General features: G+C 45.9%; 2 protein-coding genes across 3 annotated transcripts; both read left to right on the top strand.

The window, feature by feature from the left end:
* The first annotated feature begins 6,640 nt into the window (after positions 1–6,640).
* LOC109752309 (protein At-4/1) lies at positions 6,641–9,582 on the top strand. Its single transcript, XM_020311204.4, has 8 exons — positions 6,641–6,818; positions 7,521–7,626; positions 7,785–7,840; positions 8,234–8,311; positions 8,382–8,455; positions 8,578–8,711; positions 8,801–8,896; positions 9,044–9,582. Exons 1-8 carry the CDS (start codon positions 6,732–6,734, stop codon positions 9,193–9,195), a joined length of 783 nt encoding a protein of 260 aa, XP_020166793.1. The 5' UTR covers positions 6,641–6,731; the 3' UTR covers positions 9,196–9,582.
* A 424-nt stretch (positions 9,583–10,006) lies between these two features.
* On the top strand, positions 10,007–15,654 carry LOC109752310 (serrate RNA effector molecule). 2 transcript variants are annotated; one of them, XM_045229725.1, is made up of 13 exons: positions 10,007–10,878; positions 10,971–11,020; positions 11,926–11,980; positions 12,166–12,240; positions 12,347–12,421; positions 12,508–12,555; positions 12,784–12,852; positions 12,946–13,181; positions 13,260–13,758; positions 13,853–13,901; positions 14,517–14,632; positions 14,737–14,904; positions 15,266–15,654. In XM_045229725.1, the coding sequence occupies exons 1-13, from the start codon at positions 10,193–10,195 to the stop codon at positions 15,324–15,326; spliced, it is 2,187 nt and encodes a 728-aa protein (XP_045085660.1). In that variant the 5' UTR covers positions 10,007–10,192; the 3' UTR covers positions 15,327–15,654. The 2 variants fall into 2 exon arrangements, with proteins under 2 accessions (XP_045085660.1, XP_020166795.2); XM_020311206.4 differs by having other exon boundaries at positions 10,011–10,878; positions 12,946–13,758.
* The last annotated feature ends 56,435 nt before the right edge of the window (positions 15,655–72,089 follow it).

Below are 72,089 nucleotides of genomic sequence, written 5' to 3' on the forward strand. Positions count from 1 at the left end.
CGGGCACGGCTTTCGAAAGATATTACCCTGCAGGGGTGTCCCAACTTAGCCCATCATAAGCTCTCACGGTCAACGAAGGATAAACCTTCTCCCGGAAAGACCCGATCAGTCTCGGAATCCCGGTTTACAAGACATTTCGACAATGGTAAAACAAGACAAGCAAAGCCGCCCGAATGTGGCGACAAATCCCGATAGGAGCTGCACATATCTCGTTCTCAGGGCACACCGGATAAGTCAAGCTACGAGTAAAACCAGACCTCGAGTTTCCCCGAGGTGGCCCCGCAGGCTGCTCGGTTCGGACCAACACTCGAAGGAGCACTGGCCCGGGGGGGGGGGGGGGGGGTTAAAATAAGATGACCCTCGGGCTCGCGAAAACCCGGGGGAAAAGGCTTAGGTCGCAAATGGTAAAACCAAGGTTGGGCCTTGCTGGAGGAGTTTTATTCAAGGCGAACTGTCAAGGGGGTCCCATAAATCACCCAACCGCGTAAGGAACGCAAACTCAAGGAACATAATCCCGGTATAACAGAAACTAGGGCGGCAAGAGTGGAACAAAACACCAGGCATAAGGCCGAGCCTTCCACCCTTTACCAAAAATATATAGGTGCATTAATTAAATAAGAGATATTGTGATATCTCAACATATCCATGTTCCGACATGGAACCAACTTCAACTTCACCTGCAACTAGCAACGCTATAAGAAGGGCTGAGCAAAAGCGGTAACATAGCCAAACAACGGTTTGCTAGGAGAAGGATGGTTAGGAGCTGACATGGAAAAATGGGAGACATGATATAGCAAGTGATAGGTAGCGCAACATGGCAATAGAGCGAACAACTAGCAAAGCAAAGATAGAAGTGATTTCGAGGGGTGGTCATCTTGCCTGCAAGGTTCTCAGAGTTGTCGAAAGCTTGATCCTCATAAGCGTACTCAACAGGTTCCTCGTTCACGAACTCGTCTCCCGGCTCTACCCAAGACAAGAACATGAAACAACGGAACCACAATCAATCACGAGAAATGCACAAGCAACATGATGCAAAACATGTATGATATGCAAGATATGATATGCGATGCATATGCGTGATCCGGAAGGAAAATGAAGAACAAGGCAATAACTTGGCAAACCAAGCATGCCACTAGAAAGATGAGATGATTTCGTTCGAAATCGATATAAAGATCACCGCAATCGGATGCACGGTTTGCAAATGGCAAGCAAAACAAGAATGACACGAATCTGCGATTAACAGCATGATAGCACTTAAAATGCAACAAGCAACAATGCTACAACACTCCAACATAGCAACAAAGCATATGGCAGTAATCTACAGGAGATTGTTGACAAAAGATGAACACTGAGCTACGGCTAGTTCACAACATAACAAGCTCAAACAAGCATGGCAAAAGTGCAAAAGATAACAGGTTCACTGACTTGGTGAAATTACTGGACATGGCAGAAAACAGCATCAGGTAGCAATGTTCAGAGCACAAAATCAACATGCTACAGGAACTTAACATAGCAAAACAAGGCATGGCAGTATTCTACTAAATGCATATAACTAAAGTCCCTTACTGACTATAAGCCAAAAAGGACCAGAAGATATGATGGAAACCTTGTAAACATAGCAAGTTTCGTTATCAGGTTTCAGACTTAGCAGAAAACAGAGCATGGCAGAAATAATAATATGAAGGCATGTTGGTGAGCTTGATGCACTCACCAAAAAGCAATGCATGACAAAAAAAGCATACCTACAGCAAGATGGCATGTTTATGAAGCTAACCATGGCAAGAATAATTACATAGCATGTATGGATCAACTACAATAAGCTTGGCAAAAATGAATATCATGTTAAGAATCTGCCAGAAATATTTTATAGCAAAAGTAGAGCAAGATTGAGTCATGCTATGGCACTCCATAATTGCAAACAAGGGCAGGAATGGATCAATTACAACAATATCTACAAAACATCTTTACTGAACATCTCCTAAATATGCATGGATCTCTCTGTAGCATCAAGTTTACATGGCAACAAAATAACAGCAGACAAGGACTTATTTCTCTAAGTCCCTGAAATCAGAAACATTACGGGGCCTAGTTTGCATGCTTGTGCTAGTCACCACAGAGATCACAAAAATACATGGCATACACCACTAGAAAGATGACATGGCATACAACAAAACACGTGTAGAGCTCATGCCCATAAGATGCACAGATTAAATGTTACAAAAATGACAACTCTCCAAGTTCTGATAAGAACCAGAAGATAACAGCAACTAGCCCTCTTACAACAGAGATTTGGGCATCAAGATGGCCTCTAATGAACATGGTGCAATTGAACAAAATGTAGAGCATCACGAGGCAAACAATTTGATATATTACATGCGCGAAACGAAGCTATATACAGAGAGTTATGCACTGTTGAACATGGGCATATGAAGTGAAAATTGCAAACACTTAGGAAAATTTGGGGGGCTCTCGGGGTCAACCTGGCGTTGACCGGATCTGGATCGGCCGAAGAGCTCGGGCTAGGGCTCGGGGCCTTATTCGCCGGCGACGGGAGGGAGAGGGCGGAGGTGAGGCCGGCGGCCGGAGGGGTGGCCGGAGGAGGCGCGGGCGACGAGGGCGGCGGTGCCGAACGGCGGCGGGGCACCGCGGGCGACGAGGCGCACGGCGCACGGCGGCGGCGGAGCGGCGCGGTGAGGAGGCGGGCGCGGGGCGACGGGGCCAGAGCGGCGGCGCGGGAGGAAGCGGGCCTGGAGGGCCCGCGGCGGTGGCGGCGTACGGGCCGGCCACGTGGCAGCGCGCCACTGGCTGGGCGCGGCGGCGGGATCCGTCCGGCGCGGAGTGGACGCGTCCGGCCGCGGAGAGGGAATTTTTTTAGGGTTTGATCTGCGTTTGTTTTCGGGAGGGCTCACATATAAATAGGTAGAGGGAGCTAGGAGGCTCCAAATGAGGTGCGGTTTTCGCCCACACGATCGTGATCGAACGACCTAGAGCATGGAAGAGAGTTTGGTGGGTTTTGGGCTGGTTTTTAGGGGGGTTTGCTGCACACACAAATGGACTTTGCGGATGCCCGGTTAACCGTTGGAGTACCAAACGACCTCCAAATGAAACGAAACTTGACCGGTGGTCTCCCGGTGGTATACTAAGGCCACTTGACAAGCCTCGGTCCATTCCGAGAATGTTTGACACCCGCATACGAAAGGAAACAAAAGGGGTGCGCCGGAGGAGATAGGAGCGCCGGATTGCAAAACGGACAACGGGGAAAATGCTCGGATGCATGAGACGAACACGTATGCAAATGCAATGCACATGATGACATGGTATGAGATGCATGACATGAACAAAATACAAAACGACAAACAAAACCCGACCACGGAGGGAATATCATAGCACATAGCCGAAAATGGCAAGAGTCGGAGTTACAAATATGGAAAGTTACATCCGGGGTGTTACACGCACCAAGGTGTGGTTTGGCGCATCGCGGTTCCCTACACGACGATGAGCGACACCATCTGGGTATAAATGACGGTGTAGAAGACCATGCAGAGCCAGACAGGGAAGGTCCGCAGATGATCTTCACTTGCTCCACCTGCGTCGCCGTGCACAGCTTTCACTTGTCACGCGTTTGGCTGCACGTGGCGAGCTTGGAGTTGATGTCTTCGCTTGTGAGCGCTGCTCTTCTGCATCACCCTCAAGAGCAATAGCACAATATTAACTAGAGGGCTATTGCCCCCCCCCCCCCCCCCCCCCCGCCAAATTTATTTCTTTGCATGAACACATAATATTTAACATTATTTGGGCCAAATTTAACATAATACACTAGATTAACACTCAACCACTCACAGTGTCGAGGTTAACCACGCTAGTAGGCCATGGTGCGCATTATAAGGGTATCACATAGACGAAACAAAATATAGCAATTTACGTTAGTGGTAAAAAAGGGAACATGTTGGAAATTCGAATTTGAGTCCGACTGTGCTTACTCTCAACGACTGGAATTTTATATGCATTGTTGTGAGATAAACGAATCCAAGGATGATACAAAGAATAGATTTTCCAATGGATTGAACCATGAAATTCGGTCTAGATTTCAATATATTCCTCGTTTCATTGCTGATATGTATATTTGTGCTAGACCACCATGACCACAATGACTCCAACTCTTGCTCACCATTACCGGTGCCTACACCATCTAAGTTGTTGCAACAAGGTAACATGAAAGGTACATATTTCATAACTCCAGATGAGAATGATGCATGACTTGTTGATTCAAATACATCATGTGTTGTTGAGATAGACATTGTTTTGATCACATCACCTATAGTCGACGTATATTTCGATAGACGCTTTGTTAGGGTACCGCGACTAGCCGAAAAGCCCGGATGGGGAGCAAGAAGCAAAGTTACCCAAGTCCAGGCCCTCGCTCTAGAGGTAAAACCCTACTCCCGCATTGCATTAATTAGATTGTACAATGGTGATCTCAGGGATGGTAGATTTACCAAAGGGCGAAGGTAATGTGTCTATCGTCTAGCCCAGACCCGACTTATATATAAAGGATGCTAGGGTCACAAAATCCTAGTCGATCTAAAGGGGGTTTGAGGGTTCCAACGTCGGGTTGGCCTCCTTTTCTTGCATGACAAGGATGTCGGTTTCCTCCTTCTAGGGGGCCCAAAGGCCGGTCTAGAGTCCGAGGTGGTACGCCGATCTGGGAGTCTTGGGCCAAAATATCCCGGGGAGGAATCTACCGAACAGGCAACAACCAACCTTTAATTTTGTTTTCTTGAAGTGGATTTTCCAGCCCTCGATTGTATTATATTTAGGATATTCGTGTACAGGGATACCCTGGCTATGTGGAATGATCTGTTGGATATTTGTGGTCAAGTTATTCTGACTGAAGAACCAAATAAAGTTAAGTGGTTGATCACAACCTTGGGTACTTTCTTTGGTTAAATCGCTTTATCATTACATCATTGCTAGACATGTTGTTTCCCCCTACAAGTTGTTGTGGAGGATGAAAATGGCTTTAAAAGTTAAAGCCTTTTCCAGGCTTGTTACTAAAAACAGGGTTTTGACCAAAGATAAACTGAGTAACAAAGAGTGGACATGAATAGGAAGTGTGAGTGCTGCGATAGTGAAGAGAGTAATGATCACTTCTTCTTTTCTTGCTCACTAGCTAGGTTTTTACGGAATGTTATTGGGGCTGCTTTGGGAAATTCCAAAACCCCCAAAATCCGACTATAATCTCTTTAGGTGTTGCTGGATTTTTATGGACTACCTAGCTATAATCTCTTGATGTATGACAGAATTGGTTGTCTAGATATATTGGCAAGGATATGGCTATAATCTCTTTAGGTGTTGCTGGACTTTTAGGACTATTTGGAAAACATGAAACAAATCTTGCTTTCAAGTATACTTCTTAATGTCCCCACTAAGCTTATACTACTATAGAAAGGAGGATTGCAAAAAAAAAAAAATGCGCATGGTCTAGAAGACTTGCTAAATTGACGAGTGAAATCTTCAAGAAAGAGCATATGCTAGGGGTATACGGTCAACAGGATATGTGTCTACCCGTGAAAGTGATTTTGGGCTTTACTACTTTGTTCCACTGCTTTCTCCTGCATGGTATGTACGTAATATACAGTCTCTGCTCTAGGTTGAGTTAAGCGGTGTGTGCCTATGCTTCTATAGCTTGTAGTTACTGGGTGTGAAAGGGCAATGTATCTCCCCTAGTTAAGTTTCTTTTTCTTTTAGTTTTTCACCCTGGATGCATGCTACTGTAGGCTTTGGGGGTGTATATATGGCCGATGCTGTTTCTTCTTGTACAAGACTATTTTCTTAAATGAAAATGGGGTCCTGGAGGCTCCTTTGATTGAAAAAATTACACCACATGAAAACCTCTTTAATGGCAGGACTAAATAAACAACATCAGAATAAAGGAGGATTCCAAGGTCATTACCCACTCGAATATTATACTGTATGATGGATTCTTTTTACCAATATAATAGTTTTTAGAGAATGTCACTCTTTATTGATCACAGAAATTCACTACAAAGAGTTTCTCGAATAAGTTACACTGCACTGGATAAAATCATCAGAAGAAGCACACAATTGAGGACAACGTTTTGGTGCTGGGAAGCATCTGCTCCTGATGATGAACAATAAATCAAAAGAAATAGCAAAAAATCAAATAAATTTCGATTTCTTTGACATGAAAGACGCACAAGTTTTCTAGGGTATGTAAAAGTTTGTGACGGTATGACATCGTAGGGGCTCGAGACAGAAAAAAACAGAGTTTTGAGAAAGGTTTAGAATTTTTTGTTTTAGAACAATGATTTTGTTTTTTGTTTCCCGAGCTCCTCCTATGTCCATTGTCATGAAACTTTGCACGCCCACAGAAAACTTGTTCATCTTGGACGAATAAGAATTTCAGTTTTCTTTTGCTATTTATTTTAATTTACTGTTCATCCGGGAGACTCGTGTCCAGCTATGTATTTTGGCACATAATTGCGCTAATGTATGAGCCGCGACAATCGACAATCAATTTGACACCACAAAAGAAATCCATTTACCCCTAAAAGAAATCCATTTGGGCCTGTTTATAATTAGAAAAAATCGTCAGAGGGGTTAGTATAAGGCTTAGGCCTGGTTAATTTTCATTTTCGCCGCCGCGTCCCACCACCACCACGACCAGAGCAAGAGCAACGCGGGGAGCCCAGGACAGGTGACGCCCGACGATGGCGGCGGCTGCGGCGGCGGCGACGACGGCGGCGGGGGACGGGGAGCTGGAGTCGCTGCTCCGGAACTTCCACCGCTTCTCCCAGGTCAGTAGCCCCGCACCGCGGCATCCCACCCTACCACCGTCCCGCTCCCGCTGGTTCGCGCCTCGCTCGCACCCCGTCCGTCTCGGAGTTTAGGTTTGGATCAACGCCACGTTCAGGTGCCGAAGAGCTCGAGCCGTCGCAGCAATCTCCGAACCTTCCGGGGGAGCGCCAACACAGATACGCTCAGGTGTTAGATGAAATGCCTACGAGACGGAGAACGCCGCCGAATAGATTGTCTCCGACGGCATTGGCGGAATCGAGAGCATTTTGCGTCTTTGTTGGTAGCAGCTTCCCTTCCCGTATGATTGCATTTTTGGCCAATGCTGCGGATTGTGGTAGCTGATTGGTTATGCCGAGGAGCCTCTCGTCCCATTGACATGGAGAGATGCTGCTGTGCGGGGAAATTTTCACAGTAGTTCAACTCCAGCGCTCGATTCTCCGTCGAACCCACTGCAAATTATTCGTCGATTGAGATGCTATTTCAATTCCTACGTCCCCAGTAAACCAAAATATATGTAGCGTAGTCTGTGGGGGCAGAAGAGAGTGATTTTGTAATTTCTGCTGCTTCCAGAACTCAAGTGTTGCCACCGATTTCTAATGTAACAGTTTTCATTGCCTAAGAAAAAATAAATCTGTATCCAAGTATTCATTTCCTGTGATGTGTTGATCTTCTGTTGTTTACTGGCTCTTTGTTCTGAACAGGGGTATAAAGATGCACTAGCTGAGGCCCAGGCTTTAAGAGTGAGCTGCAGTTCTGAATCCAAGAAGCGCGAAGCTCTTGAGTCGCATATAACAGATCTCAAGAAAGGTTTAACTGAAATTCAGCATTCTTCCACAGTGCAGTCCAGCTTTATTTTATTTTATTTTATTGCTTTCCTGTTAATGTAAATCATGTAATAGGTGATAATTTCCATTGCTTGCTGAGGTTGGAAGAAGCATTTTAAGTTTTTTCTTTCTGTTGCGCAGATAATGAGCGGTTAAGGAGGCTGTACACTGAAACTTTATTCAAGTTCACCAACCAGGTAGGTTGCTACTTACTGTAATGCTATGTGCAGTTACAATTCTACGCTAGGCTGGTGAATTTATAATACTAAGATTATGAAATAACTAAATTAGTTTTCATTGTCGGTCGTCAACTACTGTGGATGTAGATGAAATCAGTTAAGTTAATGGTCTTAGCTCGAGACTGTCTGCTGTCCTTTACACTTGTGAGATTGACTTCATGTGTTGACATTCTGGTCCATTCTATATTAACTTCTGAATTGTACAATTTGATCTGATTGTTTTTCTGTTTGCGGCTTGAAAGCTGACAATATATGAAGTTTAATGATAGGGCAAGGTGCTAGGGTTTAATATGCAACATAATCATGCCCATCAAACTATGGACTATTTCTGATATGCTTGATGTTATTCAGATAAAATATCACACAGAAGCTCAAAGTCTGAAGGAAGAATTAGGAAAAGCAAATAGCAGATTGCTATCCATGGAAGAGGTAATTAACTGCTTTCCAAGCATCCAGTTAATCCATAAAGTCAATCTAACACTAGTTTATATTCAAACAGGAGCATAAGAGGGAGGTCGAGCAACTTAAGCATGACAATGAAATGAACTGCAATGCCCTGGAGAGCAAACTCAGGTAAAGAGAAAGGCCTTTTATGGGACGTGACATATTACTGTAGGGAGAAGCTGGGGATTCAGATCAAATTATCCTGTTGATTGTTTTATGAAAACTGAAGAGCTAACTTCCGCTACAACCAGCTGTGCTCTTGTTCAGCAAGCTGCCGATGAGGCTGCGATAAAACAACTCAAGTTGGACCTGGGTGCTCATAAAGCTCACATCGACATGCTAGGTAGCAAGTTGGAGCAGGTCACTGCTGAAGTACATATGAAGTGTAATGCTCTAAACTTGCTTCCATGCTGATTCCTTGGATCATCACCTCTTATCTCTGATAATGTAAACACCCCCTTGCTCGTGTTACAGATAAAAACGATATCCAGGATTTGCACGATGTGATCATGGTGGAACAGGAGGAGAAAGACGACACGCAAAGGAAGCTTAAAACTGCAGAAAATGAGTGTAAGTTTAATCTGGACCGGTGGGCCAAATAAACAAGTGCTTTTGCGAACCATGTAGATTTCAAACAGTTTTGGGTTGTTCGTTCAGTCTGTTGTGCCAGTTGACCACTTGTTGACAGGGATTTCATCTTCCTTTTTTCTGATCCAGTGAGGATTCTGAAGATGAAGCAGGCAGAGCAGCAAAGGGACTCCGTCTCGGTCCAGCATGTGGAGTCGCTGAAGCAGAAGGTCATGAAGCTCCGGAAGGAGAACGAGTCGCTGAAGCGGAGGCTGGCGAGCTCCGAGCTCGATTGCTCATGAGAGCCGGCACCCCCCTACCCATCAGGTTCCAAACCCTTCGTCGCTATCGAACCCATCGTAGTTTCCCTCCCCAATCCCCACCTCCAATGTACATTCACACGCACCATCTCAACCATCACAGTGATTTTCCCGTGTTGAGATGAGAAACAGTACCATATGGTCATACAATCAGGGGTCACACAGTAAGACCACTGATTACCGGATGAAATGTATGCTCTGGAATGAGCTAGGCGCTATGGCACGTTCAGTTCCACACTTTGATGTTCTTCTTATCCCGAAGCATGCAGAGGAGAGGAGAGCTCCGCATGTATGTATAGTCCATACTGTATGTAACATTCATGGCATTCACTGTCAGGCTTCTTGCCCTACATGTTATGAGAACTGGTAGAGACTGGGGAGTGTTCTGTTCAGAGATTGATAAATGGAAGTGACAAATACAGTACACAAAAGTGAGTATGCATGCTGGAGTACAGTGCGATCCCTCCATTGACTCCAGCCGATCTCCTCCTGCCTCTTGCTGCGTTCCGTGGGTCAGCGTTATGGCATCCGATATCGCAAATCGTTTTTCTGGCAGCGTTTGGTGGCTTGCATTGCATCCACTGCTTTTTTTTAGAGCACCATTGCATTCCCTGGTGTCTGCTTCAGCATGATTGGTTCGTTTTGCCCTGTGCTCTGGAAGCATCGAGCGAGCAGGCCCATTGCGATTTCCGCCACCGGGCCCAGCCCAGGCCCGTTAGCCCGACGCGGCCCGCACGAAATCCACCCCAGACGCTACAGCCTGGCACCCCTCCGCGGGGCACGGCGTGGTGTGCTGTGACGCTGTGTGCGTGATCACCCCTGCCGTTTCTGCAGCTTTTTCCCTCCCCCGCTCTCTCTCACCCACTTCTTCTTCTTCCCCACGCCTCCCCTCCGCCTGCTAAACCTCGGCCGCCGCGCCGTCCGGCCGTACCGGTCACAGCCCGAACCCCCGGAGGCGTCTCCCCGTGCTCCCGCGCCAATGTGGCCTACGTGGGACGTCCCGCGCTCTCCTGGAGACCAGCCCGTCCGCCCGCTCCTCGCCGCGCCGCCCGGCGATCGCCACGCGCGGCCCGGGCCCGCGCGCTCGTGGGCCGACGAAGCCGACGCCGCCGACGACGACCCCCCGCTCCCGCCGCCCCCGCCGCTCGGCTCCTCCCGCCCCGTGCGCCTCGTCGACGCCCTCGCCTCCCGCTCCGAGGACCCCGCGCAGGCCCAGGCGCAGGCGCTCCCTCCCCCTCCCCCGCTCGGCTCCTCCCGCCCCGAGCGCGTCGCCGGCTACCGCATGGACGCCGACTCGCCGCGCAGCGATGGGAGGAGCTCCAGCCCCGGAGGCGGCCAGGGCGCGCGGCGCCGCTCGCGCTCGCCACGCCAACGCGGGAAGCCGTCGCCGGAGCGCGTGCACGTGCCGCTCCCGCCACCTCCCCCCGTCGGCTCCTCCCGCCCCGTGCGCGTCACCTACCGCTTGGAGAGCGACTCGTCGCGCTCCTCCAGGAGCTCCAGCCCCGCAGAAATCATGGGCCCGCCGCGGCGGAGGTCGCCTTCGCGATCAAACGACGGGAAGAGGCGGCGCAGCTCCCCGCCGAGGAGGTCGCCGTCTCCCGACCCGCCCAAGCGGCCTCGAAGGGACGATGGGGCTGGCCGACGCAGCCCACCGCGCGGCGGGAGGTGAGGCTTCGGGACTTGGGCCCTTCCGCGCCGTGCCGTTCTAAGCTAATCTATGTGTGTTTCTGGTCGTGCCTGGCCGGCGCTTGGTGTAGGTACGAGCGCGGCGGAGACGGTGGCAAGCTCGCCGGGCATCGCGCTCCAGGTGAGCCGACTTTGATGAGCTTTCACGTTTTAGTCACATGCATTTCGAACCTGATTCGCTCTGTCTCCGTCTGTGACAAGTTCGCGTGATCGGCGAAACAGAGTTTTGAGGGTTCTCGGCCTGTGGAGTGTGTGGGGTGTTTTGAGATAGTGAAGCGATAGCTTGGCCTGATCGAGACTGAGCTGTCAGACCTTGCTGATCCACCTTCACCTCGAAACATGTGGGTTTGATTTGAGGTCAATGGAAAAACCTGTTTGCCATCTGTCATTCTTGTGCTCAAAGACTTGTACGTAACTATCATGTGTGATTTGGCTGTCAGTTGAGCTGCTCGCTCTTGGAGCACTCACCTATGGCCTTCGATCCCAAGCACGTGACCTGAAAGGGTTGTGGGGGTTTAAGCTTTTCTCGTGTTTGATAATCAGTATGTAGGCCATGTGATGGTGTTGTACAGTTTGTTAGCTCTGCCCTCAATCTCGTGCACTATGCACACTATGGTGTTGTACAGTTTGTACACTATGCACAGTATCTATTTTATAACTGAAGCTATTCCTCAAAAAAGAATTTACAGCTAAAGCTTGACTTGTGGGCTTCCTAGCTTGAGCAACTGCCCCCATCAATCAAGTGTATGATAGTTAGTTCCTAAGCGTTTGAGAAGTTGGAGTCAACATCACTAATTTTGTTAGTGCACTTTAGGAAAAAGAAAATGGGAGACCTGTGGTGTCAACATGATATGTTCTGTTACTTCTGGGTTTACCTCTTGTCTCGAACATCTGGAATTCTTAGTATCAAGCATGTGAATTGATCTGTTCTATTACCAGCCTGCTTATGCAGAAGGAAACAACAGCTAGTGTTAGCAGACAAGCTTCATGCGTGTTCACGTCATGTATTACTTGCTGTTATTTCAGATGGGCCTAACTCTGGCTATGGTGCTTCCAGTAAGGTTCAAGATATAACCCAAAGGTAAAGAAATTGTTGCCTTATAACCGATAGGTTTGATCTGCTTAGTATGTTATAATGTTAGTTCCTAAGTTCTCAAGCCATCTGTATATTGTTTATCTTTCTCTTTCTCTTGAGTTACTTCTGTTTCCATTTTGAATCCTATACTTGCGCTGCATGTGATTGTATATGATTCTGAATATTTTCAGAAAAGGATTAATGACGTACAAACAGTTTATCCTAGCTCTTGAAGATGATGTTTCACCAGCTGAAGCTGAGAGCAGGTAATCAACAGAATCGAACAGAAGTTTACTTTGAGCTACTGGTACTAGACCCACTTTCAGTTCAGAACCACCTAATTGATTGATTAAACCTTCCATGGTTGACAAGGTACCATGAATACAAGACAGCATACATTACTACACAGAAACATGCATATTTTGATCTCCATAAGGGTGATACTAGGTATGTTAAAATGTTTTCATCTAGAGGCGTTAGCTTACGCTCTCAAGGAACTAATGGTTTTTTCTTTCGTTTGACTGTAATTGCAGGTTGAAAGAGAAGTACCACCCGACAAGCTTATTATCTGTTATTGAAAGGTGAAACGTTTGCTACCTCTCTTTCTGAAAATAGTTTGCTTACTGTCACAAATTTTGGTACCCCGATCTGTGTTGAGTACCACCAAAAATGATTGTAACACTTCATGACTAGATGAAACAGTTGTATGTGTTATTTTTATGTATGCTTTCTACTTATTTTTAGTTGAGCTTTTCTTGTTGGTAGTTGAGTTTTGCTGATCATTGGCATGTCTTATTTTGTTAACTCAGGAGGAATGAGTTTTGTAAGGCTGCAGCGAAGAGTTTAATTCTTGATTTGCGAAGTGGAACTTTGGACCTGTGAGATGCATCTCTAATCCTATCTAATTTTGTCTTATATATATATTGCACAATTTTGCCAGTTTTGCTGATATCCTTATTGTCTTGGTCCAGTGGTCCTGGAATGACTGCTGATGGATCAAGCAAATCAGGGAATGTCAACTATGGAAGCTCTGGGAATGGTGAAGATTATGGTAACAAGAGAAGAAAGAATGGAAGAGGTCCCCCAAAAGAACCTGGACCACTTTCAACTGCTCCGAAAGCTCATCCGGTCAGTTCGAAGTATCGACGAGTTCAAGCTGACATAGATCAAACTCTAGCTTTAGTGCGAAAGCTTGACACTGAAAAGGGTATTGTTGGAAACATTCTGTCAATTGGTGGTGATCATGGCAAGCCAGATGATGACAGATCACATGTTGGATCCGCAGGGCCTTTAGTCATTATCCGGGGCTTAACTACTGTCAAGGGCCTTGAAGGTGTTGAGCTCCTTGACACTCTCCTTACCTACTTATGGCGTGTCCATGGTGTTGATTACTATGGCATGTCTGAGAGGAGAAACGCAAATGGTTTTCGTCATGTGAGAGCTGACAACAAAATTGCCGATGGGTTTAACATCAGTGCTGCTGATTGGGAGAAAAAACTGGATTCCTTCTGGCACGAAAGACTGGTGAATGGTGATGATCCTCTAGTTGTATTGACAGCCAAGGACAAAATTGATGCAGCAACTGTTGAAGCTCTGGCACCTTATGTCAAGAAAATTATGGATGAGAATTATGGCTATAAGTATGGGTGTGGAGCCATGGGGTGTGCAAAAGTTTTCCATGCTCCTGAGTTCGTTCACAAGCATCTAAAGCTCAAGCATCCTGACTTGGTCTCTGTGTTAACTTTGAATGTCCAAGATGATATCTATTTCCAAAATTACATGAAGTATGTTTCAGTATAATCAGATTAAACTAAAGCTAAAACAAATTTCAAACGTGTTAAAAGGTGATGTTTCTCATGTAATTTCTTTTTGGTGCAGTGATCCAAATGCCCCAGGTGGAAAGCCAGTTATGCAGCAATCTGAACAAGTAAGAATCTTCGCATCATTTAGTTATTCAGTGGCTTGGTACATTTAGCTATCTATTCAGACTTTCTTGGAATACATACAACAAATTAGGACAGGTGCCGTTCGTAGATACTCCCTCCATTCCAAAATTTCTAGGTTTATCCTAAGTCAAACTTCCTTAAGTTTGGTCAAGTTTATACAAAAAATTACCAGTTTGACTTAGGACAAACCTAAAACTTCAAATATCTTGGAACGGAGGAAGTAAGAAATAAAGTAGCTACTTATTCCTGCATACCGTTTTGTTGTCAAAATAACAAAAGGTCGATGTAAAAGAGAAGATTGCCTCCCATATCCTGTTACCTGAAGTTTACTTGTAACCAGTTTTTACCAGAAAATGTTAACAATTAGTTATTCGTATGGTTTATGAAGTTTACATATTACTTCCTGCAAACTTTTGATTTCTTGTATCTTGTGATAGTATTCAGGTTTCATCACAACCCCGGTAACCTTTTTGCTTGTGTTTTGCATTGCCATTTTCGCCTTCATTGAAATTACATGCAAAGCAGCAGTCATGTTTATTGAAATGATAAAGCTGCAGTGTTACAATTTTTGTTTATACCCCATGTCCTATATGCAGGACAGCGGCAGAATGAGAAGAATACCAGATGAAGGCGCTTTTGATAAGCAGGGTTCAGATGCCCCACTTATCCCTGACGCCCCTCCAACAGTACTAGTCCCTCTGCCTGGTGCTGGGTAGGTTATGTTATGCTGATTAACTATTAATTCACTTATTTTCTTTTTATGAAAAGGCGTATGAAGTGCAGGCAGAGTACTAACATTGGCTGCCCTTGTTTTAGCCCATTGGGACCATTTGTTCCTATAACACCAGATATGGCCGTTCAAATGATGCGAGAGCAAAGACCTCCAAGACCGAATGGTGCTCAGCGTAAGAAGAAACCTTTGATGCCTGAACCAATGATGCCCATGTATCCGCATTTTCCGCTTGATCCTCGTCCTTTGCGAAGGTCAGTGATACTCCTCTAGTTTTCTGTACTTTCTCAAGGATTAGATAAGCAAGATTCCAAAATCTTTATTGAGGTGCTTTCTGTTACATGTAACGTCTCTTTTGTTGCTATGCTGAATTTTATCTTCAGCCCTTGTATATTTTCATACTTAACAACCGACCATTCTTCATTTAACAGAATTTGTACTCTGTACTAGTTTGGCCTCATGCATTTTTATCGAGGCTGAGGAATCATCCTCACCCTGTTGTATTTCTCACTCGTGGAGGCAATTTCTTCTGTAAAAATAATATTGAATCTATTTCCACGCTGCACTTATCCGTTCCATGAGTATCGCATAACCTGTTTTCGGTCCTGCTTGCAGGTACAATGATCTTGATGCTCCTGAGGAAGAAGTCACTGCCATTGACTACAGAAGCGTGTAGGGCGTCTCCATTTACCCACTCTAATCCGCTGATGACCCACATAGCGAATGTGCTCCAGCAAATTACTCGCTGTTGCCGTGGCAATGGCAACGACAGACAGGGACTGGGATTTTGTGAAGTCCTGGCGGACGTATGATGCCTCGTCATTTTCTGCAACACCCCCGCTCAAAATAGCAAGTATTTTAATGAGATTTGTCACCGTGCTTGTTGGAATGCACCGAATCAGAAGCTGGAAAATCAGTATGATCCATCCGACCGCTCGTATTCACAGTTGGAGTACGGAGAACTTCTATGTTTGTTTGTACTTTGTAGGCATGTGTTTGTGGTTTGTGCTGCCTCTTTGTTGATGTGGTCGTTTGCTCGGACGAGAAGGTGATGCCTACACAGCGTCTCACCTTTACATTCTCGGCTCAAACAGCCAAACGACACCGTGTGGTCAAAGTATTTGCCTCTACAAACAGCCAGGCTCCCTCCGTAAGAAAAGCATCTTGCAGTCAAATATAAAGAAGAAAAAGGATGTCACCGTGTACTCAATCATTTTCTTCCTCTTTTCCGTCGTAGCAGCTTTTCTTTGAATTGGTTGTGTTCTAGGCTGGACTCCACGCTTTTCATTTTTGGATCATAAACTGGACTCTATGCTTGTAGCACGGCACTAGTAAACCGCATTTTCACTAGGATTTTGATAATCTTTCTCAGCCGCTCCTGTGCCACTACCGCATTGTTGGCTATCATGATTTGAGTCTAGTCTAGAATCCAATAAATACACACCTAACCAATTATTTGACTTTATCGTGAAGTTTCTCTATTAACATTTGATTTTCATAATGAATGTGATGCAATGACAATTTTGATGCCAAACTTTTACTTACTCCATCCATTCCATAATATAGTGCATGTACATTTTTTGAAAAGTCAAATTTAGCAAACTTTGACCAAGTTTATGGAGAAAATTATCTGTATCTACAATACTAAACATATATAATATGAAAATGTAACTCACGATGTGTCCAGTGATATGCGTTTGGTATTTTAAATGTAAATATTTCTCTCTCTAAATATGGTCAAAGTTTGCAACGTTTAATTTGTGAAAAAAATCTATACACACTACATTATGAAATGGAGGGAGTACAAGTTTTCTGTTGCTCTCTGCGTGTGGACAATGTCCATCATTTTCTAGTTGATATTGAGCTAATGTATTGTTTACTTTTTTTTTGCGGGGAAGGGACTATGTCTCATTGATGTTACTAGGTGCATAGAAAACATGAAATTTATGAAGTGAATAACTTCCTTGGCCATCTTATGACCAACATAAATAAATATTGAAATGAAACAATCTTTTAGAAACACATTTTGAATACTATTAGGATAAAGTTAGTGATAAAACTGAACAAACACATTTTTTTGGGAGTAGACAAGGTGTGCGAGTATTCATTGGGTAATTGTAATATTGACGTATCCGAACACATGCCACCTTTTTTTATGATAATACGAGTCTCATTCACATAACGAAAAATAAAGTACAAACCACCACTACTAGGGAAAAGCCTATACACAGAATCTTACCAACAGCGCGCATTAGAACAAGGCGCTGCTGCTACGTAGCAGTAGCGCGTACCGACGAAACGCGTTGCTGAAATAAATGAAGCAGTAGCGTGCTTGTGATAAGCCGCGCTACTGCTATAATTGCCACGACCCCGCCGCCAAGCTAGTTATAGCAGCAGCGCTTTAATACAAAGAGCGCTACTTGATGTCGCTTGAAGTTACGTCGTTATTTCCCCAAAGAGGAAGGGACGATGCAGCACAACGGCGGTAGGTATTTTTCTTAGATATGAAACCAAGGTTATCAAACTAGTAGGAGAATCAAGCAACACAACGTAAACAGCCCCTGCACACAAATAACAACACCTCGCAACCCGACGTGTTAAAGGGGTTGTCAATCCCTTTTCGGGTAACGGCGCCAGAAACGGTGCGTGGACGGGAGAAAGTTGTAATAGATTGATAAATAGATCACAAATAAAATAAAGTGTAGCAAAGTATTTTCGGATTTTTGGTTTAATAGATCTAAAAATAAAAGTCAAATAAAATAGATCGCGAAGACAAATAATATGAGAAAGAGACCCGTGGGCCGTAGATTTCACTAGTGGCTTCTCTCGAGAAAAATAGCAAACGATGGGTGAACAAACTACTGTTGGGCAATTGATAGAACTTCAAATACTCATGACAATATCCAGGCAATGATCATTACATAGGCATCACGTCCAAGATTAGTAGACCGACTCCTGCCTGCATCTGCTACTATTACTCCACACATTGACCGCTATCCAGCATGCATCTAGTGTATTAAGTTCATGGAAAAACGAAGTAATGCAATAAGAACGATCATATAATGTAGACAAGATCTATCTATGTAGAGATAGACCCCATCGTTTTATCCTTAGTAGCAACGATACATACGTGTCGTTTCCCTTTCTGTCACTGGGATCAAGCACCATAAGATCGAACCCACTACAAGCACCTCTTCACATTGCAAGACAAATAGATCAAGTTGGCCAAACAAAACCCAAATATCGGAGAAAAAATACGAGGCTATAAGCAATCATGCATAAAAGAGATCAAATAAACTCAAATACTTTCATTGATATAAAAAGATAGATCTGATCATAAACTCAAAGTTCATCGATCCCAACAAACACACCACAAAAAGAGTTACATCATATGGATCTCCAAGAGACCATTGTATTGGGAATCAAGAGAGAGGGAGGAAGCCATCTAGCTACTAACTACGGACCCGAAGGTCTACAAAGAACTACTCACGCATCATCGGAGAGGCACCAATAGAGGTGGTGAACCCCATCTGAGATGGTGTCTAGATTGGATCTGGTGGTTCTGGACTCTGCGGCGTCTGGATCAATATTTCGTCGACTCCCCTAGGATTTCTGAAATATTGGGGTATTTATAGAGCAAAGAGGCGGTCTGGGGGGCACCCGAGATGGGCACAACCCACCAGGGCACGCCTGGGCCTCCTGGCGCGCCCTGGTGGGTTGTGCTCTCCTCGGAGCACCCCCAGGCGTAGCCAGGGCCCATTATGTTCCTTCTGGTCCAAAAAAATCTCCGTAAAGTTTCGTTGTGTTTGGACTCCGTCTGATATTGATTTCCTGCGATGTAAAAAACATGCAGAAAGCAACAACTAGCACTTGGCACTATGTCAATAGGTTAGTACCAAAAAATAATATAAATTGACTATAAAATGATTATAAAACATCCAAGATTGATAATATAACAGCATGAAACAATCAAAAATTATAGATACGTTGGAGACTTATCACTACTGCTACTGATCATAGCAGTAGCGCCTTCTGGCAATGCCCGCTACTGCTAAGATTACTCCAAAAATTTAGTCCCACCTCGCTCTGTGAACAGGGTTTTTACCACCTTAAATTTGTTACTTCTCAAACTATCACAACCACTTGGTCTTCATTGAACTTTATGTGTAGAATTTGTGGCAGCAATATGAGTCTTTTCTAGTTCCTAAATCGGTGAGGACTCATATTGACAATTCAGATTGTACACAAAAAGATCATTGATGATCAATGTATTTTTGATGTATATTTTTACATGCTTACACATAGTAGTAGCGCATTTTATCAGAGGGCACTACTGCTAGGGCGTTTAGCAGTAGCGCATTCCCCTATAGTGTGCTACTGCTAAGCCATTCTATCTTCCCCAACCGGCCGCCCCCTCACTCTCCTCTCTCCACTCACACTCACAGTCACTCGATCTCCCCCCTCAACCCCCTCGCGCCGGTCCTTCCCTGCCGGCCACCGTCGCCTACCCCTCCTCCCTCTACGCCGCCGTCACCTCCTCCTCCTCCCTGGACTCGGTAATCCTTCGTCGGACGCCCTCCTCCCCGCCCCCTCCTCCTCCATCCTCCCTCCACTCCTCCGTTTGCCGCCGGACAGCCCCTCCTCGCTCCGCCTTCCTCCTCCGTCCTCCTCCCTCCTCCCTCCTCCAGTCGCCCCTCCTTCTCCCCCTCCCTCCTCCATCCACAACCCCTCCTTCCTGCTACATTTTGATTTAGTAGGCTAGTTCATATGCAACATTTTGATTTGGTTGATATGATTTAGTTGATTTAGTAGGCTAGTGATACGTCTCCAACGTATCTATAATTTTTTATTGTTCCATGCTATTATATTATCCATCTTGGATGTTTTATATGCATTTATATGCTGTTTTATATGATTTTTGGGACTACCCTATTAACCCGAGCCCAGTGCCAGTTTCTGGTTTTTTCATTGTTTTTGAGTTTTACAGAAAAAGAATACCAAATGGAGTCCAATTGACGTGCCAATTTTTGATGATTTTTATGGACCAAAAGAAACCCCCGGAGTAAAAGAGTTGGGCCAGAAGAGTCCCGAGCCATCCACGAGGGTGGAGGGCGCGCCCTACCCCCCTGGGCGTGCCCCCTATCTCGTGGATGACTCGGAGACCCCCTGACGTGAGACCGACGCCAAAAATTCCTATAAATACAGAAACCCCCAGAAAAAAAACCTAGATCGGGAGTTCCGCCGCCGCAAGCCTCTATAGCCACCAAAAAACCAATCGGGACCCTGTTTCGGCACCCTGCCGGAGGGGGGATCCATCACCGATGGCCATTTCATCATCCCGGCGCTCTCCATGACGAGGAGGGAGTAGTTCACCCTCGGGGCTGAGGGTATGTACCAGTAGCTATGTGTTTGATCTCTCTCTCTCTCGTGTTCTTGATTTGGCACGATCTTGATGTACCACGAGCTTTGCTATTATGGTTGTATCTTATGATGTTTCTCCCCCTCTACTCTCTTGTAATGGATTGAGTTTTCCCTTCGAAGTTATCTTATCGGATTGAGTCTTTGAGGATTTGAGAACACTTGATGTATGTCTTGCGTGGGATACCCGTGGTGACAATGGGGTATTCTATTGATTCACTTGATGTATGTTTTGGTGATCAACTTGCGGGTCCTGTGACCTTGGGAATCTATGCATAGGGGTTGGCACACGTTTTCGTCTTGACTCTCCGGTAGAAACTTTGGGGCACTCTTTGAAGTTCTTTGTGTTGGTTGAATAGATGAATCTGAGATTGTGTGATGCATATCGTATAATCATACCCGTGGATACTTTAGGTGACATTGGAGTATCTAGGTGACATTAGGGTTTTGGTTGATAAGTGTCTTAAGGTGTTATTTTACTACGAACTCTAGGGCTGTTTGTGACACTTATAGGAATAGCCCAGTGGATTGATCGGAAATAATAACTTTGAGGTGGTTTCGTACCCTACAATAATCTCTTCGTTTGTTCTCCGCTATTAGTGACTTTGGAGTGACTCTTTGTTGCATGTTGAGGGATACTTATATGATCCAATTATATTATCCTTGTTGAGAGAACTTGCACTAGTGAAAGTATGAACCCTAGGCTTTGTTTCCTAGCATTGCAATACCGTTTACGCTCACTTTTACCACTTGCTACCTTGCTGTTTTTATATTTTCATATTACAAATACCCATATCTACCATCCATATTGCACTTGTATCACCATCTCTTCGCCGAACTAGTGTATCTATACAACTTACCATTGTATTAGGTGTGTTGGGGACACAAGAGACTCTTTGTTATTTGGTTGCAGGGTTGTTTGAGAGAGACCATCTTCATCCTACGCCTCCCACGGATTGATAAACCTTAGGTCATCCACTTGAGGGAAATTTGCTACTGTCCTACAAACCTTTGCACTTGGAGGCCCAACAACGTCTACAAGAAGAAGGTTGTGTAGTAGACATCAAGCTCTTTTCTGGCGTCGTTGCAGGGAGGTTAGTGCTTGAAGGTATATCTTTAGATCTTGCAATTGAATCTTTTTGTTTCTTGTTTTATCACTAGTTTAGTCTATAAAAGAAAACTACAAAAAAATGGAATTGAGGTTGCCTCATATGCTTCATCTTTTTAATGTCTTCCGTGAAAATAAGGATTCCGAAAATTGTGCTCAAGTGTTAGAAGAAGAATGCATTAAAATGTTTGGCACTAAATATTTGAATGATGAGCATGATTGCAATGTTGTTAGTATGAATTCCTTGAATATCCATGATGCTAATGATATGCAAAGCCACAAGCTTGGGGAGGCTATGTTTAATGAAGATATTTTTAGTCCCCCAAGTTTTGATGAGAATATTTATTATGATGAAAGCATGCCTCCTATTTATGATGATTATAATTATGAAAGTGGATTTGGAGAGGTCATGACTTTATTTAGTGATGAAAGCACTATTTCGAAAGAGGTTCCAATTGATTATGAGAACAAACTTGCTATCTATGATGATTATTGTGATGACTTGTATGCTATTAAGAATAATGATAACCATGAAACTTGTCATCATGATTTTAGTTTTCAATTGGATTATGCCTCACATGATAATTATTTTGTTGAGTTTGCTCCCACTATTATTCATGAGAAGAAATTCGCTTATGTGGAGAGTAATAAAAATCATATGCTTGGGGATCATGAAAAGAATGCTTTATGTGATGGTTATATTGTTGAATTCATTCATGATGATACTGAAAATTATTATGAGGGAGGAATATATGCTTGTAGGAGTTGCAATAGTATCAAGTTTCCTCTCTATGTGCTTAAAATCTTGAAGTTATGCTTGCTTTGCCTTCCTATGCTAGTTAATTATCGTTCCCATAAGTTGTTTGCTCACAAAATCCCTATACATAGGAAGTGGGTTAGAATTAAATGTGCTAGTTATATTCTTCATGATGCTCTATTTATGTTTCAATTCTTATCTTTTATGCGAGCATCCTTGAAATCATCATGTCTAGCTAAAAGGAATTAAAGAAAAGCGCTTGTTGGGAGACAACCCAATATTTACCCCTACTGTTTTTATGCGTTCACATGATTAAGCTACTGTAGTAATTATGTTTTATAGCTTTTGTTTCAATAAAGTGCCAAGTAGAACCTTTGGGAAGACTTGGGTGAAAGTTAATGTGATCTTGCTGTAAAAAACAGAAACTTTGCGCTCACGAGATTAGCTGACATTTTTTACAGAAGAGTGTTTTTGAGTTTATTCTTTTTGCAGAAGATTAATAGACAAATTCCTCACGTCCACCAATTTGTTTCAGAATTTTTGGAGTGACAGAAGTATTCGAGAGCTACAGATTACTACAGACTGTTCTGTTTTTGACAGATTTTGTTTTCTATGTGTTGTTTACTTATTTCGATGAATCTATGACTAGTATCGGAGGTATGAACCATAGAGAAGTTGGAATACAGTACATATAACACCAATATTAATAGAGAATGAGTTCACAACAGTACCTAAGTGGTGATTTATTTTCTTATACTAACGGAGCTTACGAGTTTTCTGTTGAGTTTTGTGTTGTGAAGTTTTCAAGTTTTGGGTAAAGATTCGAGGGACTATGGAATATGGAGTGACAAGAGCCTAAGCTTGGGGATGCCCAAGGCACCCCAAGGTAATATTCAAGGACAACCAAGAGCCTAAGCTTGGGGATGCCCCGGAAGGCATCCCCTCTTTCGTCTTCGTTCATCGGTAACTTTAGTTGGAGCTATATTTTTATTCACCACATGATATGTGTTTTGCTTGGAGCGTCATTTTATTTTATTTGTTTTGCTTGCTGTTTGAATAATATACCAAGATCTGAAATTCTTAAATGTTAGAGAGTCTTCACATAGTTACATAATTATCCGACTACTCATTAATCTTCACTTATATCTTTCTGAGTAGTTTGTCATTTGCTTTAGTGCTTCACTTATATCTTTTTAGAGCATGACGGTGGTTTTATTTTGAAGAAATAGATGAACTCTCATGATTCAATTATATTATTTTGAGAGTCTTAAACAGCATGGTAATTTGCTTGGGTTATAAATTTAGTCCTAATATGATAGGCATCCAAGATGGATATAATAAAAACTTTCATATAAAGTGCACTGAATACTATGAGAAGTTTGATTCTTTATGATTGTTTTGAGATATGAAGATGGTGATATTAGAGTCATGCTAGTGGAGTAGTTGTGAATTTGAGAGATACTTGTGTTAAAGTCTGTGATTCCCGTAGCATGCACGTACGGTGAACCGTTATGTGATGAAGTCAGAGCATGATTTATTTTTTGATTGTCTTCCTTATGAGTGGCGGTCGGGGACGAGCGATGGTCTTTTCCTACCAATCTATCCCCCTAGGAGCATGTGCGTAGTACTTCGTTTCGATAACTAATAGATTTTTGCAATAAGTATATAAGTTCTTTATGACTAATGTTGAGTTCATGGATTATACACACTCTCACCCTTCCACCATTGCTAGCCTCTCTAGTACCGCGCAACGTTCGCCGGTACCATACACCCACCATATACCTTCCTCAAAACAGCCACCATACCTACCTATTATGGAATTTCCATAGCCATTCCGAGATATATTGCCATGCAACTTTCCACCGTTCCGTTTATTATGACACGCTTCATCATTGTCATATTGCTTTGCATGATCATGTAGTTGACATCGTATTCGTGGCAAAGCCACCTTCATAATTCTTTCATACATGTCACTCTTGAATCATTACATATCCCAGTATACCGCCGGAGGCATTCACATAGAGTCATATTTTTGTTCTAAGTATTGAGCTGTAATTCTTGAGTTGTAAGTAAATAAAAGTGTGATGATCTTCATTATTAGAGCATTGTCCCATGTGAGGAAAGGATGGTGGCGACTATGATTCCCCCACAAGTCGGGATGAGACTCCGGACGAAAAAAAAGAGGCCATAAAAAAACGAGAAAGGCCCAAATAAAAAAATGAGAGAAAAAGAGAGAAGGGGCAATGCTACTATCCTTTTACCACACTTGTGCTTCAAAGTAGCACCATGATCTTCATGATAGAGAGTCTTCTATGTTGTCACTTTCATATACTAGTGGGAATCTTTCATTATAGAACTTGGCTTGCATATTCCAATGATGGGCTTCCTCAAAATGCCCTAGGTCTTCGTGAGCAAGCGAGTTGGATGCACACCAACTTAGTTTCTTTTTGAACTTTCATACACTTATAGCTCTAGTGCATCCGTTGCATGGCAATCCCTACTCACTCACATTGATATCTATTGATGGGCAACTTCACAGCTTGTTGATTCGCCTAGTTGATGTGAGACTATCTTCTCCCTTTTTTTTCTTCTCCACAACCACCATTCTATTCCACCTATAGTGCTATGTCCATGGCTCACGCTCATGTATTGCGTGAAGATTGAAAAAGTTTGAGAACATCAAAAGTATGAAACAATTGTTTGGCTTGTCATCGGGGTTATGCATGATTTAAATATTTTGTGTGATGAAGATAGAGCATAGCCATACTATACACTACAAAAAAATACACTTCCGTGATGATACGTGTTTGTCACAGTAGGTCGCGTTTTTTGTCATGCATGTACATCCATGACAAATTTATGACAGAACAAGATAGTCATACCTGTGCTGTCGTAGAAGTGTTCCATGACATTACCAAAATTATCATCATGGAAGTGTCCACTTCCATGACGATAAATAGCGCGTCACAGAAGTGCTTTCGTCAAGGGTGACCGACACGTGGCATCCACCGTAACGGAACACCGTTAAGCAATCGGGTCGGGTTTTGGATCCGATAACCCATTAACAGCCCCGACCAATGGGGATTTTCCACGTGTAAAATCATCATTGGCTAGAGGAAACACGTGTCGGCTCATTGTTGGGACAGATGTCATCCACTCACTGGACAGAAGGCGCCTATGATACGTCGACACGTGGCACGGTCCAACTGTGGCCCATTCCTGTGAAAAGGCCGGCCCGTTTGACTTGGTCAAAAGCTGGCGGGCTGGCCCATGGAAAGCCTGTTAACGGCATGTTCGCATATAGCCCATTTACAGCCCGCTAACCCAAGGCCCGTTACGCCCTATCCGAATTAGGCCCAGTAGCGTCATCTGGGCCATCCAATATGATTCCAGCCCGTTTTCACTTATGGCCCATGTATAGCCCATGACGTCTTTCGGCCCATATGAGGCCCTTTGTAACTCTTGGCCCATTAGCGGCCCGTGCTGAAACTGGCCCATAATGAACAGTGTATTACTTTACACCCATTAACAACCTGTGGTGAAACTGGCCCGTAATGAACAATGTATCACTTTATACCCATTAACGGCCAGTTATTCCGTTGGGCCGTTTCCAGCCCAAGTTAACTTTCGGCCTTCTGAGGGCCCATTTATTCTTGGGCTCATTTGCAGCATTCGGTTACTTACGGCCCGTTACTGTCATTTTCTGCTTGTGGGCCAAATTCAGCCCGTCGTTACAGTCGGCCCGTTTGTGGACCGTTAGTCTGTTGGGCCATTTTCATAGCATCACCAAATACGGCCTATTAACGATGGCCCGTTATGGTCGACCCATGAACGGACGATTCCAACTCTAGCCCGTTTATGGCCATAATGCGGTCTGTTTGGCCCATGTTTGGCCAATCGATCATACGGCCCGTATAAGGCCCATTGATGATACGGCCCGCAGATGGCCCATTGTTTCTACGGCCCGTAGAAGGCCCATTGTTTCTACGGCCCGTAGAAGACCCACTGTTTCTACGGCCAGTAGGAGGCCCAGTGTCACTATAGTAAATATTATCCCATGGTTATTGTGGCCTAGTTTTAAAAAATAGGTTATTGCAGCCACTAGCTAACCGCGGAAAAAGAACTGCAATGACTACAAGCAAACAAATAAACAAGACAACAAGGAAATAAATAAGCAAGCAACTAACGCTAGGCTATCACGGCTATTACACATATTACATCCACTTGGCATCAAAGTTCGCCACCAGTGCAAATATAGGGAACAAAGCAGCATATCATATACACTGGTTGTCAAAGTTGGCGACCAGCGCAAATAAACGCCACAGCAAAAAAATCCAGAACTGAAACCACTTCAGAAGATCTCAAGAAACAATATCCTGGGTACCCATAATGCTGGCAAGATGCTTAGCAAGCTTATTAACTTTCTCTTGTTTGGCGCTTAAATCCTCCAGTGCTTGCTGTTGCACCAGAAAATATGCATCTGAATTCTGCAGGGACTTCCTCAGTCCTTCAGCTTCCTGTCGCAACACATCTGATCGATGTCTTTCAACTTGAAGTTGAGACTCAAGAAGATGAACTGATTCAGGCAGCGAGTTCGAAGAGCTTGTGCCAGCAGTAGTGGCCAGTAACTAGAACACTACATCAAAACAGGACTTTTTGGTTCCCTCACTGTCGTCAAGATAGTTTTTATCAGCTTTCTTGGAGACCAACAGGGATGTCTCACTATCTTGAACCTTATCTGCATTACTTCCTTTACCATTGGATAACGCGGTACTGTTCTCCAATATTTTGTCCGCATTCTAAAACAGAAACAAGCAGACACATCACATGTTTACCATGTTGTATATGAAACTCATTTTGGTAAATGAGTTCAGTAGTAAAGTGGACAGGATAACAGCATGAAACAAACATATCTCTATGTACCATGGTCACTTTATGGTCTATATCATTCTAGTTTTTGTTGCCAAATCAAGATAGAGACACAGTTCAAATAATATGTGTTCAAGACAAAGCAGAATAGACAGAATATAAGTGTGGGTAACTATAGAGCAATAACAACACTTGTAATGTGCATGACATGAGAACATAACTGTTTATTCAATTGAAACTGAAATCAACATAGAGCAGGTTACAACAGCAAACCAGTTAAAGAAACAGGTTTAAAACATACCTGTTGCGCCATTGGAGTTTCAATTCCATCCTTCAAATTTGAAAATAGTTGGTATGAGTAAATACAGTAATGCAAGAGCAAAGGAGTATGAACCATAGCTACAGAACCTGACCTGAGAATAAATCTTCTTCTCCTTTAAGCGTTGAGTTGGGATTCGGAGTGGTGGTCCTCGTGCTTTGGGCACTGTAGTTCCCTTACTAACTGCTCGTGTTTGGGTGCTCTGTGGTGGAGACGGTGCTGTGTCAACTGGAACTGGGTTACTATCTGCCGGGGTTGGGGTTAGAAGGGGTGTAGCTGGTTCTCTGTCCAACTGGGTAGGGGTACAATCTGCGAGAGTGGGTTATGTGTGGTGGATCTGGTCCTTGGGCAAGTACAACCGTGGTTCTATCTGCATCAACTGGTAGCACTATCTTTTCTGAAGACCGTGTTGTTACTCCCTTAGATACTTCCATCACGCTCTCCAATTCAAATGGCTGATAAACAAGAAAAGTAATTGAAAGTATAGACATTGTATGATAGACAGGTGCAATGGATAGTGGGGAATAAAAGAGGGCATGAAATAATTCATATTTATGTTGTCTAACCAAACAGGATAGCATGACACAATTTCACATATATGATGGCTAACTAAACAGGATATCATGCACAATTTCACATTATGATGGTTAACTAAAAAAGATGGAAAGACATAGTTCAAAATATGAGACTATGTAAACAGAATGACATGACATAACTATATAATGTGTTTATTAAATAGGTTGGCATGCCATAATTCACATACATTCATGGATAGAATGCCATAATTCAAAGTATGATGACTGTAAACACTAAACAGGATGAGATGATATAACTATATGATGTCTTTATTAAATGGGTTGCCATGCCATAATTCAGATAGATGATGTGTATGTACTATGTAAACATGATGGCATGATATAATTCAAATATATGATTTATATAGTAAGCAAGTAAGCAGATGGCAATCCATATATGATGTAAAAACTAAGCAATGCAAGACAACATGCATGACATGGGTAATATAACCCTGCCAAGTTTGAGCATAGACCTCAGGGGGGAAATAGGACTGGTCATCAGTCTCTGAATCCTCCTCTGAGGAGCTCTCTGTAACCAGCAAGATGTCTGCTTCAGCAGGTAGCATTGTCTGCTCTGAATACCTTGTTTTCACTCCAGATACTTCCATCACCGCTTCAAATGGCTGATGCACAGGAAGAGTAGTTGAATATACAAACGTTGTCGACAAATGGAACACGTAATACAAAAAATGATAGCATGATATAATTCACATACATGATGATTGGCTAAACAGCATGGCATTGCATAATTCACATATATAATGCCTTTGCAACAAGATAGCATTGTATAATTCACATATATAATGTCTTGCAACAAGATGGCAATGCATAATTCACATATATGGTAATTAGACACTGAACAGGTGGCATTCACACAAAGCATGTCTAAACTAATCAAATGACATAGAAATGCGAGACACCATACGCACGATATGAGCAACATAACCCTGCCAAGTTAGAGCATACACCTCGGGGGGAATAGGACTGGTCATCTGTCTCTGAATCCTCCTCTGAGGAGCTATCCGTAACCAGCGAGATATGCGCTTCATCAGATAGCATAGTCTGCTCTGAAGACCTTGTTTTCACTCCAGAATTTGCCATCACCGTGTCGAATGGCTGATGCACACGAAGAGCAGTTGAATGTACTAACATTGTTGACAAATGTAATATGTAACGAAAAAAAGGATGGCCTGATATAATTTACATATAAGATGACTGGCTAAGCAGGATGGCATTGCAAAATTCACATATATGATGCCTGGCTAAACAAGATGGCGTTGCATAATTCAAATAAACGATGAATAAACTAAACAGATGGCATTCGCACAAAGGATGTCTAAACTAAGCAGATGACATATTTGATGTATAAAGTAAGCAATGCAAGACACCATATGCATGATATAACCAACATCAGCATGCCAAGTTAGAGCGAAGACCTCAGGGGGTAAATAGGAGTTGTCTTCTCCTTCTGAATCCCCCTCAGAACAGATATCTTCCTCTCGATTACAATCCGAAATGCGTGGAGGGGGGCTGCCTTTGCGCCTACCATGGAGCGACGTCTGCATGAAATTTTATTGCCACGCAAGGCTTGTCTCTTTTGCTCTACATGTTCAGTTCCATTGTTTACAATAACTGTCATGCATAGGAATAAAACATAGTGAGATTATGTAAGGAGTGCATGCAGAAATCCAGAGTGATGGTAGCAACCTGTGGATAGACCCAAAACCAATAATAGCAGGCAGATAATGGCTTCAGTGAAAAAATACAGATAATGGCTTCTTTACTGTTTGTTTCCCACCCAACATGAAACTCATAGTAGACATCGGAGATTAACCATATAGTAGATAGATACTATTGATAGCGGCCCCGATATGTACCCCACAACCATTTAAAAACTCAAGTTTGACCATTAGTTTGGAGCTGACTCAGAGTCTGATCGGTGAACAGGACGATAAAGTAGCATGTAATATTAAGCGATGCATAACGTAAGCAGACACGAAAGAGTGCGATCTCTCTTGCGGACCCGTGTAGTCCTCGAGGTCATCTGCTCGGTTGATGATGGTAATGCAGTTTTCATGGCTGCCAGCGGCGGGGAAGAAGATATGAGGCGGCGAAAGACAGTCTGGAGGCCGGATCCCTGCTGTGCTGGACACTTCTGTCGTTGGAGCAGCTGAGCTAGGGTGGACGACGGCGGAGCAGGAGCGGGACAAACCACGCAAGGTTTTCTTTGACAACTATCTGTAAGAGAAGTAATTCTGTAAGGGCTCGTTTGAATCGGAGGATTCCAACAATGCAGGGATAGGAAATAGACAGGAATAGGATAGGAATGCACGTGCAAAACAGAGAATTTAAAAACACAGGATTTCTGCCAATCTGGGTGTTTGATTCACAACAATTGGAAGATCACAGGATGCAAAGAAGCATGGTGAGATTAAGTCAAACCACAAGAAAATGTACGGTTATAATGCTATTATGCTACTATCTCTTAGTCTTGTGCTTCATGAATAGGAATTTGAAAAGGAGGACAAGTGAAAATTAAAATTCGTTCGTTTTTTCTTTCAAGGAGACACTAAAGGAACAAATCTGTGTGCTCAGTGGACAATATATATAACATGTAGAGTAAAAAAGAGATGCAACAAGTGTACAACCTCTTTGGCGAAGCCATGTCGATCTCAGCGTGATTGGGTTGGCCGGTGAGGATGCTCCGGCTGACTTTGCTGTCGGAGGAGGGGAAGAAGATCTTAGGCGTCTAGAGATGGAGCCCGAGGTACTGCTCCGCTGTGATGGAGGGTTTCGTTGTTGGAGCAGCTCCGGTGAGTTGTACGACGCCGAGGCTGAAGCAGGACAAGAGAGACAACGAACAACGTTAACCTGAGTGGAATTCTAATAGCATCTCCAATACATGACGTAAAATACATAACCACAAAGTGCTAGATGTAAAATACATCAGCCGCTCATCTCTGAACTTAACTGTCGAAACTGAACTTAACTGTCGAAACTGAACTTAACTGTCAAAACTGAATTTTGCTGTCGAAACTGAATTTTGCTGTCGAAACTGAATGCACTAGCAAGGTGAGGCTACACATCGGTCGACTGACTTTTTCATCTCTGGTCAGTCGATTTTGCAGCCATTGGATACGAAATCAAGGGCCTGCGGTTCATCTTCAACCTCCACCCCCCGAGCCACCAGCCACCACCGGCCAAACAGCAGCCCCCCGCCGCCCGCGGTGCGCCGCCCCGCCCGCCCCAAAAACACTCCCCACCGCCGGTCCGCCACCGCCCCGGCCATCCCTCTAGGCCCCCCCCGTGCCGAGCTTTTTCTTCGGCGATCCCCACGCCACCGCCCCGCCAATGCCCCGCCACTGCCGGCGACCACCGCCCCCATCCTGAACCCTAAGATAGATAGTGGGGTACCTCTCCCGCGAGCCCCCCTCCCCGCTGCGGCTGGTTCTTCCTTCACCCCGGCGAGCCCCCCACCCCCTGAAAATCGACTGACCCAAAAGTCGATTCAGTCGACTGAAGTGTAGCTAAATCGGAGCAGCATCACAAGCAAGAGCAAGAGCGAGAGCAGCAGCGCGAGTAAGAGCAATAGCAAGAGCAAACCAGGTAGGGGACCGAGAGCAAGAGCAGAGCAGCCGCGAGAGCTAAAGCAGCAGCAGCTCCTACTGATGTGGACGTCGCCGCCGAGGGAGCGACGCCGTGGAGGAAGTGGCCGGCGACGCCGCCGTGGATGGAGCCGTGCCGTGTCGGCACGGGACCGAGCGCCGGCAGCACCGTGAGATCGAATCAAGAAGAAAATGCGGTGATTAGTGTACAACCTCTTTGGTGGCGCCGATTAGGCCGCAGCTTCATCCGAGGAAACGGTGATGATGATGCTCTTCCGGTGGTGCAGGTGAAGACGGCGGTGTGGGAATGGAGGTGGCGCGAAAGACGAGGGGAACGTCGAGGCAGCTCCTTGGAGGTGGAGGACGGGGTGGCTGAACCGGTAGGACGATGAGATCGACGACGGATCCTCGTCCGGTACGGTGGATGAGGGACGTCGAGGTGTTGTTGTGGACGACATCGTCGGGGAAGAGGCTCCGGCTGGGTGGCAGACGGAGCAGAGTGTGGGGTTTCGTCGTGGGTTTTCGCGGCCTCGGTGTACGAATGGGTGGGCGGATGGGATGGCAGTGGGGAACCATGGCTTAGAGACGCGCTTGTCCGAAATGTGAGGTAAGTTACAAAAGTACCCCCACCGATTTGAGGCGGTTCTTTCCGTTCAGGGGTACCACGGGCATTTCGCGTGTCGGGATTTCACAGGAGGTGGGAGTTTTCGCGCGCGTTGTAATTTCGGAATAGCAAGGCGCGGGTTGAGATGGAGGGAGCTGTCGGAGCACAACGAGACAAAGATATATCTTAAATATTTCGGGCTAACAAGGCGCGGGTTGAAATTTCCGGACAAGCCTAACGTGTACTGTACCAAATCAATGCGCACTACAAATGTCATTCAAAACTTTGAATTCATGTTATGTTCAATTAAAATATTTCTCTACGTGTATAATGCATGCAACCTACTACTCAAATGAACGTTTTAGTGCATTCCAAACGTATATACTACCGCTTCAATATGAACTAAATTTGAATTCGTTTCTCTATTTGAATAAGATCTACAGTAATGATTGTTGTGAAGTCAAAGCATTTGAATTCGTTTCTCTGTTTTAATAAGATCTACAATCATCATTATTGTCAAGTTAAACCATCGTTTGTGTATTATCTTCACAGCACACCACATGATTAGTCTTGAGTTACATATGAACTATGTGTACTATATGAACTCGAACTAGATTTTTTGAATCCACTTTATTTTGATTTCAAATCACATTACAATTCTAGCTCTAGCTAGATCTTCATAATCTAAACCATGTCTCATATGTATAATGTGTTTATCACATTATGTATGGTGCCCCGCCCCTACGCCTACAAGTATTTAGATGTGAGTTGCAAACACCACACATTACCACAAATTCAAATAAAATGTGAGAATGTTCGATATATAGTATTGTTTAGATTGTTCGATATTTAGTTGTAAGCTGCAAACGCCACACATTATCACAAATTCGAATAAAATGTGAGATTGTTTGATGTATAGTATGGTTTAGATTGTTCGGCATTTAGCTGTGAGTTGCAAACGCCATGCATTATCACATTATGGTATAACATGTGCACAGCACGTGTATCACCGCTATATTCATGCATGCAATGTTTAAAACACTATGATCTCCTATTCAAATATATGAATCCGCTTTCATATCAAATTATGATCTTTGTTAGTCTCTTACACCCACACAATCCTCTAACCTTTGTAGCTACCACTAACTTTCTCTCGTGCATGCACACGCCCTCCTCGCCCTCCCCCTCCCTCGGCATTCTATCCACCGGGCACATTCATTTTTTTCTTTAGGTCGTTCTCCCAGAGTCTCCACAACTCCTTTCCGACACACACCGATCGATAAACCTCTCCAGCGATGCCTGCCTACAACATACACACACACCTTCAATCTCCTCCTTTATGTGTCCTTGCCTCGTGTCTCTTGTAAACTCTCGCCCCTCTTTTCATCGATCTCACAACCGCACACTCCTCCCCCTATCTAGCTAGTAGTTGGGCCTCTCGCACCACCTCCTAGCTCCATTCTCTCTGTCTATCCGTCTCGCTGGGCCTTATTTGCCTCTAACAAATGGACGTACACCGACCGATCTCTCGCTATACATATAGCTAGCTAGGTCCTTATAACTCGTTTTTACCCACACGTCAATCGATCTACCTCATTAGTTGTGTCTCTCCCTTCCTCCGACAAACAACAATTGATCTACCGATCTAGTTAGGTTTGCTTACCAAACACATGGTTCCCCTTCATCATCCATGGATGCGTCCCGACAGATCTATCACGCACAGGCACACACAGAAACACATCCCCACTCTTATTGATAACATTGCAGTTCCACCCTCAGTTTGTCTAGTAGGCCTCTCCCAAAATCTTCGAGAAGCAACTCCATCACCCATCCAACACTCTACCCCTCTCCCTCCCTCTCTCTCTCCTCTCTCTCTCTGTCCCATCATATTTCCCATCCTTCAGTTATGTATGGATGTCGACCGACCTCTCTCAAGACATAGCTGGGTCTCTCCTTCTCAACACATATATGAGTTGTTCTACCTCTATAGTTAGGCCTCTGCCTACCCCTCCCCCCACCCCCTCCCCCCCACACACACCGATACATCGAGCGCTCTAGTCATGTCTCCCTGCCACACACAAACTTGGCATGTGCCCTCTAATGTTTCGGTAGGCCAGTTGCCCTATATCTTTGACTTGCACACACACACAATTTCGATGGCTCTCTTCATCGATCTCGCACCCACCCACTTGATCCTCTCTTCGACTCTATCGATAGCTATGACCGCTCCCTCTCTTCTCGTGGATTGCCCGACCCTCTATGTATGATATGGATAGGCCTCCATTTCACACACGTTGCATGCAAATTTTTGTTTGAGATGTCATCGACACATATTCCCACAAATAATTCACGAAATCAACCCCCACCCCACCCCCACCCCCACCCCCACCCCAAAACAAAAAACACTCACGAACGCGGTTTGTATCTCTCACACACACCCACGTAGGTGGGGGACGTGCATGAAGAGAAGAGGTGCATGCACGGCGCACGTACTCCCGTCTCTTTCCCAACCATACCCGCGCGGGTACACGGTGGAGCTCATTTCTGTATGAAAAAGGCAGCCCACGTGGTAATTTGGCATGTGTACTGGTTGTCCACTTGGTGGAGGGAGGATCATCTACCACGGGTGAACAAACAAATTGCGACTTGACGTGTTATGTTAAAAAAAGAGGCAAACCATGTGGGGCCTACCTTAGAGGCAACGCTCTATACACTGGAGTACTTTTGATGTGTCTCGTCAACTCGCAGAACGAGGAGAAGCTTGCTTAGTATCCCGTCTCCCCCGCCCACGGGCGCGGTGGCTCGCAGGATGAGGTGAAGCTTGCTCCGCCTTACGCCCGCTCCCTCGCCCATGCGCGCGTCCGCAGGACGAGGAGAAAAATTTACTACTCCCTCCGTTTACTCCTCATCCCTACTACCTTGGTTATAGAGATTATATCATATTGTTTGGAATATATGTCCTTTAGTAGATTTCAATATGAACTACTAGTACATACTCCAAACACTGATGTATATAGACGTATTTTAGAGTGTAGATTCACTCATTTTGCTCCGTATGTAGCACTCTCCCTCGCCCCTCGACCCTCGCCCACGTGGTGGACGTGCAGCAATTCATTCGGTCTCATATAGCCAGAACGATATATACTGCACTACCATTATTGCTCGACTTCCCGAAGAGGCGAAGATCCAATCGCAAGGTTAATATTTTGGAGATGCCAAGCGCAAGGTTATAGGAGAACGAGTAGTAGGTGCCGCGTCATTTATAAATAAAGTTTTTTTTCTTCAGTGGCACGTACGCAATATGATAGGTTCATATGGAGAGAAAAGGAAACCACTCCACTATATACATAGTCAGGACGGGCCAGCCTACACGGTTGCTTGCTGGGGTTGCTCTCTTCACACTCTCTCGCACAAAACGACTGTGGCCACATCTCTAACATCCCGGCGGATCACGTCCGCTTGGGGAAGGGGTGGATGCTTAGTGTAGATGCGATGGCCGTCGCCGACGGCGAAAACCCACTGTCGGCACGTCCCAATCAGGGGTCCCCGCCGTTCTCTCTCACAAAGCCGGTGAGGTTGCCTTCGTCCCTTGCTCACTGCCGCGACGTGGGTAGTTGCCGCCTCCCGCCGCCCTCCTCAAGGTTGAGCTACGTCCCTCAGGTACAACTCCCTTTACAGCCCGCTTGCACCACTGCTCCAGCTGCCCACATCACTCCCTGTGGATATTTCTCTACTTCTTTGCCCTGCACATACCTCTATTGGCTTCTACGTACTGTATTTGTGATGAGTTTATGTCTCATCAACTAGTCCCAGTAATCTTATGCTAATCACACTTCTTCAATTTCTTTGCCACAGGGATGCTCATCTCGATTTTGGTGAAACTGCACAAAATGATCCGATGGTCAAAAGGTTGCAAACTTCATTTATTAGGAAGCTTGAACGTTGTCAGCAAATTGAAGCCTGGTCAGGGTTCACGGTTCAAGGGCTAGGGACTGCATGGATCATTTTTTTCTTTAGATGCCTCTGTTCCAAAATAAGTGTCAACTTTAGTAGTAGTACAACTTTGTACTAAAGTTTGCACAAAGTTGAGACACTTATTTTGGAACGGAGGGAGTACATATTTGCTATGATCTGTCAATCATTGAGATGCAATAGCATGCATGTTAGTCTCCTTTGTATTTGATGAAATGTTGCAACGGGCAACCTTGGACGCAAGATACATGTAACAGAAGCTGGAAGCTTCATAGCATTGTACAAATTTATCTCGCTGATAAATTACAGTACGTACTATACTGGTACTTGCTCCGTTCCTAAATATAAGTCTTTGTAGAGATTTCACCATGAACCACATGCGGATGTATATAGATGCATTTTAAGTGTAGATTCATTCATTTTGTTCCGTATGTAGTGGAATCTCTACAAAGACTTATCTACTAGTAGTAGCTAGCCCCCACTACTAGGAATTCTCTATCCTCTCCTTGAGCCACATCATCAAAATTGATGTAGCCGTTAGATGAAGTAAATCAGTCCATAATAGCCGTCTGATCTAGATGTTGAGAGGCTCCGCACTAAGCCACATGCAAGCATGCAGAAATATCGTGGCACATGCATGTGAGTGGGTTTTAAATCACATCAACATGTCTGCATGCAAGCATGCACCGGTAGCATGCATGTAAGTGAGCTTTTAAGTCCCATTAACATGTCAAAAAGAAAAATATAATCCCATTATGCAGTAGGAGTTGGCTGATCTTTTTTCCTTACGTGGGATGATCTAAATGATGATGGGAGTTTATTTAGTTTGGCTACCACATTTGTCATGCGGTTATAGAGTTTTTTTAGTTCTATGAAATCGATAATTTTGCGCAGAGAGATATACCGCTGTTCCGCGGCAACGCGCGGGGACTCATCTAGTAATATTTAGGAACGGAGGGAGTACTATGTAAAGAGTTAGGTGTCGCGCGGTGATAGTGTGAGGTGGGCCATGTAATCACTGAGCCTGCGTGTTTTCACTGCTCTTGCACGCCTCCGCTGTAAGAATGGAGAAAATTGTAATCTAGTAGTAGTACCTCCTTTCGCCGAAAGCGTCGGACATCCAGCAGTCCTACCACCTCAGTAATAAAGACCAATGAGCCGTCAAATCACATAGACCCAGCAGTAAGTTGGACGGACGAAGCAACCATCACTCTTGCGCCAGTGAGAGGTCGCGTCCGCTCTGCCCGGGCATGAATGCGGCACCGATTCTTTGGAGCGGCGCTGACCGTTTCGGGCGGGAAGTGCGCATGGGCGATGGAGGGGCTTTGGGTGGGCCAGGCTGGTCAGGAGCGGGCGTGGCAACTTTCCACATGTCCCTACCGGACAAGCCCGGAAACGAGAGGATGCACCGACTCTCGCGGCTAAAATCGTACACTACACAACATCTCTCTGTAGGAGTAGGTCGATCTGTCGCTCTCTCTAACACACACATGCTGTTAAACACACACACACAGACACACGCACATGCACGCGCCTTGGTCCAGTTGCACCTTCTAACGTGACTTATTACACCTAGACAGAGGGAGTAGTAAGTATACGAGATACGGTGGCACACTGACTTAAGTCGAATACAAGTGCCCAAAATTTGTGTGCATGTTATAATAAGGATTCACTTAAAATAGTACGTGAGCGAACAGAGGGATCAATTGGACAGTGTTCCCGAGCAGTAGCGAGATGTGTGAGGTAAGATACACCGCTGGTGCTTTTAATTTTTCTTATTAATTTGTTTGTTTCACCCTCTAACTGGTGGGACCCAACGTACTACGTGGAGAGAGGTAAGGTGACTAAGGCTGCATTATTTCTGCACCACTGTGGATAGTCTTACCACCAAAGCCACATGACACGATTATGATTGAAATCCCAATGACTCCCACACACACAAAAAAACACGGCATGCTTTTCACACGAATGCAGGAATGTATAAAAGGTTATTTCCCTCTCGTTGAACATAACGGGAGGGTTGTGTAGCTGGTTAGCCTGTTCGCTCATCAAACTTGAGGTCTCGGGTTCGATAACTACACTTGAGCATAATTTGTGCCAGGAGGATTCTTTGACTGGTCAAAATGTTTCTAGGGTTTGCACGCTTCACACTCTCTCTCCAGTATATATATACACGCTGGAGCCTCAGCGCTTGTAATTGCTCTCTTCACACTCTCTCGCCCTCTCCCGCTGGAGCCTCAGCGCTTGTAGTTGCTCTCTTCACACTCTCTCGCCCTCTCCAGATCTAAACAAGACTTCGTTGGCCTCTCTCTCCCCTCACTGCTGCTCAAAGAGCCGGCAAGATCCGTCCGCCGGGAAGGGAAGGAGGCTTAACGCTGTCGCCATCGGCGAGGGACTACCGGCGCAGCTGTTCACTTTCACCCAGCGGCGGCGCGGGAGGGCCTCCGACCCCTTCTTCTTCGCCGTCGTCCCGTCGCCCACCGAACCATGCCCCAAGAACCTTAAGGTATAATTTACATACTCCACATGCATTGCTCTAGCTGCATGTATACCATGAATCTAGGACGTGGTTCAAAGAGGAAAGGAGTGGGGGAAAGTAGTGGGAAAAGTTGTGAATCTAGGACGTGGTTCAAAGAGGAAATGAAGGGGGAAAGTTGTATAGCATGAATCTAGGACGTGGTTCAAAGAGGAAAGGAATGGGGGAAAGTAGTGGGGAAAGTTGTATCGCATAAATCTAGGATGTGGTTCAAAGAGGAAAGGAAGGGGCGAAAGTACTAGTTCAAAAAGGAAAGGAAGGGACACAGCTGTAGACTTTGAGTAGGACTAGATTTGCTGCGCTCACATAGGGAAAGGTGTCTAAAGATAACAAAACTGGGACCAACACAAATATGATCCTTGGTTGTTTGTTCTTTGTTGCAACAGACTGTGCATGACCACAGTACATCGGTAGATGCACATGGTGCTGGTGCGTCCACTGTCCCATGCAACTCATTAGCTGTTGTTAATCTAAGGCCATGTTTGGTTAAAAACTCCCTAGTTCCTACCTGCTTGGTTCCAGGGACTAAACATGGACTAGAGGTTATTAAATGACATGCTAAAAGACCATGTTACCCCTAGTAATGAACTAATAGAGACAAGGTGCGATGCGTGGCAGGGGCAACTGTTGGAAAAAGTCCCAAAAAGACTTCCTCAGGGTCTTCTTTCTTTAGTCCCAAATGCCCACTTTTAGTCCCTAAAAGTCCCTCCTGTTTGGTTTAGATGGGACTGACACGGAGTTTTTTTAGTCCCTACACCAAAATGTCCCTGTAAACAAACACCCTCTAATAATGCCGCTGGAAAATTGATGCAATGCCACAGTTAAAAGCAAATTACATGTTTAACGAATTTTATTGTTAATATAATCTCTATGTTAATATTAATCAATGCCACCGTTTGAGAAATGCTACTGTCTTGCTTTCTTTCCCATTTAGATAAGGTAGATGCTTCTTTTTGTTGGCTTCTGTGTCATCCACCGTTATTGACCACTAATTGTTTCCTTTGCACCTCTGTGTAAACATGGTTATCTACTTCACCTCGTTGCCATTGTGACCTTTTGTTGCACTGCACAAAACACTTTTGTTTTAAGAGTGTTTTGTGCAGTTCAACCAAAATGTCACACCGACAACGTTGCTTGATTGCTTGATCTTAGTGGAACTGCACAAGAGGAGATCTTACTTCCTATCTGTTAAGGCGAATTTGGTTCAGATCTTCTTCTTGTGAGTTGTTTGAATTCCGCATCATGAGAGGTTAGTACTAGCCTTCTGTCACATGATTCTGCAGTGTGCTTTCTTATGTTGTGCTACTTGTATGATAATGTTGCTTGATTTTAGTGAACTGCACAAATGGAGACAAGACTTCCAATCTGTATGTGCACCGTAATATCCCATTGAGGTAAGATAAGGATATTTCACAACTGTTGGCCTGTATTTTGCCACTTTCATCAGAAAATTAAGTTTAGTACTATACTTGTGCTCCCTAATTGACATGCCAAATCTTACATTGAAGGCGAAGCTTGTCTGTTATTGAACCAAGTGATGAAGGGGAAGAACAAGCGGAAGAAAAACAAAAATCAACTCCCGGTGTTGTAATGAAGCACTAGAACTGTGATGACACAAGTAATGATATAGTTTTGCATCTTAATTTATTGCTATGGCTGGAACGAGCAATTGTTTTGCCACTGATTTGATGCCACTCTTAATGTAATATGTAATTATCTCTACTTGTGCAAACAGGGATCTTCTTTGAAGATACCATATATTTTAGTGGAACTGCACAAGAAGATGTTGGAAACATTAAACTAATCGAGGAGTATATAGTAAGCATGGCCACCACCGTAGATAGCAACAGATGGTTCCGGAGAAGTGCTTCATCTGTGTGCTCTACACAATAAGCCTCCCGACAAAGGTTGGTACTCGCCCACTGATTTCATCCATATGATTGAGCTTTGTCATCTCTATTGGTGTTGTGCTACTGTTTAGATACTGTCATGAAAAAGTGGTATTGTCCTTGAGAAGTGCTTCATCTGTGCTGTTTTAAATATTTCCTTTCCTTTTTTTCGAGCAAACAGGGATGCTAGCATTTAGTAGTCCTCTTGTCTTTGCACAACAGGATCATCTTCCTCTGAAGAAGAATATGGAATACGTGAAGTGACTAGTTCCGATTATGCCAGGATGAAGAAGCCCTGTCTATCTTCTCATCAGAAGGAGCAGTTGAAGGATGGTTACATTACTCCCCACAAGACCAAACTAACTTCAGCTCAGAAGGACTGACAAATCTCCATTTTTTTGCTGTGATGCGCGAGTACAATGTTGTTCTAGGATTCTTTCTGGTGAGTTCCATTTTTCTAAAAGTGTGCTCTACATGGACCATGTATGTGCCTGTTGAAACTGTCAATTCATAGTACAGTTTGCTTTATACTAATCACTTTTTTGTATTTGTGCAAACAGGGGTGCTCAGCTTGATTTCAATGGGAACTGCACAAAATGTTCATGAATACATCGAATCATTCATTTCCACCACAAGAAAGGAGGTGTCGATAAGTTCAAGGCGTGGCAACATATAAGGGCGAAATCATACAAGCTACGCACGAATTTGGTTGATTTTGGTGGAACTACACAAAAAGAACAGCTGGTTTATTTAGCACAAGGTGCCATGTCAATGTCCGAACTGATGGCAAACCCTGCCCATTCCACAATCGTAGGCATTTGATATTTTGGAATGAGACAACCTTGTCAAATTTTGCTCATTGATTTTAGCAAGACATGCGTTTGATATTTTTGAATGGGACGCCCTTTGCTGTCAACAGCGTCGATCAATTTTTTCTTTATTCTTTAGTTGTGAAGTAAATATTGCCTCTGACATGTGAGTCGCTGAGATGCATAATCATCGATTGTTTTGAATGTTCTCTATGAATTGCCAGGCCTGTGTGTTTGATTGCATTGTACAGAAACACTAAAAAGCTGCTCAAACTCTTTGTACTCCTTCTGTTCCTTTTTACTTCGCACATTGTGAAAGTGCATACTTTTTTGTATAAGATTGGTCAAAGTAGAGATACTTTGACTGCGGACAAAACTTGTATGCACGACTAGAAAGGACCGGAGGGAGTACATGTGAAACTGTTGCAAACGAGGTGATCACCCTGGGAATAATGCTAGTACGTATTGTTTTGCATGTTCATCCAATGCCAGTGATACAGGAATTCGAACTAATCGAAATAAATTCATTCATACACGGTCGGATTTCATATAAACATGCCAGATTTCATTACATTTCATACATTCTTCAACTAAAAAGGGGTGCGCTGGAGGTATAATTAATTAACCGAAGCTACCCACCTGTGTCCCGCTGAGCCGAACAGAAGCTTCAGTGACTTAACTGCAGGTGCAGTTGCGTAACTGACATGTGGCCTGTTGGGCCCACGTGTCAGTCAGCCAACTGCGCCAACAATTAAGTAGAAGCAGCGTTCTTCTCCAGCGCAGCTCTCCGACTCCACGTCGCCACCAAGAAGCTAACCGGTCGTCAATGGTCAACCCGCCTAGCTTGGCTTCAACCGGAGGGTAGCAGCGGTGGCCTTACTTGGACCCGAGCGGCGGCGACCTACCGTGTTCTACTCTTCCTCGTTTTCTGTGTGGCGCGGCCTCGTTGGCAGCGGGGCGGGGCCTCGGCGGAGCCGGCGATGTCCTCTGTCTCGTTGCCGGCGGGCGGCGCCTCAGCGGAGCGGTGGAAATCCTCCCCCACGTTGCCGGCAGGGTGGGGCCTCGGCTGAGCCGGCGATGTCCTCTGCCTCGTTGTTGGCGGGCCGGGGCTTCGGTGGACCGGCAGTGTCCTCTGCCTCGTTGTTGGTGCCGCGGGGCCTCGGCGGAGCAGGGCCTCGTCGACGCCAGCGGAGCGGGGACTCGTCGGAGCCGGCATTGTCCTCTGCCTCGTCCTCGGTCTCGCCAAATAGCGCCTCTTCCGCTTCATTGCCCTCTTTGCTAGCCTCTTTGTAGGCGGCCGCAGCCTCCGCCACCCGCATGCGGTACCGCCAGCGCTCGAGGCGGCCCTTGCGGGCGGAGCGGTATGAGTCGAGCAGCGCCTCCTGCTCCGCCCGCTCCGCGGTGATCTGCTCCTCCGCCTGCAGGTGCTCCTGGAGGAGATGGTGGTTGTAGGCAGCGTCGGCCTGCGCCTCCCGGAACTGCTCCTCACACATCTGCCTGAAGGAAATATGCCCTAGAGGCAATAATAAAGTTATTATTTATTTCCTTATATCATGATAAATGTTTATTATTCATGCTAGAATTGTATTAACCGGAAACATAATACATGTGTGAATACATAGACAAACAGAGTGTCACTAGTATGCCTCTACTTGACTAGCTCATTGATCAAAGATGGTTATGTTTCCTAGCCATAGACATGAGTTGTCATTTGATTAACGGGATCACAACATTAGGAGAATGATGTGATTGACTTGACCCATTCCGTTAGCTTAGCACTCGATCGTTTAGTATGTTGCTATTGCTTTCTTCATGACTTATACATTTTCCTATGAATATGAGATTATGCAACTCCCGTTTACCGGAGAAACACTTTGTGTGCTACCAAACGTCACAACATAACTGGGTGATTATAAAGGTGCTCTACAGGTGTCTCCAAAGGTACTTGTTGGGTTGGCGTATTTCGAGATTAGGATTTGTCACTCCGATTGTCGGAGAGGTATCTCTGGGCCCACTCAGTAATACACATCACTATAAGCCTTGCAAGCATTGTGACTAATGAGTTAGTTGCGGGATGATGTATTACGGAACGAGTAAAGAGACTTGCCGGTAACGAGATTGAACTAGGTATCGAGATACCGACGATCGAATCTCAGGCAAGTAACATACCGATGACAAAGGGAACAACGTATGTTGTTATGCGGTCTGACCGATAAAGATCTTCGTAGAATATGTGGGAACCAATATGAGCATCCAGGTTCCGCTATTGGTTATTGACCGGAGAGGTGTCTCGGTCATGTCTACATAGTTCTCGAACCCGTAGGGTCCGCACGCTTAATGTTACGATGACAGTTATATTATGAGTTTATATGTTTTGATGTACCGAAGGTTGTTCGGAGTCCCGGATGTGATCACGGACATGACGAGGAGTCTTGAAATGGTCGAGACATAAAGATTGATATATTGGAAGCCTATGTTTGGATATCGGAAGTGTTCCGGGTGAAATCGGGATTTTTCCGGAGTACCGGGAGGTTACCGGAACCCCCCGGTAACTTAATGGGCCTTAGTGGGCCTAGGTGGAAGAGAGGAGAGGAGGCCAGGGCAGGGCCGCGCGCCCCTCCCCCCCAGTCCGAATAGGACAAGGAGAGGGGGGCGGCGCCCCCCCTTTCCTTCCTCCCCTCCACCTCTTCCCCCTCTCTCTCCTAGTCCAACATGGAAAAAGGGGGGAGTCCTACTCCCGGTAGGAGTAGGACTCCTCCTGGCGCGCCTCTCCCCTTGGCCGGCCGAACCCCCCCTTGCTCCTTTATATACGGGGGCAGGGGGGCACCTCTAGACACACAATTGATCAACGATCTTTTAGCCGTGTGCGGTGCCCCCTCCACCATATTACACCTCGATAATATCGTAGCGGTGCTTAGGCGAAGCCCTGCGTCGGTAGAACATCATCATTGTCACCACGCCGTCGTGCTGACGAAGCTCTCCCTCAACACTCGGCTGGATCGGAGTTCGAGGGACGTCATCGAGCTGAACGTGTGCTGAACTCGGAGGTGGCGTACGTTCGGTACTTGATCGGTTGGATCGTGAAGACGTACGAGTACATCAACCGCGTTGTGTTAACGCTTCCGCTTTCGGTCTACGAGGGTACGTGGACAACACTCTCCCCTCTCGTTGCTATGCATCACCATGATCTTGCGTGTGCGTAGGAATTTTTTTGAAATTACTACGTTCCCCAACAGTGGTATCAGAGCCTGGTTTTATGCGTTGATGTTATATGCACGAGTAGAACACAAGTGAGTTGTGGGCGATTTAAGTCATACTGCTTACCAGCATGTCATACTTTGGTTCGGCGGTATTGTGAGATGAAGCGGCCCGGACCGACATTACGCGTACGCTTACGCGAGACTGGTTTCACCATTGCGAGCACTCGATGCTTAAAGGTGACTGGCGGGTGTCTGTCTCTCTCACTTTAGTTGAACCGAGTGTGGCTACGCCCGGTCCTTGCGAAGGTTAAAACAGCACCAACTTGACAAACTATCGTTGTGGTTTTGATGCGTAGGTAAGAACGGTTCTTGCTAAGCCCGTAGCAGCCACGTAAAACTTGCAACAACAAAGTAGAGGACGTCTAACTTGTTTTTGAAGGGCATGTTGTGATGTGATATGTCAAGACATGATGCTATATTTTATTGTATGAGATGATCATGTTTTGTAACCGAGTTATCGGCAACTGGCAGGAGCCATATGGTTGTCGCTTTATTGTATGAAATGCAATCACCATGTAATTGTTTTACTTTATCACTAAGCGGTAGCGATAGTCGTAAAAGCAATAGTTGGTGAGACAACAACGATGCTATGATGGAGATCAAGGTGTCGCGCCGGTGACGATGGTGATCATGACGGTGCTTCGGAGATGGAGATCACAAGCACAAGATGATGATGGCCATATCATATCACTTATATTGATTGCATGTGATGTTTATCTTTTATGCATCTTATCTTGCTTTGATTGACGGTAGCATTATAAGATGATCTCTCACTAAAATTTCAAGATAAAAGTGTTCTCCCTGAGTATGCACCGTTGCGAAAGTTCTTCGTGCTGAGACACCACGTGATGATCGGGTGTGATAGGCTCTACGTTCAAATACAACGGGTGCAAAACAGTTGCACACGCAGAATACTCAAGTTAAACTTGACGAGCCTAGCAAATGCAGATATGGCCTCGGAACACGGAGACCGAAAGGTCGAGCGTGAATCATATAGTAGATATGATCAACATAGTGATGTTCACCATTGAAACTACTCCATCTCACGTGATGATCGGACATGGTTTAGTCGATATGGATCACGTGATCACTTAGAGGATTAGAGGGATGTCTATCTAAGTGGGAGTTCTTAAGTAATATGATTAATTGAACTTGAATTTATCATGAACTTAGTACCTGATAGTATCTTGCTTGTCTATGTTAATTGTAGATAGATGGCCCGTGTTGTTGTTCCGTTGAATTTTAATCCGTTCCTTGAGAAAGCAAAGTTGAAAGATGATGGTAGCAATTACACGGACTGGGTCCATAACTTGAGGATTATCCTCATTGTTGCACAGAAGAATTACGTCCTGGAAGCACCGCTGGGTGCCAGGCCTGCTGCAAGAGCAACACCAGAAGTTATGAACGTCTGGCAGAGCAAAGCTGATGACTACTCGATAGTTCAGTGTGCCATGCTATACGGCTTAGAACCGGGTCTTCAACGACGTTTTGAACGTCATGGAGCATATGAGGTGTTCCAGGAGTTGAAGTTAATATTTCAAGCAAATGCCCGGATTGAGAGATATGAAGTCTCCAATAAGTTCTACAGCTGCAAGATGGAAGAGAATAGTTCTGTCAGTGAGCATATACTCAAAATGTCTGGGTATAATAATCACTTGATTCAACTGGGAGTTAATCTTCCGGATGATAGCGTCATTGACAGAATTCCTCAATCACTGCCACCAAGCTACAAGAGCTTCGTGATGAACTATAACATGGAAGGGATGAATAAGACAATTCCCGAGCTCTTCGCAATGCTAAAGGCAGCGGAGGTAGAAATCAAAAAGGAGCATCAAGTGTTGATGGTCAATAAGACCACTAGTTTCAAGAAAAAGGGCAAAGGGAAGAAGAAGGGGAACTTCAAGAAGAACAACAAGCAAGTTGCTGTTCAGGAGAAGAAACCCAAGTCTGGACCTAAGCCTGAGACTGAGTGCTTCTATTGCAAGCAGACTGGTCACTGGAAGCGGAACTGCCCCAAGTATTTGGTGGATAAGAAGGATGGCAAGGTTAACAAAGGTATATGTGATATACATGTTATTGATGTGTACCTTACTAATGCTCGTAGTAGCACCTGGGTATTTGATATTGGTTCTGTTGCTAATATTTGCAACTCGAAACAGGAGCTATAGATTAAGCGAAGATTGGCTAAGGATGAGGTGACGATGCGCGTGGGAAATGGTTCCAAAGTCGATGTGATCGCAGTCGGCACGCTACCTCTACATCTACCTTCGGGATTAGTTTTAGACCTAAATAATTGTTATTTGGTGCCAGCGTTAAGCATGAACATTATATCTGGATCTTGTTTGATGCGAGACGGTTATTCATTTAAATCAGAGAATAATGGTTGTTCTATTTATATGAGTAATATCTTTTATGGTCATGCACCCTTGAAGAGTGGTCTATTTTTGTTGAATCTCGATAGTAGTGATACACATATTCATAATATTGAAGCCAAAAGATGCAGAGTTGATAATGATAGTGCAACTTATTTGTGGCACTGCCGTTTAGGTCATATCGGTGTAAAGCGCATGAAGAAACTCCATAATGATGGACTTTTGGAATCACTTGATTATGAACCACTTGGTACTTGCGAACCGTGTCTCATGGGCAAGATGACTAAAACACCGTTCTCCGGTACTATGGAGAGAGCAACAAATTTGTTGGAAATCATACATACAGATGTATGTGGTCCGATGAATATTGAGGCTCGTGGCGGATATCGTTATTTTCTCACCTTCACAGATGATTTAAGCAGATATGGGTATATCTACTTAATGAAACATAAGTCTGAAACATTTGAAAAGTTCAAAGAATTTCAGAGCGAAGTTGAAAATCATCGTAACAAGAAAATAAAGTTTCTACGATCAGATCGTGGAGGAGAATATTTGAGTTACGAGTTTGGCCTACATTTGAAACAATGCGGAATAGTTTCGCAACTCACGCCACCCGGAACACCACAGCGTAATGGTGTGTCCGAACGTCGTAATCGTACTTTACTAGATATGGTGCGATCTATGATGTCTCTTACTGATTTACCGCTATCGTTTTGGGGTTATGCTTTAGAGACGGCTGCATTCACTCTAAATAGGGCACCATCGAAATCCGTTGAGACGACGCCTTATGAACTATGGTTTGGCAAGAAACCAAAGTTGTCGTTTCTTAAAGTTTGGGGTTGCGATGCTTATGTGAAGAAACTTCAACCTGATAAGCTCGAACCTAAATCGGAGAAATGTGTCTTCATAGGATACCCAAAGGAGACTGTTGGGTACACCTTCTATCACAGATCCGGAGGCAAGACATTCATTGCTAAGAATGGATCCTTTCTAGAGAAGGAGTTTCTCTCGAAAGATGTGAGTGGGAGGAAAGTAGAACTTGATGAGGTAACTGTACCTGCTCCTTTATTGGAAAGTAGATCATCACAAAAACCAGTTTCTGCGACACCTACACCAATTAATGAGGAAGTTAATGATAATGATCATGAAACTTCAGATCAAGTTATTACTGAACCTCGTAGGTCAACCAGATTAAGATTCGCACCAGAGTGGTACGGTAATCCTGTTCTGGAGGTTATGTTACTAGACCATGACGAACCTACGAACTATGAAGAAGCGATGGTGAGCCCAGATTCCGCAAAATGGCTTGAGGCCATGAAATCCGAGATGGGATCCATGTATGAGAACAATGTATGGACTTTGGTTGACTTGCCCAATGATCGGCAAGCCATTGAAAATAAATGGATCTGCAAGAAGAAGACTGACGCTGACAGTAATGTTACTGTCTATAAAGCTCGACTTGTTGCGAAAGGTTTTCGACAAGTTCAAGGGATTGACTACGATGAGACCTTCTCACCCGTAGCGATGCTTAAGTCTGTCTGAATCATGTTAGCAATTGCTGCATTTTATGATTATGAAATTTGGCAAATGGATGTAAAAACTGCATTCCTGAATGGATTTCTGGAAGAAGAGTTGTATATGATGCAACCGGAAGGTTTTCTTGATCCAAAGGGAGCTAACAAAGTGTGCAAGCTCCAGCGATCCATTTATGGACTGGTGCAAGCCTCTCGGAGTTGGAATAAACGCTTTGATAGTGTGATGAAAGCATTTGGTTTTATACAGACTTTTGGAGAAGCCTGTATTTACAAGAAAGTGAGTGGGAGCTCAGTAGCATTTCTGATATTATATGTGGATGACATATTGCTAATTGGAAATGATATAGAATTTCTGGATAGCATAAAGGGATACTTGAATAAGAGTTTTTCAATGAAAGACCTCGGTGAAGCTGCATATATATTAGGCATCAAGATCTATAGAGATAGATCAAGACGCTTAATTGGACTTTCACAAAGCACATACCTTGACAAAGTTTCGAAGAAGTTCAAAATGGATCAAGCAAAGAAAGGGTTCTTGCCTGTACTACAAGGTGTGAGATTGAGTAAGACTCAATGCCCGACCACTGCAGAAGATAGAGAGAAGATGAAAGATGTTCCCTATGCTTCAGCCATAGGCTCTATCATGTATGCAATGCACGACCGGTTTTTCAATAAAATAATTATTGAGAAACCAATCCCTGCTACGGACCAGCGAGGAAGAATTCCTTCTCACTGATAGACAATACATTGGTCACAGAAGAAAAATACCAGGAGTACTAAATATAATACAAAGTTGAGCAGAGACTGCCCAACAATTTATTACATGCACGCCGATAAAACAATACGGCGGATAGGGTGGCAAACTACTAACTCACGATAATAACGATGGTGGAGATATCACCGCGGGGCGAGTGATATGACTCCAGAAGACTACAGCTCTTCGAGCGTCGGAGTGAGGCTCGAGAAGACTTATTGCGGGTGGCGGAAGCGTAAACAACATAAGTGACCAATATCCGGGATCGCGCAGGACTGACTGGGACTCCTCTAGGCGTCGGACGCGCTATCAAACTCTTCATCCAAGAGATCGCCTTCGTCAACATCTAGCCAAATCAACAAGCCAGGTGAGTACTATGAAAGTACTCGCAAGACAGTTCGGACATAAGGTATAACAAATGCAAACATGAAGCACATGAATAAGTTAACCAGTGCGATCAGACATAGAGATAATAAATACGGGGTGCCAAGCGAGGGTCTGAATGACGCCTCGAGCGGAAACTGCAGAATAGTAATACTGGTGCCAAACGAGTGTCTGAAAGACTCCTCGAGAGGAAAATGCGGAATAATAATACAGGTGCCAAACGAGTGTCTGAAAGACTCCTCGAGCGGAAAATGCGGAATAATAATACTGGTACCAAACGAGTGTCTGAAAGACTCCTGGAGCGGAAAATGCGGAATAATAATACTGGTGCCAAACGAGTGTCTGAAAGACTCCTCGAGCGGAAAATGCGGAATAATAATGCCGCAGTCGGGCGTCGGGGCGACACCACATAAAGGGCTTATAACAGAAAATAAAGACAGTACATGCCACAGTCGGACGTCTGAGCGACATCGCATAAAGGGCTTATATTTAAAGTGAGAAACGAGTACACGCCACAGTCGGACGTCTGCGCGACGTCTCATAAAGGGCTTATATTGTAACACAACAATACAATAGTTCGGGAATATAACTTATCACAAGCACGAGACAAATATAATGTTAGTCCATCCACAGGAATAACAATAAATCTGAGACTTTACCGCTTGAGCTTGTTCACCGGGGGCAAGTTTTTCACACGGATAGATTTGGATATAAAATCTACATTACTGATTATGGATACAATGATTTGGAAAGAATTGACTCTGCAGAGTTTGTACTTAACCACAGCCAACGGATTTCAGTAGTCACGGGGACTAGTTCCGTCTACGGTGTTCTGGAAGGAACACGTCTAACCAGTACACACCCAATTTAACCATCCGAAGCCAGGGATCACCCTCGGCAACATTCAGGAAAAACCCTGAGTCGGGGAGGCTACAACCTCGCGTAGCATGGGATCAAATTTCTATACGCGCGCTATAAGGGGGTGCCCCCCCCTCTCGGTCCCAACCGGAAACACCCATGCCCCCTGACCGAATGACTGGCTTTAATCCTGGGCCAAGGTACCATCATCCCGGCCTCTCTGTTTGGTGTGTACACGGAAAGAGGTTACCAACTTACTAAACCGTATCCTGGCAATGAGACATGTGGTAGCACGGAAAGGGGAAGGGACGATAACACGGCTCCAACCATGTTAACGTCGGGAAAGTCGGATGACACAAGGCTGGCATGCTACAACAGTACCACCTTACTGCCCTTCATGTCACCACATGATTAGGCCACCTCTCATCAGAGGTCATCGCAACCTTGGAACATGCGGGAAAAGATCGATAACGTGGCTCCAACCACGTTAACGTCGAAGAAAGTCGGATGACGCAAGGCTGGCATGCTACAACAGTACCACCTTGCTGCCCTTCATGTCACCACATGATTAGGCCACCTCTCATCAGAGGTCATCGCAACCTCGGAACAACCGGGTCGTTGCCTTACAAGCAACGAGGTATTTATCGACACTCACATGCCACGCACAAACTTTCACATGAACATGCAAAACATCTGCCATATCAAATGTTCAAACATGCTTGCCTGGTTCGGAGAAGTCGGAGTCTAGCTCGGCGAAGTTCGCGGTTCCGTCCCCTCTCCCGGAACCTACGGCAATCACGAAACGGGGTACTAACGTGAAAACCAACACATGCACAGAAACTTTGCCAAATATTTTTCAAATAAATCCCATAAAAAACTAGACAAAATTTGGAGATTGACAGAAAAAGAATCACTCAAAAATACCTTTTCATTAAAAAGTTATAAAGGTTTCTGTCCAGGGACCTTTCTGTAATGAAACAGAAAAGTTCCAGGGTTTTAACTAAGAAAACAGAAAACGGTTCGTTTGGAAATGCGCAAGCGCAAGAGAGAAGACGTAATTTTCCCGAAGGCGCCAACAGAAAACGATTCGGGGAAATAAAACAGAGGCTGACACGCGGGGCCCGCATGTCAGGTTTGAAAGCTCGCCGGCGCCCGAAGACGGCGGTGGACGCCGGCGTCGAACCACGGCGAGTTAGGAGAAACGGAGGGTACCAAGAGCTTCAGTGTCTTCTTCCGCGTCGGTGGGTCGTGGACTCGTCCAACGGGGAGCACCACGTCGACGGCGACACTATCTCCGGCGGACGGCGGTTCGGGTGAGGTTGGGGAACTCCGGTGGAGGGCTGCAAAGTACGAATTGAGGCGCGGGTCAGAACGGGTGATGCAAGGAGAAGCTACTGGCAAGAGAATGGGGGTTGCGGAGCACACACGGGGGCGAATCGGGCTGGACCCCGTGGCGGATCGCGGCGGCCGGAGTCGAGGAAGGAGACCCCCTCGCGGCTCTTCCAGTGGCTGGGCGTGCTCTAGGGGAAGTGTAGGGCTGGTGGGTGCTCGAGTTGAAGCTCGGGGCCCCTATTTATAGGCAGCTCGACGGGGTGGCCGTGAACGGAGAACCTCCGGCGAGCGATTACGGCGGAGCAGTGGGTTGGCAGGGGGTTTGAGCGGTCGAGAAGCATCAGTGGATGTTGCTGGACTTGATTTGCAGCTGAACGTGGTTGGTCTTGGCGTAACGGCGTCTGTCCACGGTGAGGTGACCGCACGAGCTCAACGGCGGCAGAGAGCGTGCTCCGCGCCCTGGGGTTCACGACAAGAGCGGCAGCGCATTCGGGGGAGTGGACGGCCACGCGGCGGGCTCCGGTGGTTTGGGCGGCGCTGGGTGGAGTCGGCGGCGCCGTGTCTCCCGCTGGCGTCCGCAAAGCCGCCGCCGGCGTCGGTCACGGGGCGGCGCACCTTCTGCTGCTCGTCGCCGACGCCCGCAAGATGCCAGGCACTCGTGCGGTGCAGGAACGAGAGGGCGAGGACGAGGAGCAAGGCGACGCGATGGCACTGGTGAGATCGATGTCACGTTCTGAAGAAAACGACAGTAGCCACTGAACTGAATCTCTGAAACTAACTGAACTTGACAGTGACCATGCACTGCAGGTGTTCGACAGTAGGTTTTGGTAAAGAGATAAATTTTTCTGGAGCTGTAACTTGGTGAGATGATCACTCAAAGCACCCAGGGGCTGCATGAATTTACTTGGAATTTTTGGAGAAGGTTTTGAATGAATTTCACCAACTTTGGCAAATCTGGTCCAAACTTGCAGCTGATGTAGTTTGAAAATTTTGAACTGGAGACCAGTGGATCTTCATGGTTCCAGGTTGAGGGTTCAAAGGACTAGGAGGGGGAAGAAGTTTGGGGCCAAAAATCAAAACAGTAAGAGGAGTTCCTTTGTAAACCTCCAAGTGCTAGAAGAGAAGACAGAAATTTATTTGAATAGAATTTGAATGGAAATGATCACATGGGGAGGTTCAACTTGCTGGATTTGATGCAAATCATGATCCAAAGGTGAGGGAAAGGTTAGGAGAGAGCATTTGCACTAATGCCATGGCAAGGAGGAATTGTTGAAAGTGGCAAAAGACTTTCCAAAAGCCATAGTGCATAATCCAAAAGATTTACAAAAGTTATTTTCCCAAATGAAAAACCATTTTGTCTTGAGTCCAAAAGAAAAGCAAGAACTCCCAAGGTCAAAGGCAGATCTTGGGTGAATCCAAATAAAGTTTTTGCCATAAAAAAAATGTTTGAGAGTGAGGGTTCTCTTGAAAAAAATTTAAATCACTCCCCTCAAGTCAAATAAAACCTTTTGAAAAATCCAATAAAAACTTGGGTGTCACAACACCTACCCCCTTAGGAAAAATCTCGTCCTCGAGATTTCTGCTGATCCTCAAATAGATATGGATACTCTGCTCGGAGGAAATCCTCCCTTTCCCATGTGGCTTCATCCTCAGTGTGGTTGCTCCACTGGACCCTGAAAATTTTTGTCGTTTTCTGACGGGTCCTCCGTTCAGATTCTTCTAAAATCTTTACTGGCCTTTCTCTGTAGGTGAGATCTGGTTGCATATCAATGTCCTCATGAGGTACATGTTTCTCTGGGTTACTCACACATTTCCTCAACTGCGAGACGTGGAATACGTCATGGACGTCTGACAGCTCTTTGGGCAGGTCTAGTTGGTAGGCTACCGTGCCTCTTCGTGCCTTCACACAAAATGATCCAATAAATCTTGGGGCTAGTTTCCCCTTTATTTTGAACCGTTGCAGACCCCTCATAGGAGATACTCGGAGGTGTACGGAATCACCAGGTTCAAAGCTGACCTCACGATGCTTCTGATCATAGTAGCTCTTTTGTCGGCTCTGTGCTGTCTTGAGTCTGTCCCTGATTTGTTTAACCTTTTCCTCGGCCTCCTTAAGCATATCTGGGCCGAAGATACGGCTGTCACCTGTTTCTGACCAATTCAATGGGGTACGACACCTCCGTCCGTACAATGCTTCAAAGGGTGCCATTTGCAAACTGGCTTGGTAACTGTTGTTGTACGCAAATTCGGCATAGGGCAAACTCTCTTCCCAACTGGATCCATAGGTGAGCACACAGGCTCTTAGCATATCCTCTAGGATTTGGTTTACACGTTCTGTTTGTCCATCTGTCTGAGGGTGGTATGCTGTACTGAAAGCTAGTTGCTTGCCCAGAGCTTGTTGTAGGTGATCCCAAAATTTGGAGACGAATTGGGTGCCTCGGTCCGATATTATAGTCTTTGGGACTCTGTGCAAGCAAACTATGCGGGAGAGATAGAGTTTTGCCAGTCTTTGTGTGGACTAGGCAGTCTTCACAGGAATGAAGTGAGCAACCTTGGTTAGTCGGTCTGTGATGACCCAGATGGTGTCATTTCCACGCTGTGATCGGGGTAATCCGACAATGAAGTCCATTCCGATTTCGTCCCATTTCCACTCCGGTATCCTGTTAGGCTGGAGTAGCCCTGCTGGCTTTTGATGCTCGGCCTTGATACGCTGACATGAATCGCAACAAGCAACAAATGTGGCTATGTCTCTTTTCATACCGTGCCACCAAAATCTTTCCTGGATGTCCTTGTACATTTTGGTTCCTCCAGGATGGATCGAATATGGAGCGGTGTGGCTTTCCGTCAAGATCTGTTGCTTGAGTTCCTCAATGTTAGGTACGCAAAGTCTGTTTCGGTACCATAATGTTCCTTCACTGTCCGTGACGAATTCTGAAGTCTTACTACGGTTCATTTTCTTCTTTATGCCTTCGATACTGGGATGTCCCTGTTGAGCCTTCTTGATTTGTTCCACTAGGGTGGGTTGTATCTCCAGGTTCGATACGGTGCCCTCGGAGACTAACATCATGTTGAGCCGAGTGAACTCTCGCTGAAACTCAGGCCTCAAGTTTTGCTGACCGTCACTGTCCGGGCTGGGGTTTCGACTAAGGGCATCGGCTACTACATTTGCTTTTCCAGGGTGGTAGTGGATGCCGACGTCATAGTCTTTGACCAGTTCCAACCAGAGTCGTTGGCGTAAATTCAGCTCTGGCTGTGTGAAGATATATTTGAGGCTTTTATGGTCCGTATATATTTCACAGCGATTTCCCAACAGAAAGTGCCTCCACTCCTTGAGTGCATGTATAACTGCTGCTAGCTCCAGGTCATGTGTTGGGTAATTTTCCTCGTGTTTTCGCAGTTGCCTGGAGGCATATGCGACAACCTTGCCGTCTTGCATTAGTACACATCCGAGACCTTTTCGGGACGCGTCACAATATACTTCAAAACTCTTGTGTATGTCTGGCACAGTTAAGACTGGTGCGGTTGTCAGCTTTTTCTTGAGTTCTTGGAAGCTCTGCTCGCATGCTTCTGTCCATACAAATTTCTTGTCCTTCTTGAGTAACTGTGTTATAGGTTTTGCCATAGTGGAGAATCCTTCAATAAACCTCCTGTAATACCCGGCCATTCCTAGGAAACTCCGCACATCTGTGACGTTGGCGGGCGGTTTCCAGTCCAGTATGGCCTTGACCTTTTCTGGGTCTACGGCTACGCCTTCTTGGTTCAGTATATGGCCTAAGAAACCAACTTGTCTTAGCCAAAATTCGCATTTGCTAAACTTGGCGTACAACTGATGCTTCCTCAATTCTCCCAAAACAATTCTGAGGTGCTCAGCATGCTCTTCGGGTGTCCTTGAGTAAACCAGAATATCGTCAATGAATACCACCACAAATTTGTCCATGAATTTCATGAACACTTTGTTCATGAGGTGGACGAAGTATGCGGGGGCATTTGTTATCCCAAAAGGCATCACTGTGAACTCGTATAACCCATATCTGGAAGTGAATGCTGTCTTGGGGATATCCTCTGTTCGTACCTTCAGTTGATGGTATCCTGATCTCAAATCAATCTTTGAAAACACTTTAGCTTGTGCGAGCTGGTCAAACAAATCATTTATCCGTGGCATCGGGTATTTGTTTTTGATGGTGACCATATTGAGGGCTCGATAGTCTATGCATAGTCTCAGTGTCCCATCCTTCTTCTTGGCGAACAATACGGGCGAACCCCATGGTGAGGAGCTGGCTCGTATAAACCCCTTGTCCAGTAATTCCTTTATCTGCTTCTTCAACTCCACCAATTCTGAGGGTGCCATTCTATACGGCTTCTTATAAATGGGAGCGGTGCCAGGTGCTAATTCAATGCTGAATTCGATCTCTCGGTCTGGTGGCATACCTGGTAGTTCTTCCGGGAACACATCAGGGAACTCGCATACCACTGGCACTTTTCTTAATTCTGCGATGTCCATCTTGTTCAGTTTTGGTTTCTGTGATCGTGGCCTTTCTTGAGCGGAAACTCTTATAGTCTTGCCGTGATGGTGAGTGAGAATCACTGTCCGATTGAAACAGTCGATGAATCCTTTGTTGGTGGTCAACCAGTCCATCCCTAAAATGACATCCAGTCCTTTACTTTCCAACACGATGAGATTTGCGTGGAATTGTAGTCCTTCGAACTCAATGACCACTCCTTGGCAGTAACCTAGGGCGATTTGCTTATTTCCCGGGGACTTGATGATCATAGACTTTTCCAAGGGGAGTATCGGAAAACCATGTTGCGAAACAAAACTCTTCGAAATGAACGAATGGGAAGCTCCAGAATCAAACAAAACCGTGGCAGGTACTGTGTTGACAGGGAACGTACCGAGCACGATGTCTGGGGCATTCTGCGCTTCTTCCCTGGTCACATGGTTCAAGTGACCCTTCCTGTGGTTGTTGTTGGGGTTGAAGTTGTTGCGCTTGGGGGCGGGATTGTTCCCTCCATTGTTCGGCTTGGGTGCCGAGTCTCTTGGCTTCGGGCACTGTTTAGCATAATGCCCTTGCTGACCACAAACATAGCAGGTGACTCCCGGACGGTATGTGAACTCCTTGTCCCTGGCATGAAAATATCCGACGGGTCTTGGCTCAGTAGTCGTGGATCTCCTTGTGTCTGTCCTTGGGACCTCAGTCTTGCCTCGGTTGCTGCGGGCAAGAGTCGTCTTGTCCCTCTTCCGCTTGCGGATATCTTCCAGACTACGGCGCTCATTCTCCAGGGTGATGGCCTTGTCCACCAGCGTCTTAAAATCCGGAAAGGTGTGTACAATCAGCTGGCATCTTAGCGCTGGTGCCAGGCCGTCCAGGAATTTTTCCATCTTCTTGTTTTCTGTCATGTGCTCGTCGTAGGCATAACGAGACAGCTGGGTGAACTGACCATTGTACTCTGTCACTGACATGCCTCTTTGCTTCAGGTCATCAAACTCTCTCTTCTTGATCTTTAGGATGCTCCTGGGGATGTGTGCCCCACGGAAACCTTCCTTGAATTCTTCCCAGGTGACGTTGTGTTCCCTGGGATGCATGTGTAGGAAGTTCTCCCACCATGCTGCGGCTGCTCCAGTAAGGTAGTGTGGTGCATAAAGCACTTTCTCATGATCTGAGCATTGAGCAATAATCAGTTTCCTTTCAATCTCACGAAGCCAATCATCGGCTTCCAGCGGTCTATCGGTGTGAGCAAAAGTTGAGGGGCGAGTCTTCTGCAACTCGGATAACTTGGAATGTGGTTGATAGTGTTCACGGTGGTTTCCCATGTTGATGACATGGTTCATCATCTCTTGGTGTTGTTGCTGACTCTGCTCGAAGAGACGGCATACTTGAGACAGTGCTGCTTTGCTGTCTTGTTGGCTGGACTGACCCTGAGTGAAATTGTTGCTGGTCTGTGTCCCGTAAACCTCTTCTGGCTGATTGGGCATAGAGCGAGTCCAGGGGCGAGACATTTTCCAGTCTGGGGTATTAGTTGCAAAACCCATGAGAAAAACTGTGTAGCACGAGGAAACCCTTGCGAAGGTAATAATCAAAAAGGCTTCTAGGTTTTCAAAGAAACACAAATGATTTTTCATGGAAGAGAAGTGCTTAACACAAATCTTACATGCGAAAGCAAATACAAGATACAGCACTCAGGTTGTGCGTACACAAACCTGACATGTTATTAAAACCAGCGTACTACTCCGGAAGGCAGCAAACACACCAATACAGACTAGCGTACATATAAAAACAACACATCATACAAGCAGGCATAACACGCGGCTACTCGGTGCTCTCAGTCGGAGATGGTGAGGATCTCCTTCCCCTTGCCGATGGCAAGGCTCAGCGGTCCAGGAGAATCAACCTCCTCCTCTCTAGCTGGCTCCTGGCGTGCGACGCTGCGCTGCGGTGATGGTGCAGGGGCGACTAGTGGTAGAGCGCGTGCGGCAGGCGGTGCGGCTCTGACTGGAGTAGGAGCGATGACTCGGTCGAACTCCTCAGTGGTAGGCAGACGGCGAGCAGTGGCCAAAACAGCCGGTGCATACGAGGCTGAAGACGAGACGAATGTCAGAGGCGGCGCCGTGTGGAGAAGCTCCTTCCTGCTAGCAGGACCGCCCCGGACTAGGTCCATGCGGGCAGCCACAAGATCATCTACGAGGTTGTCGAAAGACTCCTCCAGAGCCTTGAGGTACTCCACAACCATCTCGATGGCTTCATCTCTTTCACCCCGATGGCAGGCAAACACATAGTGGCTGGTGTATGGCACATGGCATGGGAGGTAGCGGTAGCGACGAGTCTTCATCGTAGGAAGGATGTCCCGAAGGCGAGCTATCGCCTCGCGGGCAGCCATTTGCATGGCATGCCTCTCCGTAGGCATGGCCCTTCCCGTAAAACGGAAATGGCGAGCAGCAGATCGTCCTCCCCTGAACTGCACCACGGCTTGGTGCATAGACACGTCGTCACTGAGCTTGTGCTGATAGAGGGTGAACTCCGGGCGAGCTGCTGGCCCGATCGCGAGCTTGGTGATGGAGACGAGGAGCTTGACAAACCCCTCGGGCACGTTGGTGAACACTCGATTCTCACAGCCGCTGCCAGCCATCTACAAAAGTAGGCAAAAATTCTGAGTAGTCATGTCATAAATTTTATGATGACCCACAGAAAATAGCTACAATTGCAAAATGCTGAAGAAGCACTAAAGATGCTAATAACCGATTAGCGATCGCACCTAGTGGCTTCCTACAGTCAGCCTGGCTCTGATACCAAGCTTGTCACGACCGGTTTTTCAATAAAATAATTATTGAGAAACCAATCCCTGCTACGGACCAGCGAGGAAGAATTCCTTCTCACTGATAGACAATACATTGGTCACAGAAGAAAAATACCAGGAGTACTAAATATAATACAAAGTTGAGCAGAGACTGCCCAACAATTTATTACATGCACACCGATAAAACAATACGGCGGATAGGGTGGCAAACTACTAACTCACGATAATAACGATGGTGGAGATATCACCGCGGGGCGAGTGATATGACTCCAGAAGACTACAGCTCTTCGAGCGTCGGAGTGAGGCTCGAGAAGACTTATTGCGGGTGGCGGAAGCGTAAACAACATAAGTGACCAATATCCGGGATCGCGCAGGACTGACTGGGACTCCTCTAGGCGTCGGACGCGCTATCAAACTCTTCATCCAAGAGATCGCCTTCGTCAACATCTGGCCAAATCAACAAGCCAGGTGAGTACTATGAAAGTACTCGCAAGACAGTTCAGACATAAGGTATAACAAATGCAAACATGAAGCACATGAATAAGTTAACCAGTGCGATCAGACATAGAGATAATAAATACTGGGTGCCAAGCGAGGGTCTGAATGACGCCTCGAGCGGAAACTGCAGAATAGTAATACTGGTGCCAAACGAGTGTCTGAAAGACTCCTCGAGAGGAAAATGCGGAATAATAATACAGGTGCCAAACAAGTGTCTGAAAGACTCCTCGAGCGGAAAATGCGGAATAATAATACTGGTGCCAAACGAGTGTCTGAAAGACTCCTCGAGCGGAAAATGCGGAATAATAATACTGGTGCCAAACGAGTGTCTGAAAGACTCCTCGAGCGAAAAATGCGGAATAATAATGCCGCAGTCGGGCGTCGGGGCGACACCACATAAAGGGCTTATAACAGAAAATAAAGACAGTACATGCCACAGTCGGACGTCTGAGCGACATCGCATAAAGGGCTTATATTTAAAGTGAGAAACGAGTACACGCCACAGTCGGACGTCTGCGCGACGTCTCATAAAGGGCTTATATTGTAACACAACAATACAATAGTTCGGGAATATAACTTATCACAAGCACGAGACAAATATAATGTTAGTCCATCCACAGGAATAACAATAAATCTGAGACTTTACCGCTTGAGCTTGTTCACCGGGGGCAAGTTTTTCACACGGATAGATTTGGATATAAAATCTACATTACTGATTATGGATACGATGATTTGGAAAGAATTGACTCTGCAGAGTTTGTACTTAACCACAGCCAACGGATTTCAGTAGTCACGGGGACTAGTTCCGTCTACGGTGTTCTGGAAGGAACACGTCTAACCAGTACACACCCAATTTAACCATCCGAAGCCAGGGATCACCCTCGGCAACATTCAGGAAAAACCCTGAGTCGGGGAGGCTACAACCTCGCGTAGCATGGGATCAAATTTCTATACGCGCGCTATAAGGGGGTGCCCCCCCTCTCGGTCCCAACCGGAAACACCCATGCCCCCTGACCGAATGACTGGCTTTAATCCTGGGCCAAGGTACCATCATCCCGGCCTCTCTGTTTGGTGTGTACACGGAAAGAGGTTACCAACTTACTAAACCGTATCCTGGCAATGAGACATGTGGTAGCACGGAAAGGGGAAGGGACGATAACACGGCTCCAACCATGTTAACGTCGGGAAAGTCGGATGACACAAGGCTGGCATGCTACAACAGTACCACCTTACTGCCCTTCATGTCACCACATGATTAGGCCACCTCTCATCAGAGGTCATCGCAACCTTGGAACATGCGGGAAAAGATCGATAACGTGGCTCCAACCACGTTAACGTCGAAGAAAGTCGGATGACGCAAGGCTGGCATGCTACAACAGTACCACCTTGTTGCCCTTCATGTCACCACATGATTAGGCCACCTCTCATCAGAGGTCATCGCAACCTCGGAACAACCGGGTCGTTGCCTTACAAGCAATGAGGTATTTATCGACACTCACATGCCACGCACAAACTTTCACATGAACATGCAAAACATCTGCCATATCAAATGTTCAAACATGCTTGCCTGGTTCGGAGAAGTCGGAGTCTAGCTCGGCGAAGTTCGCGGTTCCGTCCCCTCTCCCGGAACCTACGGCAATCACGAAACGGGGTACTAACGTGAAAACCAACACATGCACAGAAACTTTGCCAAATATTTTTCAAATAAATCCCATAAAAAACTAGACAAAATTTGGAGATTGACAGAAAAAGAATCACTCAAAAATACCTTTTCATTAAAAAGTTATAAAGGTTTCTGTCCAGGGACCTTTCTGTAATGAAACAGAAAAGTTCCAGGGTTTTAACTGAGAAAACAGAAAACGGTTCTTTTGGAAATGCGCAAGCGCAAGAGAGAAGACGTAATTTGCCCGAAGGCGCCAACAGAAAACGATTCGGGGAAATAAAACAGAGGCTGACACGCGGGGCCCGCATGTCAGGTTTGAAAGCTCGCCGGCGCCCGAAGACGGCGGTGGACGCCGGCGTCGAACCACGGCGAGTTAGGAGAAACAGAGGGTACCAAGAGCTTCAGTGTCTTCTTCCGCGTCGGTGGGTGGTGGACTCGTCCAACGGGGAGCACCACGTCGACGGCGACACTATCTCCGGCGGACGGCGGTTCGGGTGAGGTTGGGGAACTCCGGTGGAGGGCTGCAAAGTACGAATTGAGGCGCGGGTCAGAACGGGTGATGCAAGGAGAAGCTACTGGCAAGAGAATGGGGGTTGCGGAGCACACACGGGGGCGAATCGGGCTGGACCCTGTGGCGGATCGCGGCGGCCGGAGTCGAGGAAGGAGACCCCCTCGCGGCTCTTCCAGTGGCTGGGCGTGCTCTAGGGGAAGTGTAGGGCTGGTGGGTGCTCGAGTTGAAGCTCGGGGCCCCTATTTATAGGCAGCTCGACGGGGTGGCCGTGAACGGAGAACCTCCGGCGAGCGATTACGGCGGAGCAGTGGGTTGGCAGGGGGTTTGAGCGGTCGAGAAGCATCAGTGGATGTTGCTGGACTTGATTTGCAGCTGAACGTGGTTGGTCTTGGCGTAACGGCGTCTGTCCATGGTGAGGTGACCGCACGAGCTCAACGGCGGCAGAGAGCGCGCTCCGCGCCCTGGGGTTCACGACGAGAGCGGCAGCGCATTCGGGGGAGTGGACGGCCACGCGGCGGGCTCCGGTGGTTTGGGCGGCGCTGGGTGGAGTCGGCGGCGCCGTGTCTCCCGCTGGCGTCCGCAAAGCCGCCGTCGGCGTCGGTCACGGGGCGGCGCACCTTCTGCTGCTCGTTGCCGACGCCCGCAAGATGCCAGGCACTCGTGCGGTGCAGGAACGAGAGGGCGAGGACGAGGAGCAAGGCGACGCGATGGCACTGGTGAGATCGATGTCACGTTCTGAAGAAAACGACAGTAGCCACTGAACTGAATCTCTGAAACTAACTGAACTTGACAGTGACCATGCACTGCAGGTGTTCGACAGTAGGTTTTGGTAAAGAGATAAATTTTTCTGGAGCTGTAACTTGGTGAGATGATCACTCAAAGCACCCAGGGGCTGCATGAATTTACTTGGAATTTTTGGAGAAGGTTTTGAATGAATTTCACCAACTTTGGCAAATCTGGTCCAAACTTGCAGCTGATGTAGTTTGAAAATTTTGAACTGGAGACCAGTGGATCTTCATGGTTCCAGGTTGAGGGTTCAAAGGACTAGGAGGGGGAAGAAGTTTGGGGCCAAAAATCAAAACAGAAAGAGGAGTTCCTTTGTAAACCTCCAAGTGCTAGAAGAGAAGACAGAAATTTATTTGAATAGAATTTGAATGGAAATGATCACATGGGGAGGTTCAACTTGCTGGATTTGATGCAAATCATGATCCAAAGGTGAGGGAAAGGTTAGGAGAGAGCATTTGCACTAATGCCATGGCAAGGAGGAATTGTTGAAAGTGGCAAAAGACTTTCCAAAAGCCATAGTGCATAATCCAAAAGATTTACAAAAGTTATTTTCCCAAATGAAAAACCATTTTGTCTTGAGTCCAAAAGAAAAGCAAGAACTCCCAAGGTCAAAGGCAGATCTTGGGTGAATCCAAATAAATTTTTTGCCATAAAAAAAATGTTTGAGAGTGAGGGTTCTCTTGAAAAAAAATTAAATCACTCCCCTCAAGTCAAATAAAACCTTTTGAAAAATCCAATAAAAACTTGGGTGTCACAGTACCAGACCTGATGTGTGCCTTGCTATAAGTTTAGCAGGGAGGTACCAAAGTAATCCAGGAGTGGATAACTGGACAGCGGTCAAGAACATCCTGAAATACCTGAAAAGGACTAAGGATATGTTTCTCGTTTATGGAGGTGACAAAGAGCTCATCGTAAATGGTTACGTTGATGCAAGCTTTGACATTGATCCGGACGATTCTAAATCGCAAACCGGATATGTGTTTACATTGAACAGTGGAGCTGTCAGTTGGTGCGGTTCTAAGCAAAGTGTCATGGCGGGATCTACGTGTGAAGCGGAGTACATAGCTGCTTCGGAAGCAGCAAATGAAGGAGTCTGGATGAAGGAGTTCATATCCGATCTAGGTGTCATACCTAGTGCATCGGGACCAATGAAAATATTTTGTGACAATACTGGTGCAATTGCCTTAGCAAAGGAATCCAGATTTCACAAGAGAACCAAGCACATCAAAAGACGTTTCAATTCCATCCGGGATTTAGTCCAGGTGGGAGACATAGAAATTTGCAAGATACATACGGATCTGAATGTTGTAGACCCGTTGACTAAGCCTCTTCCACGAGCAAAACATGATCAGCACCAAGACTCCATGGGTGTAAGAATCATTACTGTGTAATCTAGATTATTGACTCTAGTGCAAGTGGGAGACTGAAGGAAATATGCCCTAGAGGCAATAATAAAGTTATTATTTATTTCCTTATATCATGATAAATGTTTATTATTCATGCTAGAATTGTATTAACCGGAAACATAATACATGTGTGAATACATAGACAAACAGAGTGTCACTAGTATGCCTCTACTTGACTAGCTCGTTGATCAAAGATGGTTATGTTTCCTAGCCATAAACATGAGTTGTCATTTGATTAACGGGATCACATCATTAGGAGAATGATGTGATTGACTTGACCCATTCCGTTAGCTTAGCACTCGATCGTTTAGTATGTTGCTATTGCTTTCTTCATGACTTATACATGTTCCTATGACTATGAGATTATGCAACTCCCGTTTACCGGAGAAACACTTTGTGTGCTACCAAACGTCACAACGTAACTGGGTGATTATAAAGGTGCTCTACAGGTGTCTCCAAAGGTACTTGTTGGGTTGGCGTATTTCGAGATTAGGATTTGTCACTCCGATTGTCGGAGAGGTATCTCTGGGCCCACTCAGTAATACACATCACTATAAGCCTTGCAAGCATTGTGACTAATGAGTTAGTTGCGGGATGATGTATTACGGAACGAGTAAAGAGACTTGCCGGTAACGAGATTGAACTAGGTATCGAGATACCGACGATTGAATCTCGGGCAAGTAACATACCGATGACAAAGGGAACAACATATGTTGTTATGCGGTCTGACCGATAAAGATCTTCGTAGAATATGTGGGAACCAATATGAGCATCCAGGTTCCACTATTGGTTATTGACCGGAGAGGTGTCTCGGTCATGTCTACATAGTTCTCGAACCCGTAGGGTCCGCACGCTTAATGTTACGATGACAGTTATATTATGAGTTTATATGTTTTGATGTACCGAAGGTTGTTCGGAGTCCCGGATGTGATCACGGACATGACGAGGAGTCTCGAAATGGTCGAGACATAAAGATTGATATATTGGAAGCCTATGTTTGGATATCGGAAGTGTTCCGGGTGAAATCGGGATTTTTCCGGAGTACCGGGGGGTTACCGGAACCCCCCGGTAACTTAATGGGCCTTAGTGGGCCTAGGTGGAAGAGAGGAGAGGAGGCCAGGGCAGGGCCGCGTGCCCCTCCCCCCAGTTCGAATAGGACAAGGAGAGGGGGGCGGCGCCCCCCCTTTCCTTCCTCCCCTCCACCTCTTCCCCCTCTCTCTCCTAGTCCAACATGGAAAAGGGGGAGTCGTACTCCCAGTAGGAGTAGGACTCCTCCTGGCGCGTCTCTCCCCTTGGCCGGCCGAACCCCCCTTGCTCCTTTATATACGGGGGCAGGGGGCACCTCTAGACACACAATTGATCAACGATCTTTTAGCCGTGCGGTGCCCCCCTCCACCATATTACACCTCGATAATATCGCAGCGGTGCTTAGGCGAAGCCCTGCGTCGGTAGAACATCATCATTGTCACCACGCCGTCGTGCTGACGAAACTCTCCCTCAACACTCGGCTGGATCGGAGTTCGAGGGACGTCAACGTGTGCTGAAATCGGAGGTGCCGTACATTCGGTACTTGATCGGTCGGATCGTGAAGACGTACGACTACATCAACCGCGTTGTGTTAACGCTTCCGCTTTCGGTCTACGAGGGTACATGGACAACACTCTCCCCTCTCGTTGCTATGCATCACCATGATCTTGCGTGTGCGTAGGAATTTTTTTGAAATTACTACGTTCCCCAACACTGCCTCACCCTGTCCATATATTGGGCACGGGCCTCGCCAATGGTCATGGTGCAATGCACCAGCGAGGATGGCGCGGAGGAGGGGGTTGGCGCCGGATCGTCGACTACCATGTTCTCCATTGGGACGTCGTCGTCCTCCGGCTGCCTGCCGGCCAGCCGGTCGACAGCAATGGCTGCCATCTCCTTGTGGTTCGTCGTCCGCCCGTCCCGAAGAGTGCTGGAGCGCGAGGAAGCCATGGTAGGCAGTAGTGGTGTGGACAGGAGAAAGGGAACGGATGCGGATGACTGCGGCTATGGCCGACGTAGCAGTTTATATAGCAATGGTGGGCAGGCGGAGGGACGGACGTGTGGCGCTGGAGTAGCCGCCTCGGCAACCGCGTATCATTGATGTGGACGGTAGATGGACGGACGGACGGCACTTGTGTCGTTTGAAGGCGGAGCAATCGCCTGCACCGGGAAGCGGGGCGGGCGGCGCAGACTGTTTCGGCGGAAAGCGCGCGCGGGCGAGGAGATGACTTTACTTGGAGAGGATGACAATGGGGACCCACCAGGTCCATAGCCTCACGTACGCAAGTGCCTCCTTATTATATATAACTATAATTTATTTTGCTTCCTCCTGGTTTCCTGACATCACGGTCCCACACCATTTTCAACCTATGTAGTAGTCAATAAACGAGAGAATTGCACAAGAAGCGGCCGACAGCTGGGACCAAGCAGCTCGAGCAGTATTTGTGTTTTTGAGGTGTGAGCACTGCAGAGTTTTTCGATGTTTAGCCCAGATATTAATTTTTCTCCTCTGAACAACAACGAAAACATCGCTGCAGGTATTAACTGGGCGGGCTGTGGCCCGTCTAGCCCAGGCCAGATATCCAGCCCAGATATTAGTTTTTTTCAAGCTGAAAATGGCTAGCCCAGCTATACTTTTTTTTAGGAATACCCAGGCAAGGTCAAGTTGTTATTCTCCGCCCCGCTGGGCTGCAAATCTTTCCTAGGAGGGATGCATTAGGCTTAACAAGAAAATGGGCTTTAAGAAATAATAAATGGGATGTAATTATAAAAACTGGGCAGTAACTATAAAAATGCACCAAACACGTGATTACTTTATAAAATATTATTTTTGGATATTGAAAATTTTAATTTCATTAATTGTTGCGAGCGCAATGTTTTGTTGGATTTTTACGTAATATAAATTTATATTGAAATTGTATTTAATCTGACTAGAAATTTCGGGATAAAAATATTTCGGATCCCATCAAAATGTGGGAAATTTTATTGAATTCTGTTTTGAACGGTTGGTTGAAATGAGTTGTACTTTTAACAAACTGTAAATGGGCTGTAGTAAATTCCATTAGAATTCAAAAATGGGCTACACATTTTTACAAATCTCAAATGGGCTATAAATTCTCTGCCACACACTTCTGGCCTTACTAAGTTGACGCGTCCCCTAAAAAACAGAGTTGACGCGTATGCAAGACTTTGTCAACTTATAGTCAACACACGGTTCTAGCAGCAGTGGCCGTTGGATGTCCATCCAACGGATGCCGTGCTTCTTCTTCAATCTCGGATATTCTAGCTTCACCCGCCCAAGAAATGATTCCTCCCCCTGACATCTGGGGCGCACCATTCGGAAGCTGACCAGTGGGCCTACTAAGTTGACGTACCAAGGGCTTTGTCAACTTAGTCAATATAAACGATTCTAGCTGTAGTGACCGTACGATGTCCATCCAACGGTCGTCGTGCTTCTTCAACCTCTGGTCTTCTTGCTCCAGCCGCCCAAAGCAGCGCCGGTCGTGTCGCCTGCTCCTGCCTCCCGTGGCCGGCTATGCTGCCGCGGAGGCCTCACCGCCCCCTACTACTCCCACCGCTGGCCAGGCCATCCCTCCACTCACCCACACCCCCTGTTATTCTGCGGCGATGGCAGCGCAGCCGAACCAGTGAACCCTCGTACTCCTCTTCGCGTGTGCATCCACTGTCGCATCTTCCCCGGCTCCCCGTCGTCCCCTTCCTAGGCCTCGCCGTCGTCCACCGCCCTGGTGCTCTCGGCGCGGCGTGGTCAACATGGTCAAGGAACGACTTCCATCGGACGTGGACTGTACGTGGAGAGGCTGACAGCTGGGTCCACGGCAGTCGCAAGGAAGTGCCTCCTTATTAGGCGCAAAATAATTATTCCTCCACCTGACAGCAGGGACCCATCGGACGGGCCACCGTATTTCGCAAAAAATGATCCGCCCCTGACTGCTGGGACCCACGAGCTACATCTTCGCACGCAAGGAAGTGCGTCCAGTAAAAAAAACGATTCGCCCCCTGACTGCTAGGACCCACCAGCTACATCTTCGCACGCAAGGAAGTGTGTCCGAAAAAAACGATTCGCCCCCTGACTGCTGGGACCCACCAGCTACACCTTCGCACGCAAGGAAGTGCGTCCGGGCAAAAAAACAAAACGATTCGCCCCCCTGACTGCTGGGACCCACCAGCTACATCTTCGCAGGCAAGGAAGTGCCTGACAGTCGGGGCCCACCTGGTCGAAGCGTACGTAGCGTTGTCATTCTGGTCGCGAACGTGTATGTACATACTGGTCGATGTAGAGGCGTGCACGTGTCGTAGTAGAGGCGCGCACGTAGCATGTACACGTACGTACAGCGGCCAGGGTGCAAGAAAGAAAATACGGCCACGTATGTGTATATACGGGCAGGGTCTCGAACGCCTACTCGCGCATATGTACGGCCAAGGCTCGTGTACATGGCTGGGTCGGAACGGAGAAACATCGTCGTCGTCGTGTTCATGGGGAGGCAACGGAATGCGTCATGTTCATGGGGAGGCAACGGAATGCGTCGTGTTCATGGGGAGGCAACGGAATGCGTCGTGTTCATCGGGAGGCAACGGAATGCGTCGTGTTCATCGGGAGGCAACGGAACGCGTGGGAGCCAACCGGCTGGGTCGGAACGGAATGCGTGGTTGTGTTCATCGGGAGGGCTTGGACGGAACAGGCGATGGAAACGAGGCCTGGCGTACCACAGAACGGAGGAAACGAACCTCCTACGTTCGGAACGGGGTCCTGTTGATCGGGAGGGGTGTGGCGTACTGCAAAATGGAGGAAACAGACCTCCTACGGTCGAAACGGGGGTCCTGTTAATCGGGAGGGGTGTGGCGTACCGCAAAACGGACGAAACGGACCTCCTACGGTCGAAACGGGGGTCCTGTTGATCGGGAGGGGTGTGGCGTACCGCAAAACGGACGAAACAGACCTCCTACGGTCGAAACGGGGGTCCTGTTGATCGGGAGGGGTGTGGCGTACCGCAAAACGGACGAAACGGACCTCCTACGGTCAAAACGGGGGTCCTGTTCATCGGGAGGGGTGTGGCGTACCGCAAAACGGGACTCCACGGGATACTGTTCATCTCCACCGTCGACCTCCTCCAGCCTCCACGGGCTCGTGTTCATCCAGCCTCCACCGCGCGCTACTCCACCGGCTACTGTTCAACCACCCCTCCACGGGCACCCCTCCACCGTCTACTGTTCATCCAGCCCTCCACACCACGGGGTCCTGTTCAACCACCCCTCCACGGGCACCCCTCTACCGTCTACTGTTCATCCAGCCCTCCACCACACCACGGGGTCCTGTTCATCCAGAGGCAACGCCACCGCTCACTGTTCATGCAACCCCCCCCCCCCCCCCCGCAACGCTCACTGTTCATCCAATCGATCGGCTTCAGTTAGCAGCAGTAGCGAAGGAATCGCTCGATCGGGTTCAGTTAACAGCCATCGATCGATCGCTCGGGTTCAGTAACGCGTAGCCTGCAGTGCAATCGCTCGGGTTCAGTTAGAGCCCAACGCCTCGCTCGGGTTCAGTTAGAGCCAACGCCTCGCACACACGCGCGTACTTGTATGAGAGAAACGCGCATCGCTCGGCCCCCGACCTTCCACCGTAACTGGGAACTCCCCGAAATTTTCCTCCCCCTCGCTTCTACCATGGTTTTTTCCGTCATGGACGGCCCAAAGAATGTCATGCAGCTGCGTCTCCGGCCCGCCCAGGACGAAAAGCCCATTTTCTGTCATGATTTTTTGTCATAGAAGTAGGAGCCCACCACATCTATGATGATACTGGGTTTTGTCACAATTATCGTCATAGAAGTGTCATATGTATGACAGAAAAAAATTCGTTCGGCCCAACATGTCACGGATGTGTCTTTTTTTGTAGTGATATGATTTTGTAGGGATAGCTTGCTTTGGCCATGTTATTTTGAGAAGACATGATTGCTTTGTTAGTATGCTTGAAGTATTATTGTTTTCATGTCAATATTAAATTTTTGTTTTGAATCTTATGGATCTAAATATTCTTGCCACAATAAAGAAGATTACATTGATAAATATGTTAGGTAGCATTCCACATCAAAAATTCTGTTTTTATCATTTACCTACTCGAGGACGAGCAGGAATTAAGCTTGGGGATGCTTGATACGTCTCCAAAGTATCTATAATTTTTGATTGTTCCATGCTATTATATTATCCATCTTGAATGTTTTATATGCATTTATATGCTATTTATATGATTTTTGGGACTAACCTATTAACCTAGAGTCCAGTGCCAGTTTCTGTTTTCCCCTTGTTTTTGAGTTTTACAGAAAAGGAATACCAAACGGAGTCCAATTGACGTGCCAATTTTTGATGATTTTTTATGGACCAAAAGAAGCCCCCGGAGTAAAAGGGTTGGGCCAGAAGAGTCCCGAGCCATCCACGAGGGTGGAGGGCGCGCCCCCCTATCTCGTGGATGACTCGGAGACCCCCTGACGTGAGACCGACGCCAAAAATTCCTATCAATACAGAAACCCCCAGAAAGAAACCTAGATCGGGAGTTCAGCCGCCGCAAGCCTCTGTAGCCACCAAAAACCAATCGGGACCCTGTTCCGGCACCCTGCCGGAGGGGGGTCCATCACCGGTGGCCATCTTCATCATCCCGACGCTCTCCATGACGAGGAGGGAGTAGTTCACCCTCGGGGCTGAGGGTATGTACCAGTAGCTATATGTTTGATCTCTCTCTCTCTCTCTCGTGTTCTTGATTTGGCACGATCTTGATGTACCGCGAGCTTTGCTATTATAGTTGGATCTTATGATGTTTCTCCCCCTCTACTCTCTTGTAATGGATTGAGTTTTCCCTTCGAAGTTATCTTATCGGATTGAGTCTTTAAGGATTTGAGAACACATGATGTATGTCTTGCGTGGGATACCCGTGGTGACATTGGGGTATTCTATTGATTCACTTGATCTATGTTTTGGTGATCAACTTGCGGGTTCCATGACCTTGGGAATCTATGCATAGGGGTTGGCACACGTTTTTGTCTTGACTCTCCGGTAGAAACTTTGGGGCACTCTTTGAAATTCTTTGTGTTGGTTGAATAGATGAATCTGAGATTGTGTGATGCATATCGTATAATCATACCCGCGGATACTTGAGGTGACATTGGAGTATCTAGGTGACATTAGGGCTTTGTCGATATGTGTCTTAAGGTGTTATTTTACTACGAACTCTAGGGCTGTTTGTGACACTTATAGGAATAGCCCAATGGATTGATCGGAAAGAATAACTTTGAGGTGGTTTCGTACCCTACAATAATCTCTTCGTTTGTTCTCCGCTATTAGTGACTTTGGAGTGACTCTTTATTGCATGTTGAGGGATAGTTATATGATCCAATTATGTTATCCTTGTTGAGAGAACTTGCACTAGTGAAATTATGAACCCTAGGCTTTGTTTCCTAGCATTGCAATACCGTTTACGCTCACTTTTACCACTTGCTACCTTGCTGTTTTTATATTTTCAGATTACAAATACCCATATCTACCATCCATATTGCACTTGTATCACCATCTCTTCGCCGAACTAGTGTACCTATATAATTTACTATTGTATTAGGTGTGTTGGGGACACAAGAGACTCTTTGTTATTTGGTTGCAGGGTTGTTTAAGAGAGACCATCTTCATCCTACGCCTCCCACGGATTGATAAACCTTAGGTCATCCACTTGAGGGAAATTTGCTAGTGTCCTACAAACCTCTGCACTTGGAGGCCCAACAACGTCTACAAGAAGAAGGTTGCGTAGTAGTCATCAGTTATATGATTTAGTTGATTTAGAACATTTTGATTTAGTTGATTTAGTAGGCTAGTTGATATGCAACATTTAGAGAGAGAGAGAGAGAGATATGATAGTTGATAGTTTTTAGTTGATATGATTAATTGATTAGTAAAAATATAGACATATAAACATGAAGTTGGTGTACCACTGTTTTTTGATTGGGTTAATTCCAGCATCTCTAGATCCTATTGTTAGTATCACATATAAACCTGAATATATTCAGTTTGGCTTGTGTTGAGATATCTTGTTGTTTAGTTTAGGTTAGATGGCATAACACATTTGTGACCTTTGAGATGGCATAACACTTGTTTTTGAAAAAAAATTATATGCGCAAGATAAACAACAAAGATTGAAAACAGTAGCAGGGCAATTCTTGTTATATAATGTCTGTTGCTAACCTCATATCATCTTATATGTTAATTTTAGTTACTAAGCCTGAATATTCTAGTTTCCGATTAAGAT

This window comes from Aegilops tauschii, chromosome 6, assembly GCF_002575655.3.
Source record: "Aegilops tauschii subsp. strangulata cultivar AL8/78 chromosome 6, Aet v6.0, whole genome shotgun sequence".
In the NCBI taxonomy this organism is placed as follows: domain Eukaryota; kingdom Viridiplantae; phylum Streptophyta; class Magnoliopsida; order Poales; family Poaceae; genus Aegilops; species Aegilops tauschii.

Coding starts and splice junctions, on each gene's coding strand:
- LOC109752309 (XM_020311204.4), top strand. CDS start 6,732: ATGGCGGCGGCTGCGGCGGCGGCGACGACGGCGGCGGGGGACGGGGAG. Junction 8,456..8,577: donor GCCCTGGAGAGCAAACTCAG/GTAAAGAGAAAG, acceptor CGCTACAACCAG/CTGTGCTCTTGTTCAGCAAG. Junction 8,712..8,800: donor TGCTGAAGTACATATGAAGT/GTAATGCTCTAA, acceptor CTCGTGTTACAG/ATAAAAACGATATCCAGGAT.
- LOC109752310 (XM_020311206.4), top strand. CDS start 10,193: ATGTGGCCTACGTGGGACGTCCCGCGCTCTCCTGGAGACCAGCCCGTC. Junction 12,422..12,507: donor CTCCATAAGGGTGATACTAG/GTATGTTAAAAT, acceptor CTGTAATTGCAG/GTTGAAAGAGAAGTACCACC. Junction 12,556..12,783: donor TTATTATCTGTTATTGAAAG/GTGAAACGTTTG, acceptor TTGTTAACTCAG/GAGGAATGAGTTTTGTAAGG.